Genomic DNA, 72089 nt, shown 5'->3' on the forward strand with positions numbered 1-72089 from the left:
TAGGGGGTATTACAATTGAAGGCGGAACTGGTCCATCTTCTCGAATCAAAGGCTCTGGGTCCTTATCTTTTAATTCTTCTCTCATTATAGGTTCCATTATTTCTTCTTTTTGAATAATGTCATTGACACATTCTTCAACTAAGTCAAGTTTCATACAAGTGAATTCCCCCATAGGACATTTCATCGCTTTGTTCATATTAAACTCGATCTTATCTTCTCCTATCCTTAAAACTACTTTCCCTTCCGACACATCAACTAGAGCACGTCCCGTGTTCATAAACGGTCTACCAAAAATTAGTGGACAATTAACGTCATATGCAAAGTCTAATATAACGAAATCGGTAGGAAAAATAAATTTGTCAACTTTAACTAAAACGTCCTCAATTATACCATATGGTCTTTTAGTGGTTTGATCCGCTAATTGCAAAACCATATTGGTACGTTTGATATCTTCTAACTTATTAAAAATAGACAACGGCATTAAGTTTATCCTAAATCACAAAGATAACTTGGGAATTCAATATCTCCCAACTTACACGGAATGGTAAAACATCCGGGATCTTTGAGTTTGGTGGGCAAATTGCTTGACACTATTGAACTACAGTCCTCAGTTAGCGAAATGGATGAAATTCCTTCCCAACTAATTTTCTTTGAAATTAAATCTTTTTTTGCCATAGTCCTTATTTCAAACTTTATGTGGAAAAGGTGGTTTGGGTACAAATGTTTTTGTACCTAAGTCAATTGGTGAACTTTTTTGTATTTAATGTATCTTCTTTGGATTTTGGTAAATCAGTTCCTGGTAAAGTTGAATCTCCGGACATTTCCGGACCTAAGTAATTTTTCCCTGAACGAAGAGTGATAGCCTTTACATGCTCTTTCGGATTTTCTTTCGTATGGCTGGGAAGACTTCCCTCTTTTTGGGATGGAATTGATTTAGCAATTTGGCCAATTTGAACCTCCAAATTATGGATGCTAGATGAGTGGTTTTTAATAAGCTGATCGAATTTATTCTCGATCCATTTAAAACCATCATCGTGATTACTTATTTTTCCACCGATAGCATCTATGAATTTGTCGATTTTAGAAGATAAAGTGCTAATCGTATCTTTTGACTGATTTTGATAATTATTGGTACGATTTTGATTAGCAATTGCATTATTATTATTATTATCTTTCCAATTAAAGTTAGGATGATTCCTCCATCCAGAATTATAAGTGCTAGAATAAGGATTATTAGTTTGGTTTTGCCCTTGGACAAAATTTACCTGTTCGATCTCACTCATACCTTCATAATCCACATCCGTTTGGATTGGATTACCGTTAGCATCACACGGTTCCATAAACCTATCAATTTTGTGCGATAAGGCAGAAAATTGGGCTTGTAACATCGCGACTGGATCAAGATTCACTATACCTTTAACTGATGATGTGGTTGAGGATGATGGTTTTGCCACCGGTATATGTCCACGTTCTGCGGGCCACATACTGCTATTGATTGCCATTTCCTCCAAAAGTTCTCTTGCTTGGGCTGATGTCTTTTTCATAAATAACCCTCCCGATATAGCATCTAATGAACCTCTAGTTGTAGGATTTAATCCATTATAAAATGTTTGTATTAAAAGTGCATCGGGCAATTGGTGGTGTGGGCATAAACGTTGAAGTTCTTTAAAACGTTCTCAAGCCTCATAAAGAGTTTCATTATCATTTTGAGAAAAAGATGTTAACTCTTTTATGACTCTTGCGGTTTTTGCTAAAGGAAAATATTTTGATATAAACGCTTGGGCAATTTGGTCCCAAGTTTCAAATGTTGCACCTGGCATAGAAGTTAACCACTCTTTGGCTCTATCCTTCAAAGTGAAAGGAAAGAGGCAAAGTTTGATTGCTTCGGCAGTCACATCTGTTATTTTAAAAGTGTCGCAAATTTCTAAGAAATTTGTCAAGTGGGTGTTAGGATTTTCGTTAGGTAACCCATAAAATGTTACATTATTTTGCAACATATTAAGCAAAGCGGGCTTAATTTCAAATTGGTGTGCATTTATTTGGGGTCTAACTATGCTATTTGTTACACCGGCTACTCCTGGCCTAGCGCAATCCATAAGTGTTGCCATATTTTCTGGCTGTGGTTCTGAATTGTTTTTCTTTGTTTTTCTTGTCTTTCTTTTTATTTTTAATGGTCTTTTCAATTTCTGGGTCTAACGGGTTTGGTGCAATGCCTGAACTTTGAGAACTGCGTATGAACTTGAAATCATACATGAACCGAAACTACCTTCAAAACAGAATTTGAAAAATAAATATGTTAGTAAATTAAATTTAATAAATTACAAAAGTTGAAATAAGTATGTATAAACCTAGATTCGAAATAAAACACGAAAAATCTAAGTTAAAAATTTTGGCGTTCCCCGGCAACGGCGCCAAAAACTTGTTGAGCGATTTCCGCAAGTGCACGGTTTCGCTTGTAGTAATAAAAAGATATCGATCCCACAGGGAACGTTTTTTAACGAAAACTTATTTATGTGTAGATTAAATACGACTTAAGGTTTATATAAATAGATAACCGTTATTTGAAATTGGTTTTGAGATTGATAGAATAAGAATTAGTTTAGAATATGTAGAATGTTAGAAATCAATTCTGTTTTGAGTATGAATTACAAAACAGAAATGTTTAGTGTTTAAAATAAGAGATTAATTGTATTCGTTTGCATTAAGCAAAGAAAACAACTTTAAACTTTGTATAAATTATAAAAATGTAATAACGTAAACTCCTTCAATTAAAGACCTTTGAACCGCAGACAATCCTCCTACGGTCGGGTTAGATTACTACCTTAACTAAATTAATACTTATTTCCGATAAGCCGACCTAATGATCATATCATCCTTAAGAATGAATTTGCTTAAGTGTTCAACAAAGTTTCCTTGTAAAGATATTGAATTTAACTACGTTTTAATGAAAACACCAGAACTCACTTCGGATCATTTACAGAAGTGCTACATAAACATATATTGAATTGCATGAACTTTATTAGATGAAGTATGAATTTGATACAAGTTTACAGAGAATAAAAAGCATGGAAGCATTCGAACGACATAAGAGTTCTGGGTCGTCAATCCTTTCCTCAAACCTCGTTTTAGAGTTTGTCAGGCTCCGGGGTCGAATCTGCTACTTAATCTTCTCGCTGAATCTTCGGAATAGAGATGGTTCGTCAACTACCAGAATGTAAACTAATATAAACAGATCTTAATCTAAATCTAAATGCTACTGTGTATGAAATTATTTGATAACAATGTGTGTACATCATATTGCTTTTTACAAAATCGAACTTCTAACTCTGAATCGTTTGACTCAGAATTTCTGCGTTAATTCTGTACTAAATCTTAACTCTAAAATAATCATATATCAACTCTGAAATCAACTCTTTATTTATAGATGTTGAAGAGTTGAGTTTAAGGGACGTGTCTGATGTGAAAAGACGTTCTTATCCAATCGAACGGACGCGTTTCTTTGAAAATGATCAAGTGTATGTTGTGCTGCCAGAATTTCTGAAGTTACCGAGAATGGAAATTCTCGACCGAGAATGGGGAAGTGGTCTTAAATGTTCAGAACGCAAAGCAGGAAGAGCTGGCTGACGCGTGTCGCGACCGAGAATGGGGAATCTCGGTCACGACATGGGTAATTATTTCCCGGATCAGACTTCGTTCCTCGTCTTCGTTTCGGTGCGTTTGATTTTCGTCGTCTTTGACTCCTTTTGTAGGGTTTTCCTTCGTTTTTGACATCTTTTCGTTCCTATTTGGATTTTACCAAATATTTAGGTACCTTGCATGAAAGAAACATATTCGGACGTAAAAGTACGCTAAATAGATATAAACAGCACAAATTCGTAGTAAAACTGATGTAAATATTGACGATATTTTAGGTATATTTTGGGCTTAACAGTAGTCAATCCTCACACTATCATAAATACATTATGGTATACTCCCTATATTTTATTCATGTCAGTTAATTAACAATTATCTATAATCAATTCTCGAGAAATTTTGTAATAGACCGGATGCAATAAATTCAATCAATAAAAAAGAAAAAGCATATCATCTCATCAGGAAATGATAAAACAAAAAATATATACAATAAGGCAGGCAAGGCTCTAGGTGGATTTCCCTAGGCAGTCGCCTAGTGCCTCCCTCAATTGAGGGTCTCTCTATTTCAATTTCCTAACTAAGAAATAGATTATAAGTCTATATCACGAGAAATTATACGGTATGCCGGGCATACCGTATCAGATTTTAATGTGGTATGTCATGACGAATCAAATTACAACACATGGATTTTTATTAAAAAAAATTAATAATTAAAAATATTAAATCACTTTTCTGATCTCCTCCTCCTTCCTGTCGTCTTCGTCGTCTTAAAACCAGCACCGTTAACTTTCTTTGTCCTTTTTCTATTTATGAGGATCGTAAAAAAAATTATATTTAATTTCTATTAAAACATAATGGGTATATGAACTTCAATTAGGTTTTTTTCAATTTCTATTAAAACACAATGGTGGTTAATTCGTTTTGGGTTTCTGGAATTAAATTTTGTTTTATAGAATTCAGTCCAAAATCTAGTTTTTAGTTTCTGTTAACTTCTTTTATCATTATGTATGCTAGTTATTTCCCCCTCTACATTGCTTCCCATCCTTCTTTTCCTGGCGGCCATCAATAATATTCACTTTTCACTTATCCTCTGGCAATGAAAGAAGGAAAATAGGAACAGACGGAGAAGAACTGTCGGCCTTGACGGCGGAGGAAATTGGAAAGAGAAGCGGTGATGGTGGCCAGCAAAGAAGAACAATCGGAACTGTCGGGCTTGACGACGGAGGAAATTGGAAAGAGAAGCAGTGGTGGTGGCCAGCAAAGAAGAACAATCGGTTCGGCCTTGATTGCGGAGGAAAATGGAAAGAGAAGCGGTGGTGGCCAACAAAGAAGAACAATCGGATCCGCAGTGGTGGTCGGTGAATGAGAGTTTTAATGTTGTCGGCAGAAATCTTCAGAACTTAGAGGTGAGTTATTTGGAGAAGGATTATACCCAAAAGCTAAAACATTTTAGAGGAATTTTTTAAACAGCTGTCTTGTTTTGATTGGCCATGGCATAACACATCAAAATCTGATGTGATATGCCTGGCATACCGTATAATCTCTCCTATATCACTTATTCACTACCACACGTATTTTTCATTTAATAAAAAAGATAAAATTATTTAGTAAGACACTGAATCACCACGTGCACATATACAACATAAGCTACGAACAGCTAGCCTTTGACTCTTCATTTCTTTTCAATAAAAAATACAAAAGCCAAAAGGTCTTGAATGTATTCCATCTGTTTCACAATATTTATCTTTCTGAACATTTTTTTGTTCCATGATTATATTACATGACGTTTTAATTTAATCTATGCACATTAATTTATCTTTTATCAAATATACTCCTATTTAAGTTGTCTTTTTATTTTAGAAATAGATAAAAATTAATTAATAGATATAATTAATACAAAGATAATAAAGTCTTTTAGTTAAAATTAATTATATTTTATAATTCTTGTACCTTAATTTTAAAAGACAAATATTGTGGAACAAAGAAGTAATCCTTAAAACTCGTGAATCAAGTGCGGAATCAAGTCATTTTCCGTTGATAAAATAATTTAAAAATTAAAACAAGCTATCCCTATCACTTTCAATAACAAATTGGTATTTACAATTTTATACAAAACGATCAATAATTAAAAAAATTAAATCTGTAACCCTTTTTGTCTTCCAATAACAAATGGATTCCCATGGAGTCTAAACTATTTCTTTTCTAATTTCCCCTAATTGCATTTCAACTCTTGTTTCGCCAATTACGGATGGAGTTATTCTTCATTAGGTATTTTTGTTTCTTCTCTAAGGGGGTCTTTGGTTGCTCATTTTCATGCTCCTTTTACCTTTTCACTTCAAAATGGAGAGTTTTAGGTGTTTGGTTAATGACCTACTGTTTGCCTTTTACATCTGAAAAGCAGCATTAGGTGTTTGGTTAGTGATCTCCTGTTTGCCTTTTACACCCGAAAAGAAGCCTTTTACAAAAACAGAGAATCTTTGCTTTTTGGAAAAACAGCTTTTTCCAACAGCAAACAGCAAACCATAACAGCAACAGTAAACAGCAACAGCAAACTATAACAGCAAACAACAAACCGTAACAGCAAACAGTAACAGCAAACAGTAGGTAAAACAAACGGGCCCTAATTAAAATTAAAATTGAAATTTAATTATAAGTTATGAGTTATATCTCAAGTAAAATTAATTTGGATTTCAAAAGTCTATCTAGTTTTCCTTAATTTCTTTTGTCCTTTGTTGATTGTTGTTTAGGATGAGATTTTGTATCAAATTGATTTAGTTTTAGTTCATTGCTTTTTTTTTTTGTTGTATCAAAATTAATATATAATCATGAATTATAGTTAATAATACACTCATTTAACTAAGTTGATTTTTAATATTTTTAAATTTAGATTTGTAAAAAAAATGCAAATGCCTAGGACCTCCAAAGTGTTGAAACCGCCCTTGTAATAAGGTCCGTCCAACAACCATAATAGAATTTTACCCAATTTTCGTAGGCATCTCTAATTTACTCCCATTGGTGGGTTTTTATATTATAGATATGGTCCTTGCAATTACAGGTGACAATTTCTACCACGAAAACACGATTTATAGAAATAACCTGATTTTTACAACTCGATTGATTGATCAATGGATTTAGAGTACTATTTATCACTTCTCACTCCTTACTATTTATCCTTTTATTATTATTATTTTTTATGGTTTCAGGATTAATTGATCAATGGATTTAGAGTCTTTGTTTAAGGTTCCTCATGTTATGGAACTTGATTGTGGAGTCAGTAGACTCACTCCTTTTATTGAGTACAATTATAATAGAACCTGTCATCATTAATTCTGTTTATTTTCCTTTTCATTCAGAGTCTTTGTATCCTACTAACCATCAATATCATGCTGCATTTTTTCAGCAACATTATGCTTGTTCTGTTTGCTGTCAAACAGTAAATTAACACATTTTTGCCTTGTGCTGTTTTTAATTATCAAACTAAATGCAACGTGCTTCTAATTTCCATTGGTTCTGTTTATTGTAGGAAGCTTATGAAAATCTTACCCAAGTTGAAGTTGAACAGACTACTGAGCAACTTGTTGGTTCAATTGATGAACTACGTGCGTTCTACCAGGCAGCTGGCGGAGTTCATAAGGATGGGGAAATTTTTGGACTAGGTTCAGTAGCTTCCTAGTATTATCGTGACCAACGTCCTAGAAATTCAAGAGCATCGTCTTCTTCAAGTTCTGTCGGTGCATCTGGCCCATCTATTAGCCAAATTCAGATTGCTATCACTGGACTTCAGGCGAGTGTACGGAGGTTAGAGTGTAGCTCTAACTTGGGTTAATCTAGGTGTTGGACTATGATATATCTTTTGACTTTTTTTGGTTCGTAAGGGTATCCACCGCCGGCAACAGTGACTATTCTTTTGACTTAACTTATTAGGTTAACCATAGCGGTGTTAGAGCATTATAGCTATATATTTTGTCTTCAACTTATTTAGGCTAATCTATAACATTTTGATATTTATATATTTTGACTACAATATCACATATTATTTATAAATATGAAGTTCTAGTTTCATGAATATTATTAATTGAATTTATTAAGAAGTTTATTTGCAATTATGATTGTAATTATAAAAACAAATAAAATAAAATAATTTCTCATAAATTACCGACGAAATATATTATTGCAGTCCGTATAGAAATTTGACAAGAGAAAGTATCCAAAATGTTACCGACGGAAATTCTATTGGAATTCGTCGGTAAACGGTAGGTGGTGCATGGTGCTCTTTGCCAGTTAGCAACCACATTTGGTCGCAAAACCAGGTCGCAGAGATTTACAACCGCATTTTGCAACCAACTATTCGGTTGCTAAATGAGCAACCGATAATGAAAAAACAGGTTGGTGATTTTACCAACTCACTACTTAGCGACCGAAATGATTCGGTTGCTAAATGGTACATTTCGGTTGCTAAACAGCATTGACGGCCCAATTAGCAACCGAAATTTCGATTGCTAACTCGCTGTTCTTGTAGTGTCATTTTTCTTGCATTTATATCATACATAACCATATGGAACATATATATAAGATAACACGATTTTGACACGAAACCCGAATTTGACACCTCTACTTGCAATACCTCCGTAAAAAAAGCAATGTGTTGTTTTTTTTTATAAACCTAGTCCATGCAACATTCCATGGAGAAAACGACATGTGTCATTTTTTTCTTTCAAAAACGACATGTGTTGTTTTTGCTACGAGGGTATTGCAAGGAACATGTCTTTAATATAAATTCTCCTCAATGATGCAGCTCAATCGAAGATTGTATTGACAGTACTACTATTTGTTTTATTGGGAATTGAGGAAAATATGGTAGTGGATAGGACGGAGTGGAGGGAGCGAATCTGTGTCGCTGACACGACTTGATTTTCACGGTTTTATATGATGGTTCATGTTAGCCGACCCCGAATCATTTCGGGACTAAGGCTTTGTTGTTGTTGTTGTTGTTGTACGCTAAAATTGTAAAGTAACTTATATTAGAAATAATTTACTCACATATATGTCACATGGCAACTAAATCATAAAATAAAAGCATAAACCATATAAATAGAGGTGGCAAAAGTACACACGACACGATTATACGACACAAAATCGACACATAATTTTACTGTTTGGATTTAGCTTAGCAGGTAATGTGTCATTTTTTAGTTGACATGAAACTGACACGCAAATTTTTGGGTCGGGTTAGGGTTGACGTGTGAACCTGAAAACGATACGAAATGACACGAATATTGAAAATTATTGTTATATCCTTTCGTGGTTTTTTTTATATCACTTTATTAATAAAGATAATAAAATTATAATTATTATATGCAAATATTGATTCAAACCTCCTAAATTGTTATAAACACATTACATGACCCTCTAATATGATATTAACGAACTTTTCAATGGTTAGTGTTAACATACTAATCTATAAACGATATAAAATATTTAAAAATAGTATCATATCTTCTTATATTTTTACAAGTTATCATTAATATATGTATAACAAAATTACATGTAACCCGAAACACGATACGAAATCGACACTAACTCGAACATGTTAGCACGATTGTGACACGAAAGTTTTTGGGTTGGGTCTGGATTTACTCTTTTTGACACGAACCCGCAATGACACGACTCGAACACGATAATTGTCCAGGTCTACATATAAAGTCCCCTGAACTTGTCAATTTTGGTCATTTTATCCTCTGAAGACAACAACGTTTTACCGTTGCGCCAAGGCTCGCCCTCTGAACAATTGACTTAAATAAATAAAAATATTTATTTTGTTGTCACTGAGACTATCATGTTATATATAAAAAAATAGGCATTACACTCATTTGGATCCCTAAACTAAAACTTCAAAGTCAATTAAAATCCTAAACTATCAAAATCATCAATCAGATCCCTAAACTAAGCAAAAATCATCAATTGAGTCCTCATCCTATCCTAAAATCAGTAACTGTGACTATTTGATATAGACTGTAATAATATAGGTGTTGGTTCAAAATGGGTTTGGGGAAGAGTGTCTGAAACTGTTCAACCGAATGATTTTCTATGGGCCTCAATTGATGATTTTTGTTTAGAATGAGGACTCAGTTAATGATTTTTTTATTAGTTCAGTGATCTGATTGATGATTTTGATAGTTTAATATTCTAATTAGCTTTGAAACCTTAGTTTAGGGAGTCAAATAGGTGTTATGCCTAAAAAATAAGTTTCTCATTCTTCTACCCTTTCCTATGAGTTGTTGGCTATTTATAACTATTACCTTTTCAACGTAATTATCATGTTATGTTCCAGTAACGTTTTTGTAAATTTTTTATATAAAATTAGTCAGAATGACTTTATATATTAAAGTAAAAGAAAAGTTGAATGATCTTATTAGAACACCTTTAGTGGGTGTTACAAGCTTGTTGCTTGTAATACCCAACCAATAGAGAGGTTGTGTTTTCTATATTGTAAGTAAAAGGATGTTATTAAGAGCATCTCTAATGGGAGATAACAACTTGGGGGTACCCTAATATAAATTACAACCAAAAGTTATAATCCATTAGAGTCCTTGTTACTTTACGATTTTTGAAGGGTAAAAAAAATTAAAAAAATTAACAGGAAAGACTTGACATGAAATTAACCAACCAAAAATATACTTCCTGTTTGCTGCCTTTTGAGGAAAGTGATGGCCACTCTCCCATTCTTTGTGACTATATAGGGAAGTGATGATCACTCTTCCATTATTTGTGTCTTCATGCTTAAACCAAAAGCTTGTTACTCTTTTTGTTAACAAACTAAATTAAGTTACAACCACTCTAATGGTTGTGAACAACTAACTCCCTACAAGTGACAACGAAGTAACATCCATCAGGGATGTTCTAACAGTAGTAAGTAATATGAAGTAACAAAGGTAGTAGTAAGTAATATGAAGTAACTGTCGGAGATAAATATAAGATATATGATTGGGCTAGATATGTGTAACAGAATAATTACAGATAAATAATGACTAAACACATAGTCTAATACACCCCGTAGTCGAAGGGTTCGGAGGGCGAACATTGAGACTATTGCGAAAATCTTCAAATAGTGTTGATGGAAGACCTTTGGTGAAGATGTCAGCGATTTGATAGCAAGATGACACGTGAAGGACACGGACTTCTCCTTTTGCAACTCGTTCTCGGACAAAGTGAATGTCCATTTCCACATGCTTAGTGCGGTGATGCTGAACCGGGTTGCCTGTGAGATACACAGCGCTGATATTGTCACAGTACACTATTGAAGATTTCTGAATCGGACAGCCAAGTTCTAAAAGCAAATTGCGTATCCAGCATGTTTCTGATACGACGTTGGCAACGCCGCGATATTCGGCCTCTGCGCTGGATCGGGACAGTGTTGGCTGTCGTTTGGCGGACCAAGAGATGAGATTGTCCCCGAGGAATACACAGTAGCCTGATGTTGATCGGCGAGTGTCAGGACAGCTTGCCCAATCGGCATCCGTGTAGGAAATCAATTGAGCGGGAGAGGATGCTAGAAGTGTGAGGCCAAACTCAAGAGTGCCCTGAACATACCTGAGGATGCGTTTAAGAGCAGCCATGTGTGTGGTTTTTGGGTTGTGCATGAACAAGCATATCTGTTGAACTACGTATGAGATATCGGGTCGGGTAAGAGTGAGATATTGAAGAGCACCAGCCAATCTTCTGTATTCAGTGGGGTCATGATAAGCAGAACCAGAGGAGATACTGAGCTTTTGTTTGGTGTCAACAGGAGTGGTGGCCGGGTTGCACGAGCTGAGTCCGGCCTTTGCAATTATTTCAGAAGCATATTTTTGCTGAGATAGGAAGAGAGATCCAGGAGAGTGAGTCACTGATATGCCCAAAAAATAGTTCAAAGGGCCCAAATCTTTCATTACAAATTCGGAGTTCAATTTCGACATTATTGAAGCCTGAAGTGTGTCTGAAGAGGTGATTAGCACTATATCATCGACATACAGAAGGATATATGTCGTGTCAGAGCCTTGTTTGTAGATAAATAATGAGTTGTCAGAGATGCTATTGGAGAAACCGATTTGAATGACAAAATTAGCAAACCGCTGATACCAGGCCCGAGGTGCCTGCTTGAGACCGTATAATGATTTCTGTAGCAGACAAACATGATCAGGATACCTGGAATCCCGGAACCCCAGTGGCTGACGCATGAAGACGGTTTCAGTAAGATCACCATGCAGGAAAGCATTTTTGACGTCTAATTGCCGAATTTTCCAATGTTTAGACAGTTCTATGCTGAGAACAGCACGAATGGTGGCTGGTTTAACCACAGGGCTAAACGTTTCACCACAATCAATCCCTGCCAGCTGTCCGAAACCATTCCTAACCAGTCTTGCTTTATATCTCTCAAAGGAGCCATCTGACTTTGTTTTGTGCCTGAAAATCCACCAACTACGAATAATATTAGCACATTTTGGACGGGGTACAAGTACCCACGTCTTATTTGCAATAAGAGCCTCAAATTCATCAGTCATGGCTTGTATCCAGTTTGGATCACTTAATGCATGAGAAGGTGTTTTCGGAAGCGGAGATATGGTAGGTTTTGTTAAGGCAGATAAATTTAGCATTCGACGTGGTTTGTGGATGCCATGCTTGAGCTCTCGTGGCCATTTTGTGAGTGCTAATGACTTGTAATTGAGGGGAAGAGATAGAAGTATCAGAAGAAGTTTGTGAGGTGTTATGGGAGGAAATCGAAGACGAAACAACAGACGAATCGGACTGCGTTTGCGCTGTGCGCGCAGACGAGGAGGCGAACGGACTGTTATTCGAGGACGAGACGGGAGACGACTCGGACGAGTTGTCTGAATTTGACGGGACAGCGGACGACACGGACTGGCGGACGGGACTGGATTGGAGGTGAGACGACGCGGACGACTCGATTGGGCTGGACGGAGTGACGGGTGATGCGAGCTGTGATACAGACGTAACAGAAATTGGGGACGCAACAGACTCGGGATTGACGGAATCGGAACGAGTAGGAGTTCAAAATTGGACAGCAGTGAGGAAGGGACTGTCTGACGTAACAGAAGTTTGTGAGGAAGACGCGCAATGAGTAGGCGCATTTGAAAACGGAAGAGTTGATTCGTCAAAGATGACATGACGGGATATAATTATCTTATTTTTAGACACGTCCAGACACTTATATCCTCTATGATTAGATGGGTATCCTAAGAAAACACATGCAGAAGAGCGAGATTCAAGTTTATTACGTGTTTGGGATGGAAGTAGAGGGAAGCAAAGGCATCCGAAGACACGTAAGTGGGAGTATGTTGGTTCCTGTTTATATAGATTTTTGGTGGGTGATTGGTATCCTAGAACTTTGTGAGGATATATATTCAGAAGATATGTTGCTAATTCGAGAGCATGTTGCCAGAATTTAAGAGGGATAGAGGCATGATGCATGACTGTTCTAATCAGATTATTAATGGTGCGAATGGTGCGTTCCGATTTCCCATTTTGAGGTGAAGTATACGGACATGACCGAAATTGCATTTCGTTTGTTTGACAGAATTGTTTAAAGGAATTATTATTGAATTCACCCCCATTGTCACACTGGAAAACTTTAATTTCTCTTTCAAATTGAGTGCGAACATACGACCTAAAGATTAGAAAGGCGGAATAGACTTGAGATTTGTGGGCTAACGGAAAAGTCCAAAGAAAATTTGTGTATGAATCTAAAAATAGAACATAGAATCGATGGCCACCCGAGCTAAGAACGGGTGAAGTCCAAATATCACTGTGAATTAAATCAAAAGGCATACAAGCAAAATTGTTGGAGGACTGAAAAGGTAATTTTAACTATTTTCCATTAACGCATGAAGAACAAACAGAAGAATCCTTAACTTTATTACATGAAATCAAATTTTTATTGAGCAGGGCGTTCAAAATAGGAAGCCCTGGATGTCCTAATCTATTGTGCCAAACAGCGAAAAACAAAGCAATAAAGACAGAATGAGATGACGCAGAATTGTGGGAGCTAGAGGTGACTGGATAGAGGGCGCCAGAACTTTTACATCTCATGATAATATTGCCCGTCCGTAAATCCTTTACAGAAAAACCCAAAGGATCAAATTCCATAGAAACTTGGTTATCTTTAGTAAATTGACGGATAGAAATTAGATTTTTGATAAGATGAGGTGCATGCAGGACATTGGTTAACTTTAAACGATGACACTTAGACTCTAGATATGCATTACCAGATCCACAAACAGGCATACAATGACCATTACCAACAATTATGTTTTCATTGAGGTTCGAATTGAAATAAGAAGTGAGTGTACCTTTGTCAGCTGTCATGTGTGAAGTAGCTCTTGTGTCCATGTGCCATTGATCAGGAGGTGGAGCAAGTGTCATGGTGTGCATAGCTTCTGCAATGTCTGTAGGCACATATGATGGTGATTCCATATGAAGGTGTGCTTGCTGCATGTGAGGACGGGGTCCCAAAATACCAGATTGTGACGACTGCCTGCTTGAAGTAGGATAAGGGCATGGAGGAGTCGCCCATTGTTGCGGTGGTGCCCATGGGTAGGTATATCCCCAAGGAGGAAAGGCAGCAGGTCTGTAATGCGGAGGCTAAGACGACCGGTAGTGGTGTCGACGGCCTCTGCCACGATTGGTGCGACCACCGTGTCTGCCGCCGCGGTAGGAGGAGGAGCCGCGATAATTCGTAGGACGCGGTGAGTAGTGCGACGGCGCAGACGTAGCTTCAGCAGATGATACGGTCAATGCAACTGGTTCGGACGGGGTAGGATTCTTGCGGGCACGGGCTGTTTCTTCCAAGATTAGCATGGATCTGGCTCTCTGAAAGCATGGAAGTGGATCCCCGTGTCTAATTTGAGTACCAACAGTATCATAAGCCTCAGTCAAACCAAATATGAGCTGTAACACCATTTGATCATTGGTAACCGGACAATCCACATTTGACAATTGATCAGACAGGGATTTTAGATGCTGACAGTAGGCTGAGATGTCAGAAAAGTCACTAAGTTTGGTTTTGGAGAACTCTTGCTGAAGAAAGAGAGCCCGGGAATTCTTGTTATCTGAAAAAATTTCCTGTAGACGATTCCAGGCCCTGGCGGCTGTGGAATCAGCTTCAATAATGGTGTGGAGAAGGTCGAGGGAGATGGTGCTATAGATCCATTGAAGCACAACGGCATCAATACGAGCCCAGAGGTTAGGGTTGGATTGTTGAAGAGTGTTGGCGGAAGGGTCTGTGGGAGATGGAGGAAATATATGGTCCAGGACTTGAAATGCTGTGGCATGGAGCTTAAACAGAGCAACCCAAGTAGGATAATGCCCTTTTTCGACGTCTAGGGTTATTTTGATGAAGGTAGAAATGTTGGAGACGGTGAGGGACGGATGGTGATTTGGGTTCGAGTCTGTGTTGTTTGTGGTCGAATTGATGTTGTGCGGGGTACCGGTGGAGGATTTTTCGGTGTTGGTGCTCATTATGTCGACGAGAAGAAAAGAGGAGAGGGTTGCGATTTGGGTGATATATCGGCAGGCGGAAGATGGCCGGAATTAGTGACGGCGGCAGCGGCCGTGTGATTAGAGAAGGTGTCGCGGCGGCGGCGACGGTAGGGAAGAGGGAAAGAGGAGGGTTAGGGTTAGGGTCTCTGATACCATGAAGGAGTATAATTCTCTGTGTTTGTTATTGATAACAATTGAAGTATTTATACAATATACAGTTCACTCTGTAGTGAACCACTGTAGTCAACAACTGAACCTATATTCTAGGCTAGATATGTGTAACAGAATAATTACAGATAAATAATGACTAAACACATAGTCTAATAAAATTTAGTGCAAATCGAAATTTAGGTATCAATTCAGTCATGAAGTTGACAATATTTGAGCCAAATACCTAAAATTTGAGCTAATTTGTCAAATATTACCAACTTTAGAGCTAAGTTGATACCTAAACTTCGTTTTGGACTAAACGGATTTTGTCAGCCAACTGCAGCTGACATTTGACTCTTGTATGTTTATGTAATGCTTATAACATCCTCATTGAAAGAGGAACCTTACTTTTGCTCAAGTGCAGTATCCTCATTCTCGGTTACACTATCTTCGTCTCCATCCCCATTATCGGCCTCGAGAAAATACATCTAACACAATGGCTCATGATTTATAAAAAAATTCCAGGAAAAAAACCAAAATATAAAAATGCATTCAATAAGAAATAACTCACATATTCTGCATCAAGAACTCGGCAATTAATGGAACAGGCTGAGGTCCCAACTCACTTTGATAGATTTTCTGCATTTCCTCTGCAACTTCTGATCCTGGGCCGCAACTTCCACTGCTAGAATTACAGATGGTACCGATACCTGTAACTATCTTTTGGAGTATACTATCACACCGGAGCACCTTTTCTCTGTGTTCCTCAATCTTCCGCCTCACAAAAAGGTCTGAAATTGATTTACCCAAACAAGGGTAACAAAAAAAAATGAAGGAAAAAAAAACTCTAAATATAAACTCATTCTGATACCATTAAATATTTAATGTTATATTCACATTATAAGCAGACTGTTACAGAACATATTTTAATGTATAAACTGATACCATAACAGAATGTGTTCAACGAATACCTCATTCTGCACCATAACCAAATTAGAATTTCCTACAAGTAGAACATGAATATTGTATTGTTAGTCATGAAAGCGTCCAATAGACATTTCAAAGCTTTAGCGAACTGATCATCAACGTGTTTTAATGCTTGAAATCTTAAGTTAGATGCAATTCCATCATTGATTTTCAGACAAAGAAAATTGGACATTCTCACCTTGCCCCATTATCCTGCAATAAAATAGAACTCCAATTTGATTGTTCCTAGGCTAAACAAATAATAAGAAAAGAGGAAGACCAGTAATCAGCAAGCATAACCAATCGAAACCTTGCAAGAGATATCATACTGCTGTGTTGCTTCAGTTAGAGATAATATCTGTATGAAAAAAGCTGCTTCTACAGTAGGTTCCTGGTGATCGAAAAACTAGCCCTTCACAAATCTCAACTGTTCCCATATTCCCCAAAAGCACCTGAAATAAGTATGAAACCTGTTAAGTTCTTAATCAATACACCATCACATTAGAAAATATAGAGAAAGGGTTTAGGTTACCTTTGGATTTGCCGATGAAGAACATGGGCTAGGTAGGAACCTTCGATTTGCACAATTCCGATTGGTCGGGACCAGTTAGACCCAGACCAAGCTAGAATTTTCAGTTTTCTAGAGCTGCATAAAAAACTTGTAATGATTTTTCTAGTAAGCTGTTGTAATTGAATGTCAAAACACAGGAATCCAAATAAGAGCTATACGTTCAAGTATACAAATTTCAAATTGCAATCTCATCTTCATTTCTTCCTTAAGCTTTTAATCTCAATACAATATACATCAGTGTTTAGCAATGTACTGGAAAATATGTAAAATTGAATCGAAGAACGATCAACGAACAATATGGCCATTACTTTTGATCATATGTTTCTATAATGACTACGAAGAATGCATTATCATACACAATTCTCCTTACCAAATAACTACCAACAAAAATCTATTCCTATGATTACATTTGAAAGCCTTAAACAAGAACCCAACAGAATCAAGTACAGCAAATTAATCTAACTAGTATCATAAACGGACTCTGACATTCGAGACATGTGAAAACTCAACTTTGATTCTTTTGGTGTGCAAAGAGTGCAACCATTCAGATTTACTTTCATGGAGGATGGGGCAGCAATTAATGCTGAGATGAGTTAAACTGCAGAGGCGTCGTATGATTGTAGCTGTTGATGGACAACTGAGATTCCCACAGTAATCCAGAGAAAGGAAGTGAAGAGACTGAAGATTTGTCAACCATTCTGGTAATGCTTCCATCCTTGTGAATCCCATTATCTTCAATGATTTCAGGACAGTGATGTGTTGAAGTTGATTTGGTAGAAAACACATTTCACGACCAAAAAAATCTGATCCCCATATTTCTAACTCTTGAAGGCATGGAAGGTCTTTGATTCGATTCAGATAAGCAAAATCATCCAACTCCTCTGAGAATGCACCAACACTTAAATTCTGCAACCGAGTGAGATTGCATAGTATCTCATCCGGAAAATATCTCAATCTTTTACAACAATATATCTCTAAGGAAGTTAAAGAGCTCACCTTCCCTAAATCTTCTGGAATAAACGTCAGCCATTCACATCTTCTTACACTCAATTCCAAAAAACACATGTCAGATAGAACCCAGTTTCGAAGATAAGTTAATTTTGAACATCCAGCAATTGATATACTTGTAAGAGAGGCGAAGGACTGATGCTTATTAGTTAAGAGCCTCAGTTCCTCACAATCTCTGATATCTAGCTTCACAAGTTCAGACAGATCGCTCATCGGAAAACCTGTCAATTTAGAACAAGACTGAATGGATAAACTTTCAAGACAAGGAAACACAACCACCTTTTTGCCATCCGATGGGGAGCTCCATTCTGTCAAATTGTCCATCCAGCTTATAGACAATGATTTCAATGCTGGAAACAATCTCAAGCATCCAATGCTACTACTTTCACTGTCAATCCCATAGAACTCGTTACCTATGTGCTTCAAATTTCCCATATGATTCATCTTAAGAAATTTAAGATGAGGAAGATCTCCAAGGCGAGGGAGTTGCACACAGTTGTAGCACCGTTCTAACCGAAGATCCACCAAATTATTAATTACTCCAAAAGAATCACCATCACCTGCACTCTTCATTCTCAACATCCATGATGGCCATTTTTCTCCCATGTAATACTCAATCCTTAATCTTTTTATGCTTGGATGAGGTTGAAGGCCTTCCAGAACTTCCTCGTCCCTTGAACTTCTATCATTCGCTCCATAACTCCATTGAAAACCAAGTCCTTGTATTTCTGCTTTCCCCTGCAAATTTGCTCGCTCCACTTCTTTCTTATCACCCACCTCCTCAAGCCTGGTTATTTTAAAGTTCCCTCTTAGTTTGTTTAAGCATTGAAGTTCTTCAATGCTACCTCCCGAGTCGGGACCCACGACAAAGAATAGCAATGTTTCAAGACCATTTAGATTCCCCAAACCGAATGGCATCTGGTGCTCATAAGAAAAGGCGATATGTTTCAAACGGATCAGATTGTTAATCTTCTTTCTAGGAAGCTTGGTAAGTTCCTTGCATTCAAGGAATTTCAAGGTTTGAAGATTGCAGAGCTCAGTGATTGATTCAGGCAACTCTTTGATTTCAGAATTTGAGACATCCAAATTTTGAAGATTATGGAGCTTGGTGATGGATTCAGGCAATTCTTTGATATTGGAATTTGAGACATTCAAAGTTTGAAGACTGTGGAGCTTGCTGATGGATTCAGGCAACTCTTTGATGCTAGAATTTGAGAGATTCAAAGTTCGAAGATTCAAGAGCTTGTTGATGAATTCAGGCAATTCATTGATGCTGGAATGTGAGAGATTCAATGTTTGAAGATTGTATAACTTGGTGATTGACTTAGACATCTCTTTGGTTTTAGAAATTGAGACACCAAGATATCTCAAATGTTTCATTTTTCCGATTGATGATGGCAATACTTCCATATCAGCAACATTTAAGTGCAGACTCCGCAACCTTTTCATCTTCCATATCTCTTCATTAGGAGCACCGGAGACAATAACAGTACGCAACCACTTGGCCCCACCCTTTAGAGCATTTGTCAAATATGGTACATGTTGATCATCTGCATATAAATGATAGATGTAATATATTTCATCTAAAGATGATTTTAACCCACGGTCTCTTCCGGGTTCGCACAAATACAATACACGATCATGCACAAGATTATTCATCTTGCATAATATGACATCATCATAATCATCCCTTTCTGCATCATGGAACAAGGAACTTGCAAGTAAGGCATCAAAGCACTTGCTGCCCATGTCGCATGACTCAACAATCCCTTCTGCAAGCCATAACCAAATCAACTCTTCCTTTCTAAATAGGAAGTCCTTTGGAAAATTTGAACAGAATACAAGACATGACTTCAAATATGAGGGCAAGTAATGGAAAATTTGTTCGACCATAGCATACGAATCCAGATTGTTCCTTTCTATGAAAGCGAAACCATCTCTAATTTTCAACCATGCTTCTTCATCCCTATTCAAACCCATTATCCCTCCAATAAGTTTTGCAATCAATGGAATTCCTCTACAAAGTTTTGCAACTTCTCCTCCGATAGCCTCTAAATTTGATGGGAACGGTGGTATTACATTTCTAAATGCCCGTTCCTTCAAAATGTACCAACACTCATCATCAGACAATAAACCAAGCTCGAGACTATGCTGATATGAAATCCCCATAGAGGATGCCACACTTCCAAAATGAGTTATGACAAGAATAGCATTTCCATTGTTTGTACAAATTCTTGACAACTTAGTTTTTAAAACATACCAACTCCTAGGATTGTCACTCAAAACATCATCTAGAACCAGAAGAAATCTTTTACTCGCCAACTCTTTCTTAAGTTCTCTAAGAATTGCAGCTTCATTGGTTAGGGCCCCCATCAGTGCATTCAATGATCGCAACATTTCTCCCAAAATCTTGTGTTCGCTAAAGTTTCCAGAAAGACAAACCCATATTACAACATCAAAAGGTTTTCTGGTTAAAGCCATGACTTTTTGACTCACAAGTTTAGCTAAAGTCGTCTTTCCTGTACCAGCGAGTCCTATAATGGAAACCACCGTAAGTTGTTGATAGCAGGAGCTAGTAAGCAGGTTGGTTATTTTTGCTACATCATCTTTCCTTCCTATAACTGGGTTGTCATGGATTGAGTCTGTTGGCAACCTATTTTGAGACCACGTATCCTCCAAATTGTGTGGGACTGAACTAAGCTGAAGGAATGGATTGTGAGTCCGAAAACTTTGTAGTGACTGGTTCATTTTCTTAAGCTTAGGCACCATTTTGCGACGAAATTTAGCCTTTCTAACAATGTTGGTGGCTCTTGAAATAGAAGAGCAGCTACGAACCTAGTTGGAAAAGCATGTACGGTTTAGAGATTAGTCCTTGTTGGAAATATGCCTTAGTTAATTTATTAGCAGATAATGTTTCATTTAATTATTTGAATTTAGGAGAAGTTATTCAGTTATTGCTTATGTTCAGGAGAAGTTCTGGAAGTCAGTTGTAACTGATGTTTGTAATTCTGTATAAATTTCTTGAAGATCAATAGAAGTTTAGTGTTGGTTCCAAACTCTTTAGGGTTGGTTCCAAACTCTTAATTGTTAATTACTACAAATTGGTATCAGAGCAAATTTTCTTGAGGGACTTGTGAGTGAGAAGAAGAAAGATGGTAACAAATAATCCATCAAATCTTTCACCTCCAATCTTTGATGGAGAAAATTATCAAGTTTGGGCAATCAAAATGAAAACCCACTTGAAAGGTACTGGCTTATGGCAGTGGGTTGAAACTGAGAGGGAAATACAACCTCTTGGAAATAATCCGACACTCAATCAAATTCGAGCACACGAAGATGAAGAAACGAAAGGTCCAAGAGCCTTGTCTCAAATCCATGCCGGTGTTGCTGAGTCCATTTTTCCAAGAATTATGGGCTGTGAAACTGCTAAGCAAGCTTGGGATACTTTGAAGGGTCTCTATCATGGCAATGATAGAACAAGAAGAATGCAATTGTTAAATCTCAAAAGAGATTTTGAGAATGGAAGAAAAGGAGACTCTACATGAGTTTTCTGATAAACTAATGACGGTGATAAATAAAATCCGATTGATGGGAGAAGATCTACCCGATAGCCGGATCGTAGAGAAGGTGCTTGTAAGTTTGCCTGAAAGATTTGAGGCAAAAATTTCATCTCTGGAAGATTCCAGAGATATGAGTCAAATTTCCTTGTCTGAATTAATCAATGCTCTACATGCACAAGAGCAAAGAAGAAGTTTAAGAAAACAAGGAACCCAACAAGTAGTTGAAGGTGCTTATATGGCAAAGGGTTCATCTTCAAAAGGAAAAGCTCAGTCCAAATGTGCTATCTGTAGCAAGCCCCATTGCTGGTACAAAGGGAAGCCTCAGTGTTACAAGTGCAAAAGGTTTGGACATATTCAAAAGAATTGTAGAACCAAGTCTGAAGAAAGTGTCAAGTTGACACATGTTGCCGAAGAAGAAGAAACATTGTTTTGAAATTGGTGAGATGTGCACCAATATATGAAGCAAATTGATGGGAAAGTACATCAATATGAAGCATTTGGAGAGAAGTGCTCCAATTCTAGAATGGTGATGGGAAAGTACATCAATATGAAGCTTTTGGAGAGAAGTGCTCCAATTTTAGAATGGTGATGGGAAAGTACATCATCAAAACAAACTTTGAAACAAGTTGGGTGTTTGTAAATACTAAGGCAAGGAGGAGTTTGTTGGAAATATGCCTTAGTTAATTTATTAGCAGATAATGTTTCATTTAATTATTTGAATTTAGGAGAAGTTATTCAGTTATTCCTTATGTTCAGGAGAAGTTCTGGAAGTCAGTTGTAACTGATGTTTGTAATTCTGTATAAATTTCTTGAAGATCAATAGAAGTTTAGTGTTGGTTCCAAACTCTTTAGGGTTGGTTCCAAACTCCTAAATGATAATTACTACAGTCCTTTGTATGACAATAACCATAAATTTCAATTTGATTAAACTAATAGCCATTATTTTGAATCTTCGAATAAATTTACTCTTTCTATAAATTCATAGAAATAATATTCAGTGACATTAAGATTTAGTTAAGGACCTAGCTATGAGATTATAGATACCTGAAGTCGAGTAGTTTCATAAACCAACTCAGAAAGCAAGTCGTCAGCTTCATAAGCTTCTTCTTTCAGGTATCTGAGCCACCATCTTGCATCGGGCCCTCTCTGTTTCTCCTCTGCATCTTCCACTAGATCAGCAATGGCAACTAGTGATTCTCGAAGCTTGTTGAGTTCGTCTTCAAATCCCCAAAATCTTTTCAGATCTTCAAAGTCAATTGGAAATAACTTGATCAAGTTGGATGGTAGTTTCCCCACGTAAGTAGATCCCTCAGCCATTAATGACAGTGTAAGATCTGCAAAATCAAATCTGAGAGAGACAGAGAGAGAGAGATAGAAGGGCTGCTCAGCCAATTCAAAGTTTCTAAAGCAATTGTATGTATAAATAATAAAAAATTGGATTAGAATAAAATTTGGATTAGTTGACTTTTATTTATTTATTTAAGTTTATATGGTGAATGGATTAGTTGACTTTTAGGCAAGTACTCAATCCTCTCCTCCTCTTATAAAAAAAAAAAATACATGGGTACGTTCTTGAGCTATTGTGTATTATATTATAGGCCTAATACACCTGTGCCCCTATACTTGGTCCAAAACTTCAACTGCCCCTTAACTCTCAAAAGTTTTAAATGATCCCTATTCTTGTCAAATTGTATTCAATAAGCCCTTATTTCTCAATAGAATTTGTTGGATGCAGAAAATGGGAGACGCTCAGCCACGTGCCAAAGTTCTCACTACGTGTCAAAAAGAAAATGTCAAATAGATAAATAATTATGAACTTTCGAAAGTTCACAGGACAATGCAATTGGACAAGAATATGGAGTTATTGAATACAATTGGACAAGAATAGGGGTTATTAGATGTGATTGGACAAGTACAGGGGTTACTGAATGCAATTAGACAAGAATAGGGATCATTTGGAACTTTTGAAAGTTCAGGGGGCCGTTGAAGTTTAGGGGCAAGTATAGGTGCTAAACTTTTTTCTTTCTTGAGCTTACGATTATTTATCTTACATTTGTTATCTGGTAATTATTAATTTAACATAAACTTACATATGGTAATAACTATTTTCAAATAGCAGCAATGTAGCCAGGACTGCAGGTTAGAGCAAAAGCAAGAAGATCGTCGAATAAAGTTGATATTCATTCCACATGTTTATGTAATGCTTATAACATAAAAAAATCCCTGTTGCAACAGAAAAGAGGAATCTTACTTTTGCTCAAGTGCAGTATCCTCATTCTCTGTTACATTATCTCCGTCTTCATCCCCATTATCGGCCTCGAGAAAGTACATCTAATACAATGGCTCATCATAAAAAAGTTCTTCTGAAAAACAACCAAAATATAAAAATGCATTCAATAAGAAGTAACTCATATCTTCTGCATCAAGAACTCGGCAATTAATGGAACAGGCTGAGGTCCCAACTTTGATAGAGAGTTTCTACATTTCCTCTGCAACTGCTTGGGCCAATGAATCCTAAATTGAAGTACAGAGAACACAAGTTGTTGTTGTTTTAAGAAATCATATGAGAAGAGCATTTTCGCAAGTATCTACTATCTCAAGAATGAGCTTCTGACCCTGACCCGCAACTTCCACTGCTGGAATTACTGAAGGTACCGATACCTGTAACTATCATGCTAGTTTATAAAATTTAAAGAAATAAATTCATTTAGATGCAATTTAGCAACAATCTACCTTCAGTAATTAATTATCAAAGAAAGCAAAGGTAAACCTTAACAAGCTAAAACATAGCAAGACCCAAACAACATCTCAATCTCAAGAAATTACCTTGGCATTAAGGACAAGCTCCATTAAGGGTGCGTTTGGTTGAAGGAAATGAATGTATGGAATGGGAATGGGAAATGTTTTCCCCTTTGTTAATGTTTGTCTAGTTAAAGTTTAAATAGGAATGGGATTCATTTTCCCCTTAAACATGGGAATGTGATTCCTCCTTCATACCTCATCAATCAACTTTCATTCCCCCTCTTATCACTAAACCCACTATTCCTCCCTCACATCACTAAACCCATGATCTATTTTTTTTCCATTAATTTTTTTTTTCTCACGCCAATTAATATATGGCTACATATATTGATTTTTTTCCAATTAAATATACCTCTATAAATCCATAAAGGTCTTCGTACTAATAATATAATACATAAGTTTTATCAAAAACAAAAAAAATAATATAATACACAAGTAGTTCTTTAATTTGTTTTTAATCAAAATTTCATTTTAAATCCTTCTATATATATATATATATATATACTATATATGAAATTTGATGTTGGCTTTATTCAATTTTTTTAAATTAATTGAAGTTATAATAATAATAATAATAATAATTTAATAGATTATTTTTGATAAATATTATATTCCGATTCCGATGATTAGAGAACCAAACAGGTTCAAAGGGAATTAGATTCCGATTCCACATTGAACCAAACAGAATAAATGAATAGTCATTCCGATTCTGATTCCGTCTTATTCCGATTCCGTTTCCTATTCCGATTCCAAAGTTCCAACCAAACGCCTCCTAAAATCGGTTGCACGCAATTACCTTGGTATGTTTAGGTTCAGAAACACTCTGATTCCTCTTAGATCTCTTTATCTCCTTCTGATTGGAGGATGGCATAGCTTGTTTTGGAGCATACTGTCACAGCGGAGCACCTTTTCTCTTTGTTCCTCAATCTTCCGCCTCACAAAAAGGTCTGAAATTGATTGAACCAGACAAGGGTAGGCTTTTAAGCAAAAAAAAAAAAAAAAAAATTGAAGGAAAAAAAACTCTATATATATAATAACTCATTCTGATACCATTAAATATTTAATGTTATATTCTCATTCTAAGCAGACTGTCACACAACATAATTTAATGTATAAACTGATACCATAACAGAATGTCTTAAAGGAATACCTCATTCAGCACCTCTTTTTTTGAGTCGAGATCACATTTATTTCCAACTAGAACATGAATATTGCATTCTTAGTCATGAATATTGCAAACTGATCATCAACATGTTTTAATGCTTCAATCTTAAGTTAGATGCAATTCCATCACTGATTTTCAGATAAAGAAAATTGGACATTCTCACCTTGCACTTGCAGTTCTTGAACCCATTTTTTGGCTATCCTAAAAGTATTCTTCAATAGAATAGAACTCCAATTTGATTGTTCCTAAGCTAATCAAATAATAGGAAAAGAGGAAAACCAGTAATCAGCAAGCATAACCAATCAACACCTTGCAAGAGATAAGATAAGCAATAATTGCGGCCGCTGCACCATATTTAATATTAATCAATACACCATCATATTAGAAAATATAGAGAAAGGGTTTAGGTTAACTTCGGATTTGCCGATGGAGAAGATGGGCTAGGTAGGAACTTTCGATTTGCAAAATTCTGATTGGTCGGGACCAGATAGACCCAGACCATGCTAGAACTTTCAGTTTTCTAGACCTGCATAAAAAACATGTACAGATTTTTCTAGTAAGCAGTTGAAATTGAATATCAAAACACAGGAATCCAAATAAGAGCTATACGTTCAAGTATACAAATTTCAAGCTGCAATCTCATCTTCATTTCTTCCTTAAGCTTTTAATCTCAATACAATATACATCAGTGTTTAGCAATGTACTGGACAATATGTAAACTTGAATCGAAGATTGATCGACGAACTGTATGGCCATTACTTTTGATCATATGTTTCTATAATGACTACGAAGAATGCATTATAATACACAATTCTCCTTACCAAACAATTAAGGACAAAAATCTATTCCTATAATTACATTTGAAAGCCTTAAACAAGAACCGAACAGAATCAAGTACGGAAAATTCTTCCAACTAGTATGCTAAACGGACTCTAACATTCGAGACATGTGAAAACTCAACTTTGATTCTTTTGGTGTGCAAAGAGTGCAACCATTCAGATTTACTTTCATGGAGGATGGGGCAGCAATTAATGCTGAGATGAGTTAAACTGCAGAGGCGTCGTATGACTGTAGCTGTTGATGGAAAACCAAGATTCCTACAGTAATCCAGAGAAAGGGACTGAAGAGACAGAAGATCTGTCATCCATTCTGGCAATGCTTCCATTGTTGTGAATCCCATTATCTTCAACGATTTCAGGGCAGTAAGGTGTCGAAGTTGCTTTGGTAGAAAAGACATTTTACGACCATAAAAATCAGATCCCCATACTTCTAACTCCTCAAGGCATGGAAGATCTTTGATTCGATTCAAATAATCAAAATCATCCAACTCCTCTGAGAATGCACCAATACTTAAATTCTGCAACCGAGTGAGATTGCATAGTATCTCATCCGGAAAATATCTCAATCTTTTACAACAATATATCTCTAAGGAGGTTAAACGGCTCACCTTCCCTAAATCTTCTCGAATAAACGTCAGCCATTCACATCTTCTTACACTGAATTCCATGAAACACATTTCAGATAGAACCCATTTTCGAAGATAAGTTAATTTTGAACATCCAGCAATCGATAGACTTGTAAGAAAGGCGAAGGACTTCTGCTTAGCAGTTAAGAGCCTCAGTTCCTCACAATCTCTGATTTCTAGCTTCACAAGTTCAGACAGATCACTCATCGGAAAACCTGTTAATTTAGAACAAGACTGAATGGATAAACCTTCGAGACAAGGAAACACAACCACCTTATTTCCATCCGATGGAGAGATCCATTCTGTCAAATTCTCCATCCAGCTTATAGACAACGATATCAATGCTGGAAACAACCTCAAGCATCCAATGCTACTGCTTTCACAGTCAATCCCATAGAACTCGTTACCTATGCGCTTCAAATTTCCCATGTGATTCATCTTAAGAAATTTAAGATGAGCAAGATTTCCAAGGCAAGGGAGTTGTACACAGTTGCAGCACCGTTCTAACCGAAGATCCACCAAATTATTAATTACTCCAAAAGCATCACCATCACTTGGACTCTTCATCCTCAACATCCATGATGGCCATGTTTCTCCCATGTAATATTCAATCCTTAAGCTTTTTATGCTAGGATGAGGTTGAAGGCCTTCCAGCACTTCCTCGTCCCTTGAACTTCTATCGTTCGCTCCATAACTCCATTGAAAATCAAGTCCTTGTATTTCTGCTTTCCCCTGCATATTTGCTCGCTCCACTTCTTTCTTATCAATCACCTCCTCAAGCCTGGTTATTTTAAAGTTCCCTCTTAGTTTGTTTAAGCATTGAAGTTGTTCAATGCTACCTCCCGAGTCGGGACCCACGACAAAGAATAGCAATGTTTCAAGACCATTTAGATTCCCCAAACCGACTGGCATCTGGTGCTCATAAGAAAAGGCGATATGTTTCAAACGGATCAGATTGTTAATCTTCTTTCTAGGAAGCTTGGTAAGTTCCTTGCATTCAAGGAATTTCAAGGTTTGAAGATTGCAGAGCTTAGTGATTGATTCAGGCAACTCTTTGATGTCAGAATTTGAGACATCCAAAGTTTGAAGATTATGGAGCTTTGTGATGGATTCAGGCAATTCTTTGATGTTGGAATTTGAGAAATTCAAAGTTTGAAGACTGTGGAGCTTGCCGATAGACTCAGGCAACTCTTTGATGCTAGAATTTGAGAGATTGAAAGTTCGAAGATTCAAGAGCTTGTTGATGAATCTTAATGAATAACTAGCTATGAGATTATAGATACCTGAAGTCGAGTAGCTTCATAAGCCAACTCAGAAAGCAAGTCTCAGCTTCATAAGCTGCTTCTTTCAGGTACCTGAGCCACCCTCTCTGTTTCTTCTCTGCATCTTCCACTAGATCAGCAATGGCAAATAGTGATTCTCGAAGCTTGTCGAGTTCGTCTTCAAATCCCCAAAATCTTTTCAGATCTTCAAAGTTAAATAACTTGATCAAGTTGGATGGTAGTTTCCCCACGTAAGTACATCCCTCAGCCATTAATGACAGTGTAAGATCTGCAAAAGCAAATTTGAGAGAGAGAGAGAGAGAAAGGGGCTGGTAAGCCAATTCAAAGTTTCTAAAACAATTGTATGTATAAATAATAAAAAATTGGATTAGAATAAAATTTGGATACGGATTATTTATTTTATATGGTGATCGGATTAGTTGACTTTTAGGTTACCTTTGGATTTGCTGAGCTATTGCATATTATATTATATAGGCCGGCAATACTTCAAATTGAGAGAAAGGCATTAGGTTACCTTTGGATTTGCTGAAGAAGATGGGCTAGGTAGGAACTTTCTATTTGCACAATTCTGATTGGTAGACCCACACCCTGCCACGAAAACTACCATTTTTAATATTCCAAACCATTTCTCTAAGTTTTGGACAATTCTCTCTGAACAACCATTTCTCTCTCCTAACAAAACAAGCCTACATGACTTCAAAACAAAAAAAAAATTCAAGAATTAAAGTAACTTAAAATATCATTTCTACCAGTTCTAAAATGAAGAGTCAACTGTTATTAGAGTGATCATATTGATCAACGTTAAAAGGCGTCTTTATGCTAGTAAAATGTAAAGTTCAAGAGTCAAATGTTCGATTTTGAAATTCAAAAACGTTAATAGAAGTATATGCAAAGTTCAGTGACCATGGATGTAATTTACCCTATCTAAAATTGACACACCTGCCAATGTTAATCCCTCTATCACAAGATATAGAATTACACTTGAGGGACATGAATCCACAGCTAAAATAAAGATCTTTACTATAACTGATTCATATACAATTACATAGTAAATAAAAATGCTTTGTCATTACAATTACACTTCGTAACCTTAATGAATAACTGCTCAAACACAAACATATTAAACAAATTCATATTCATTCCTATAATTACTTTTGAAAGCCTCAAACAAGAACTGCCAAACTCAATCAAATACAGCAACTTCATCCAACTAACTAATATCCCAACCGGACTTTGACATTCGAAAACTCAACTTTGATTCTTGCGGTGTCCAAAGACTGCAACCATTCAGATTTACTTTGCTCAAGAATTGGGCAACAGTTCATGTCGAGATGCGTTAAACTGCTGAGGCGTTGTATGACTGTAGCTGTTGATGGAGACCACTGGAGATTCCTACAAAGATTCAGAGAAAGAGACTGAAGAAACTGAAGTTTCGTCAACCATTCTGGCAATGCCTCCATCGTTGTGAATCCGATTATCTTCAATGATCTCAGGTAACTGAGGTGTTGAAGTTGATTTGGAAGAGAGGACATTTCACGACCAAAAAAATCAGATCCCCATATTTCTAACTCCAGCAATGGAAAGTATTCAGTTCGATTAATGTAGTTGATTTGATTCAGATAACAGAAATCATCCAACTCCGCTGAGAATGCACCAACACTCAAATTCTGCAATTGAGTGAGTTTGCATAATATCTCCTCGGAAAAATATCTCAAACTTTTACAACAATATATCTCTAAGGAGGTTAAACACCTTATCTTCCCTAAATTTTCTGGAATAGACACAAGCCATTCACATATTCTTACACTCAATTCCATGAAACACGTATCTGATAGAAGCCAATTTCGAAGATAAGTTAATTTTGAACATCCAGCAATAGATAGACTTACAAGAGAGGGGAAGAACTGTTGTTTAAATATGAACATGAATTCCTCACAATCTTTGATTTCAAGTTTCATAAGTTCTGACAGATCACTGACTGGAAAACCTGTCAGTTTAGCACAAGATTGAATGGACAAATTTTCAAGGCAGGGAAACATAACGACTCTTTTACCATCCGATGGAGAGCTCCATTCAGTTAAATTTTCCATCCAACTTAAAGACAATGATTTCAATGCTGGAAACAGTTTTAAGTTCTTGCTGAAATTGCCTTTACTATCAATTCCATAAAACTCGTTACCTATGTACTTGAGTCTTTTCACATGACTTATGTGAAGAAATTGAAGAGAAGCAAGACATCCAAGGCGTGGGAGTTGTACACAGTTCCAGCACCTCTCTAAGTGAAGATCCACCAAATTAGTGAGCACTAGAAAAGAATCATCGAACCTTGGACTCTTCATTCTCGTCATCCATGTTGGCCATTTCTCACCCATGTAATACTTTATCTTTAATTTTTTCATGTTTGTGTTAGGTCGAAGGCCTTCCAGTAGTTCCTTATCACTTGAACTTCTACCAATTTCTCCATAACTCCATTCAAAGCCTACTCCTTGTAATTTTGTTTTCATCTGCAAATTTGCCCTTCTAGCTTCTTTCATATCTTTGACCTCCTCAAGCCTAGTTATTTCCAAGTGCCCTCTTAGTTGATCTAAGCATTCAAGTTCTCGAATGCTTCCTCCCCAATCGAAGCCGACAACAAAGAAAGGCAATGTTTCAAGACCATATAACTGCCCCAGTCCAAATGGCATATAGTACTTGTAAGAAAACACAATATGCTTCAAGTTCCTCAGGTTCCTCATCTTCTTTCTAGGAAGCTCGATAAGTTCCTTGCAATCAACGAATTTCAAAGTTTGAAGATTGAAAAGGTTGGTGATGGATTCAGGCAACTTTCTGATCTTAGACTTCGAGATATTCAATGTTTGAAGATTATGGAGCTTGCCGATGGATTCAGGCAACTCTATAATTTTAGAATTTGAGACATCCAAAATTCGAAGATTGAGGAGATTTGAGATGGATTCAGGCAACTGTTTCGTGTTGGAATTTGAGAGATTCAAGGTTTGAAGGTTTTGGAGTTTACCTATGAATCTAGGCAACTCTTTGATGTTAGAGTTTGAGAGATTCAAGGTTTGAAGGTTTTGGAGTTTACCTATGAATCCAGGCAACTCTTTGATGTTAGAGTTTGAGAGATTCAAAAATCGAAGCTTATCAAACTTTGTGATGAGCTCAGGTAACTCTTCAATCTTAGAATTTGATAGATCCAAAATTTGAAGATCGCAGAGGATGGCTATGTTGAGAATTTTTTTTCGATCGCAATAATTTAACGGAAGCTATAAAACAATTTTATTGAATTTATGAGGTTTACAAGGGAGTGTTTTCTAGAAACTTTCTAGAGTTACAGTAATAGCGCTCAGGTGTTTCCCAAAAATACCCAAAATAATTATCTTTACTATTTTTATCTCTCCCCAAAATAAATAATTAGACTACCCTCTAAATAAACTCTTAAAATTCACAAGGCACAATTATACCTCCTCTCACCACATTTCTTTTGCTCCCTCTGTTAACTCCTTTTTTTTTTTCCTATTCTAACTCTATATTTTTTTTATGATGGAGCATCCTTGGCTTTTATAAGCCAAGAAGCAACCACCCACAATTAATTGTGCCAGCAATGCTGGCACAATTAATTGAAACATTGACCACCGAATTCGGTGGTCAATTCATTGATTTTTTTTTTTTTTTATAAATTATAAAAATAATCCTTCATCACTATAAATTACAAAAATAGTCTCACATTAATTAAGACTTCACACTAATTCCCCTTTTTTGTTTAATTATTTTAAATTAATAGTTAATTTTCTCAACAATCTTCCCCTTAACTATTAATTTAAAACCTTCATTTTTTTTTGATATATATGATGTACTTTCCCATCATCACCTTGTAAACCGGAGCACTTCTCTCCGCAAACGACTTTTCGGTGCACTTCTCACCGAATCAATGATGTACTTTCCCATCATCACCGGAGCACTTCTCTCCGCAAACAACTTCTCGGAGCATTTCTCACCGAATCGATTTGTTGATGCACTTCTCATCAACCTTCAACTGTTGGAGCACTTCCTCGTAAACGGAGCACTTCTCTCCACAAACAACTTCTCGGAGCATTTCTCGCCGAATCGATTTGTTGATGCACTTTTCATCAACCTTCAACTATTGGAGCACTTCTCTCCAAATTAAACAAATTCTTTTTCGTCAACATGATTTGCCACATTGACACTTTCTTTTCTCTTGTACCTGCAATTTTGTTGCACGTGCCTAAACTTCTTACACTTGAAACATTTAGGCTTCCCCTTGTGCCATTGAACCATGTCTCTGATACCACTGTTGGGAATTTTTCTTTCTTCGATTGCAACAATTTAGCGGAAGCGATAAAACAATTTTATTGAATTTATGAGGTTTACAAGAGGGTGTTCTCTAGAAACTTTCTAGAGTTACAATGAGATAAAACAAAAATAATAGCACTCAGGTGTTTCCCAAAAATACCCAAAATAATTATCTTTACTATTTTTATCTCTCTCCAAAATAATTAGACTACCCTCTAAATAAACTCTCAAAATTCACAAGGCACAATTGTACCTCCTCTCACTACATTTCTTTTGCTCCCTCTGTTAACTCCTTTTTTTTTTTCTTATTCTAACTCTATATTTCTTTTATGATGGAGCATCCTTGGCTTTTATAAGCCAAGGAGCAATGCTGGCACAATTAATTGAAACATTGACCACCGAATTCGGTGGTCAATTCATTGAATTTTTTTTTTTTTTTTTTTTTTTACAAATTACAAAAATAATCCTCCATCACTACAAATTACAAAAATAGTCTCATATTAATTAAGACTTCACACTAATTCTCCTTTTTTGTTTAATTATTTTAAATTAATAGTTAATTTTCTCAACAATCTATTGACTCGGGCAATTCTTTGATTTCAGAATTTGAGAAATCAAGATACCTCAAGTGCTTTATTTTGCTGATTGATGATTGAAACACTTCCAAATCAACACCATTCAAGTGCAGAGTCCGTAACCTTTTCAACTCCCAGAACTCAAGATAGGTAGCACCGCTAATCGAACGCAATTTCTCAGCCCTATCCCTTAGAATATCCATTGAAGTTCTTATGAATTGATTGTCAGCATATAAAAGATGGATTGAAGATGTTTCATTTATGGCTGGACAATTCTCCTCAGTCAATAACTCAAATTTGGATACCAACAGTGCAAGATCATGCATAAGATCATGCATTTTGCAGTGTATAACTTCCCCATTATCATCTATTTCTGCATCTTGGAAGAAGGAATTTGCAAGCAAGGCATCAAAATACTTGTTGCCCTCATCAAATGACTCAACAAACCCCTCGGCCATCCATAACTGAATTAATTCTTCCTTTCTAATTGAAAAGCCTTTTGGAAAAACCGAGCAAAATGCAAAGCATGGCTTTAAATATGAGGGCAAGTGATCAAAACTTACTTTCAACATAGACAAAACATCAGTTTGGACGCCACTTAAAACATCGCTATCTCTAATTTTCAACCATGTTTCCTCATCCCTATAAAATCCCATTGTCCCCCTAAAACTTTTGCTACCAATGGCACCCCTCTACATTGTTTTGCAATTTCCCTTACTATGGCCGCTAAATAAGACGGGTACGGTGCTTTTACATTTCTAAATACCCTTTCCTCCAAAATTAACTCACAATTATCGTTACACAATAAAGGAAGTGTATAGCTAGTAAAATATGAAGTCTCAAGAATGGATGCTGCTCTCTCACTACTAGTTGTGACAAGAACAATATTTCCATTTTTCCCACCCATGTTTGACAACCTAAATATTAATTTATGCCACCACCTAGGAACATCATCACACACAAAATCATCAAGAACGAGAAGATATTTATTATACATAAAAAATTCTTGAAGTTGTTGAAGAGCTGCATGTTTGTTGGTGAATACCCCCATCCTTCCGTTCAATGATTGCGACATGTCTCTCAAAATTTCGTGTTCTTCAATTTTTTTAGAAACATTCACCCACATTTGAACATCAAAAAGGTTTCTTGCCATGACTCTTTCGCACACAAGTTTAGCTAAAACCGTCTTTCCAAGACCATCCTTTCCTACTATAGGAACAACGGTAAGTGGTTGGTAGGAGGAGCTAATCAACAAATCGACAATTTTGGCTACATCATACTCCCTTCCTACAATTGAATTTTCAAGGATTGAGTGTGTTTGGAACCTATCCTGAGACATCATATCCTCAAAATTGTGTTGGATTGACCATCCCTTTGAATGCTTCGCAGTGACTCAGACATATTCTTAAGCTTATGTGCCATTGTGAGACGATATCCAGCCTTTTTTGCAATACATGGATAGAAGTTATCCACCTGGTTGGAAAAGCATACATAATATGTGATTACTCTTCCTGGGATGACATGTTAATTTTGCTCAATAACAAAATGACAAAAGCCATATTTTGCTCCCTGTACTTGTCTAAATTCTTTCAGTAAACCCCTCTACTCAGTTACCACATAATTGAGCCATTCACAAAAGATTTGTGAAATTTTTAATTACGAGAGTGTCAACAAGGATCTGTTACCATATAAAAGAAATGTTAGGATCCAAAATCTTTAGTACAGATACTAAGTAAGTCCAGATTTGTCAGTCAGAGGCTAGATTATACAAGTACAGGAGTCAAAAATAAGAAATTTTCCACAACAAAATCATTAAACGTTGATTTGAATAAATAACAGATATAATTTTGAATCTATTAAATTTACTCTGATTTCTAGATCAGAAAGCAATATTCGTGCAATTAATAGAAGTACCTCCTTAGTCTGAATCTGAAGTCGAGTAGTTTCATAAGCCAATTCAGAAAGCAACTCGTCTGCTTCATAAGCTGCATCTCTCAGTTTTCTCAGCCACCGTCTCGCTTCCACCATTTGCTCTTGTTTTTGCTCTGCATCTTCAACTAGATCTGCAATCGCATCTAGCGATTCCCGAAGCTTATTTAGTTCCTCCTCAAGTCCCCAGAAAATTTTCAAATCTTCAAAGTCATATGGAACTAACTTGATTAAGTTGGATATTTGCTTCCCCATGTAAATAGCGGCTTCCTCGGCCATTAATTAATTACAAGAGTAACAGATGCGAAAGCAAAGATGAAAGACAGAGTAGAAGATTATGAAATAAGCGGTGCAAAAACTGTATATATATATAATAGGAAGAGATGAACCAACTTCTCATTCTCCAATACTTTATTCATTTCTTTATGAACACAGTCAAAAGCAATTACTTTATTTCAACGCAATTCAGGAGAAACACATTTATATTATATAGTATTAGTATAAATCAAGTCCACATTCACCAAATATTTTTATATTTTTTTAATACAAATGCACAAATAGAAGAGTACTATTAAAAAAACTTCTACCAGTTTTTTAAATTAAAATTAGGAAAGTACAAATAACACAAATGCAGGTGATTTAATCAATTTGTAAAGTTAGGTATATGGGTACATTTTTTAAGACTGAAGTTCTTTTGTTGCCATTTGGAGTAAGTAGCCACAAAAACAATTTCTGACTGAATAGGATAGCAAACGACAAATAGCAAATGACAAAGATCATATATCCGAGTTTAGAGCTGTTACAATCAAAAAAAAAAAAAAATGTTATAATAATGATAACGTTGGAGTCTTGAAGCTGTTATAATATTAAATGATTTATACAAATTAAAGTAATATGATAATCTGACCTTTGGAAAATTGGTAAATATAATCTGTACAAAGCAATGCATGTGAATTGGGAACAAGCTTCTGTTTTTTCACAAACTACGATTTGATGTGATAATAATCTAACTTTACTTCCATTCTACAACATCAGCAACTATCAATAGTTTATGGCATATTTACCAGCCTTGGACGTCGAGTTTTTGGATCAATTCCAGCAAGCTCCGGCACCTTCAGTGATATCAAGAGATCTCTTGAATATCCCAAAAACAAGCAATGCAAAATCATTTGATACAGTTATGTGGCTGAGTCGTTCATTCATCTCTGATACGATACTCAAAAGATATGCTTGTTCTACTGAAAAAACAATGTTTTCACAATATAATCTAGAGAACAGGTTAGGAAAATATATTTCCTCCAAGCAGATTCTTGATAGTGGCAATCTTCTCCGAAACCAACTGGCAAAAAACAATTGATAGGTAGCAGCTCCAACCAATCTGGCTCGGAAACAAGCCCTGCAGACCTGAGAACAACAGAAATCATCCCAGCCCCATCCAGTTCAAGAGAAAGGTTTTGATTGCTGATTTCTCCAGCACACATGTTTCTTAGGAGTTTCAAACAAAGTATGAGATATTCATGCCCGGATGGGTATGGTATAGATTGGATAAGCTTCACAGCAGTAGGAAGAATATCCTTTGAAGCAAGATTAGCACGACCATCATTTATTCTATCTAGAAGCTGCTATTAGACTTGCTAAGGCGTTTCTCAGGTTTGAAAAGTTTGAAGCCCTAAACAGTGGCTGGAGGAGATCTTCTGACAGACATTTCTTCCTCTGAAACATCATTGACTTTGCAACCCATCCAATTAGATGAAATTGAAGTTGAAATAAAACCACAAAACTTGCCGGAACAATCTTCACTCCCTATCTCTCTCACGCATACAGAAAAGCATGTGTTATTTAATAACAAAAATTTTATAACTTCAATAAGAATTTGTCCTTGGCCTTTTAATCAAGAGTGGAAGAATTTGTCCATTCTTGTAGTATTAAAACCAACAACAACAACAAAAAATGCATTAAACATAAAATTCAAATAAGAAAGTCAGAAAAGTAAAAGAAAGACAAAACTGGAAATATAGACAAGTGAATCTAGTGAGACAAGCTCGTTGAGTAGAGTACTGAGTAATACCTTAAATTCGATAACTGGAAGTGAGAGATCGTAGGTTACTCATCGAATAAGGTATAACTCGTCGAGCAATGTGCTACTCATCGAGTTCCACGATGATATCTTTCATCTCTTCCGCGCTTTCTTTTTTTACTCGTCGAGTACATTGTTGCTCGTTGAGTATCTTTGCTGGTTTGCTCAAAAATGACTTGAAAATTATCCGAAATCACCTGAAATTAGCTCAAACACATGACAAGACACAATTTATGCAAATTTACTAAAACGGAAGCTAAAATAACTGAAAAACTAATAAAAAGACTGGTTGGGGAAGATGTAAACTTACTAGAAGGTTGATAATAGGATATTGCATTCTGTTAGGCAACTCACTTGTGTCATGGAAATCTAAATATCAAAACACAATCAGTAAAAGCTCTGCAGAGGCTGAATACAGAGCAATGACCCAAACTGTGTGCAAATTGAAATGGCTCAGCTACTTGTTTGGGGAATTCAAAATAAAAGTCGAATTGCATATTCCTATCTACTGTGACAACCAAGCAACCATCTACATTGTTGTTGCAAATTTTTCTGCACTAGCATTTTCGCGTTTCGTGTCCGTTTCAATTACCATTTCTTAGCTAAATTTTCTTAAAAATAACATTTTTCAGCATCAGTTTCAGTTTCCGTGAAAAATAGTTGGAAACCTGTCAATCAAGTACTTGAAACGGTATTTTAACTCATGATTGATCTTGTGAATATCTTTCCATCTCCAACTAAAGGTTTCAGAATACCCTAAAAGCTCAAATGTTTGAGCTTATTCTGTGATACCCAAACAGCCCAAAGAGAGGTTTTTCCAACAATTAACTTCCAAATTTGTTTCCCAACAGTTAACATACGAGTGTGGAACACTCCGGACACTTGAGGACACGCATCCGATACTCCAAAATAAGTGCTCCCTCGTTTTCTTTTCTTTTTTAACAGGAACACTTCAGGGACACGGATTCTTCTAAGTTAATTATGTAGAATATAGGGGTATTTTTTTAATAATTTTACAAAAAAAGGTTGATATATACAAAAATTAAAATAAAACCCTAATAAAAAAAAATTCATAAACAACTAATCATATTTAACACTTCACTGGAAGAAGAACAGAAAAAAATAAAATAATGTAAAGGATTAAAATAAATCTACATCAGTGCTTAAAGTACAGAAATTTCAAACTGCAGTCTCATCTTAATTTTCGTCCTTAAGTTTCTAATCTTCAATCCAATATACATCAGTCTTTAGCAAAAATATGTGAATCAAATGTAGCAAATTCATCCAACTAATATCCTAAACAGACTCTGACTATCAAGACATGTGAAAACTCAACTTCGATTGCTGCGCCTTTCAGAAACAGGGAATTGAGTATGAAAACACAGGGGATCCAAGGACAAAGCTTTATTACATTCAAGTGCAAGAACTCACAAGCAATTAATTATATTTACAACTTCACCAAAAATAATAATAATAACCCAATAATTTAAAGGATTCTTCTACATCACTGCTTAAAGCATACAAATCTCAAGTTCCAGTCTCATCTTAAGCTTCTGATCATTCATGCAATATACATAACTATTTAGAAACAATGTACTGGACAATATGTGAATCAAATATAGAAAATTCATCCAACTAATAATATCCCAAACGGACTCTGACTTTCGAGACATGTGAGAACTCAACTTTAATTTTTGCGCCATTAAACAATAACAAAGAACGAAGATTACTTTCCTCCAAGACGGGACAGCAGTCGATGTAGAGATGCATTAACTTTGAGAGGCGTGGCACAGTTGTTGCTGTTGATTGACACTTGAGACGACTACAATAATCCAGAGAAAGGAACTGAAGAGACTGAAGATTCGTCAACCATTCTGGCAATTCATCCATTGCTGTGAATCCCATTATCTTCAATGATTTCAGGGAAGTGAGGTGTTGAAGTTGATTTGGTAGACAACACATTTTACGACCAAAAAAATCTGATCCCCATATTTCTAACTCCTCAAGCCATGGAAGGTCTTTGATCCGATTCAGGTAACAGAAATCATCCAACTCCGTTGAGAATGCACCAATCCTTACACTCTTCAACTGAGTGAGTTTGGATAGTATCTCCTCTGAAAAACATCTCAATCTTTTACAGCAATACATTTCTAAGGAGGTTAAAGAGCTCAGCTGAGTCAGCTTCCCTAAATCTTCTGGAACAAACATCAGCCATTCACATCTTCTTAGACTGAAGTACTTGAAACAAGTGCTGGGTGGAATCCAATTTCTAAGATGAGTTAGTTTTGAACATCCTTCAATGAATAAACTTGTAAGAGAGGGGAAGGACTTCTGTGTAAATATGAACCTGAAATCCTCACAATCTTTGATTTCGAGATTCGCAATTGCTGACAGATCACTCCCTGGAAAACCTGTCAATTTAGCACAAGATTGAAGGGACAAATTTTCAAGGCAAGGATGACCACCCTGTTAGCATCCGATGGAGAGCTCCAGTCAGTTAAATTCTCCATCCAACTTAGAGACAATGATTTCAATGCTGGAAACAGCCTTAACTGCCTTTCACTAAAATTGCCTTTACTATCAATTCCATAAAAATCATTACCTATGCACTTGAGTCTTTTCATATGACTTATGTGAAGAAATTGAAGACAAGCAAGATCTCCAAGGCGTGGCAGTTGTACACAGTTCCAGCACCTCTCCAAGCGAAGATCCACCAAATTAGTGAGCACTAGAAAAGAATCAATGTGCCTTAGACTCTTCATTCTTAGCATCCATGATGGCCATTTCTCACCCATGTAATACTTTATCTTTATTCTTTTTATGTTTGTGTTAGGTCTAAGGCCTTCCAACAGTTCCTCATCACTTGACCTTCTACCATTTTCTCCATAACTCCATTCAAAGCCTAGTCCTTGTAATTTTGTTTTCCGCTGCAAATTTACTCTTCTAGCCTCATTGTTATCTTCAACCTCCTCAAGCCTGGTTATTTCCAAGTTCCCTCGTAGGTGATTTAAGAACTCAAGTTCTTGAATGCTTCCTCCCCAATCGAATCCCACAACAAAGAAAGGTAATGTTTCAAGACCACATAGCTGCCCCAATCGAAATGGCATATAGTACTCATAAGAAAACACAATATGCTTCAAATTCATCATATTCCTGAACTTCTTTCTAGGAAGCTTGATAAGTTCCTTGCAATCAACGAATTTCAAAGTTTGAAGATTGCAAAGATTGGTGATGGATTCAGGCAACTTCCCGATCTTAGACTTCGAGACATTCAATGTTTGAAGATTACGGAGCTCGCCGATGGATTCAGGCAACTCTTTAATGTTAGAATTTGATACATCCAAAATTTGAAGATTGAGGAGATTTGAGATGGAATCAGGCAACTCTTTGATTTTGGAATTTGAGGTATTCAAATTTTGAAGTTTTTGGAGTTTAGTGATGAATTCAGGCAACTTTTTTATGTTAGAATTTGAGAGATTTAAAGTTTGAATATTGTAGAGCTTCGTGATGAGTTCAGGTAACTCTTCGATCTTAGAATTTGAGAGATTCAAAGACTTAAGATTATAGAGATTGGTGATAGATTCAGACAACTTCTGGATCTTAGAATTTGAGAGATCCAAAGTTTGAAGATTGTAGGACAGGTTGATCGACTCAGGCAACTCTTTGATTTTAGAATTTGAGAAATCAAGATATCTCAAGAGTTTGTTGATTGATGATGGAAACACTTCTATATTAGCACCATTCAAGGACAAAGTCCGCAACCTTTTCAACTCGTTGTAATACTGATGATAGATAGCACCATTGAGGATTATTGTATGCAACTTCTCAACCCTGTGCATTAAAATATCCATTGAAAATGTAAGGAATTGATCGTCATCTGCATATAAACGAAGGATGGAATATGTTATATTTATGTCTCTCCAATTCTCCTCAATCAATACTTCAAATTTGGATAGGAACAATGCAAGATCATGCATAAGATCATGCATTTTGCATTGTATAACTTCCCCATTATCATCCACTTTTGCATCTTGGAAGAAGGAACTTGCAAGCAAGGCATCAAAATACTTCTTGCCCTTATCACATGACTCAACAAACCCTTCGGCCATCCATAAATGGATCAACTCTTCCTTTCTAATTGAAAAGCCTTTTGGAAAAACGGAACAAAATGCAAAGCATGGCTTTAAATATGAGGGCAAGTGATCAAAACTTACTTTCAACTTAGACAAAACATTACTTCGGACGCCTCTTAAAACATCACTATCTCTAATTTTCAACCATGTTTCCTCATCCCTATAAAATCCCACTGTCCCTCCTAAAACTTTTGCCACCAATGGCACTCCTCCACATTTTAATGCAATTTCCCTTCCTATGTTCTCTAAATGAGACTGGTCCGGTGTTGTCACATTTCTAAATGCCCTCTCCTTCAAAATTAACCAACACTCATCATTGGACAAGGAATCAAGTGTATGCCTATGTTGATATGAAGTCTCAAGAGTGGATGCTACTCTCTGAATACTAGTTGTGACAAAAACAATATTTCCGTTTTTTGTACAAATTTTAGACAACCTCAATTCTAATTCATGCCACCACCTAGAAATATCATCCCACACAATATCATCAAGAACAAGAAGAAATTTATTATTCAACAACTCTTTTTCAAGTTGTTGATGAAATGCATCTTTGTTGGCTAAGACCTCCATCCTTCTTCCATTCAATGATTGCAACATTTCTCTCAAAATTTGTTGTTCGTTGCATTTTTTAGGAACAGTCACCCACATTTCAACATCAAAAAGGTTTCTTGCCATGACTCTTTGACACACAAGTTTAGCTAAAACTGTCTTTCCAATACCATCATTTCCTACTATCGGAACAACAGTAAGTCGTCGATTGCAAGAGCTAGTCAGCAAGTTGACAATTTTGGCTACATCATCATCCCTTCCTACAACTGAATTTTCAAGAGTTGAGTGTGTTTGGAACCTATTCTGAGACATCATATCCTCAAAATTGTGTTGGATTGACCTAAGCTGAAGGGATTGACCATCCTTTTGAATGCTTCTTAGTGACTTGGACATTTTCTTAACCTTATGTGCCATTGTGATACGATATCCAGCCTTTTCAGCATAGGCTTTCATATTTGGATACAAACTACCCACCTGGTTGGAAAAGCATACAGAATTTGTGATTACTTTGGTTGGGATGATAGGTTAATTTTTCTCAATAACACAAGACTTAGTAATAACAAATGCTAAGTAAGTCCAAATATATTAATCAGGTGCTAGAATGTCCAGAAGACAAGACCAAGTAAGTGCAAATCAGAGTAGGCCCTTACTGAAGAAATTTAGACAAATACAGGGAAATTTGCCCTAACAAAATCATTAAAGTTTGATTTGAATCTAATAAATTAACTCTGATTTCTAGTTTAGAGATTATAAGTACCTCCTTAATTTGAATCTGAAGTCGAGTAGTTTCATAAGAGAACTCAGAAAGCAATTCGTCTGCTTCATAAGCTACATCTCTCACTTTTCCCAGCCACCGTCTCGCTTCCACCATTCGCTCTTGTTTCTGTTCTGCATCTTCAACTAGATCTGCAATCGCATCTAGCAATTCCCGAAGCTTGTTGAGTTCCTTCTCAAGCCCCCAAATAATTTTCAAATCTTCAAAGTCATACGGAACTAACTTGATTAAGTTGGATATTTGCTTCCCCATGTAAATAGCAGCTTCATCGGCCATTAATGAATTACAAGAGTAACAGATGCGAAAGCAAAGATGAAAGACAGAGTAGAAGATTATGAAATAGCAGGTGCAAAAACTGCATATATATATATAATAGGAAGAGATGAACCAACCTCACATCTGTCTCCATTCTCATTCTCCAATACTTTATTTCAACGCAATTACTTTTTTTTATCAGAATTTCAACGCAATTACTTTTTTTTATATAATATTAGTATAAACCAAGTCCAAATTCACCAAATATTGTTATTATTTTTTTAATACAAATAACACAAACGCACAAATGGAAGACTACAAATAAGAAACTTCTACATGGTAAGGGCTCATCCCCTCTTAACCAAAGGTCTAGGTTTCGATCCTCATCTTTAGAAATGGAAAGAATTTCACTGGCCAGCAGTCTCACTCAAAATTTGTAAAGCCAACTATAGATATGTATGCGTAGTAAAATTTTCAAAATTTAAGAGTATAAATATACATTAAACTTTTTTTAAGACTGAATTTCTTTAATGGAATAAGATAGCAAATGACAAATAGCAATATCATATATCCGAGTTTAAAGCTGTTATCATTTGTTGTAATGATATCGTGGTAGTCAATAAAAAGCAATATTACCCCTAACGTCAAAAATAGCACAATTAAGGACCTAAGGTTGAGAATTTGGTTCAATCTTAGACATCACTAACATATTCTTTTACACCGTTATAATTTCCGTCTTCCCACTCCATTGTTTTACCCTGTCATGAACTTATCACTTTGAAAAAAAATCTGCAAGAATCTCACCAAAATTCGTTTTGAGAAGAAATAAGCTTAATTATCAAATTCTTATCAGAACTGAAACCAAACAAAAAAAAATTGCAAGAATCTCAAATAACAAAAACCCTAACCTAATTCTCCCAAAATTCCTCAATTTCATCCGCAACTTCAATTTACCAAACCCTCAAACAGGTATTATGAAATCGATAAATCCCTTCCTATGTTTACTGTTGATGATTCTTCCTTTGCTGATGATCTTGCTAATGGGAGATCCCTCATTTTCTTCAACAAATTAGGTGCCAAATCCAAGCGGAATCTCAATCTCCGTCTTCAATTGGTTTCAAATTCCAAATTTAAGTAGGTTTTTTATACTTGATTCAATCCCTTTTAAATTTTCGAACTTCTTATTGCTGCTTTAAAAACAAAAAATCATTCGGGCTAAGTGAAGTTGGATGGAAAGACTCAACGTAGGTTGCGGAATTCATTTTTCAACTGCATATTTATTGAGATTCTCACTTTCTCAGATGAATTTCCTGATGAGGTTTAATATTGGTGATATTCTTGCAATTTTCTTCAGATGAATTAAGAAAACGGAAAATGAAACTCTGTAAGGAATATGTTAGTGATGTCCAAATTTGATCCAAGTGGTTAACCATTGGCCCTTAGTATTGCCTACGTTAGGGGTATTTTTGCACATTATCGCTTTTCAATAACCATGGAAAGAAAACCAGTCATGTTTCAATCCTATTTAAGATTGTAAACCAATGCATATGAATTGGGAACAAGCTTCTGTTTTTTCACAAACTATGATTTGATGCGATAATAGCAACTCTCAATAGTTTATGGCATATTTACCAGCCTTGGACGTCGAGTTTTTGGAACCAGAAGACCAATTCCAGCAAGCTCCGTCACCACAACAGACTTCTAAAGCTCCAATTTGGCCAGCGCTTTCTGATTTTCTACCTTCCCTTCCAGTAAGTTTCTCACGCACCATATTCCCATTCCCTTAAATATATGGGTTCTCTTCATCAGAACCCCATTCCTTTGCCTTATCTCATCTTGAACATTTAGTCAGTTCGGATATCCATGGTTTTCGGATAATCCCCTCCTCATTGCCACCTCAAGTTGAATATTCTTTCTTAGGATTGCCAATGACTGCAACATTGTCTCTCGAAATCCTCTGTAAGGGCAAGGTTTAGAGGATTTGATGCAACAAGTCTATGAAGGAATTCACAAATTTATAATCTTCCTATAATCCTAGCATTCAAGTTCAAATGTTCAAGCAAACCATTGTTCATATGAGATGAATGTTTTATCATACAAAATTTTGCTTTTATCCAAATATTTACAGAAAAAATATATTACTCATTACAGCCAATGAAGGGTCAAAATGGAGCTTGAAGTTGAAAGATAGAGTCAGTTTAATTCAAATCGAAGTTTAGATATCAATTCGGTCCTAAAGTTAGTAATAATTGACAAACTAGCCCAAATTTGACAAATTTTTAGGTATGGAAAGTAATTGTATTTGGGCTAATTTGTCAAATATTATCAACTTTGTGACTGAATTGATATCGATTTGACCTTAATTTCATTACAGCAAATTCATATTCATTCCAACTAATATCCCAAGCAGACTTTAACTTTGGAGACGTGTGAAAACTCAACTTTGATTCTTGTGGTGTCCAAAGACTGCAACCATTCAGATTTACTTTCATCAAGAATGGGGCAGCAGTTCATGTTGATCTCTGTTAAACTGTAGAGACCTTGTATGGCTGTAACTGTTGGTGGACATCCGGGATGCCTGTAATTCAGAGAAAAGGTACTGAAAGGACTCAAGATTCGTCAGCCATTCTGGCAATGCTTCCATTATTAATCCGATTATCTTCAATGGTTTCAGAGCAGTGAGGTGTTGAATTTGATTTGGTAGAGAAGACCTTTCACAATCCGCAAAAAAAAAAAATCAGCTCACCATATTTCTAACTCCTCAAGACACGAAAGGTCTTCGATTAGATTCAGATAACAGAAATCATCCAACTCCTCTGAGAATGCACCAACACTAGAATTCTGCAACTGAGTAAGTCTGTATAATATCTCCTCCAGAGCAACATATCTTTAAGGAGGTTAAAAGAGCTCAGCTTCTGGAATAAATGTCATCCATGCACATTTTCTTATTAGAATGAAGTCCTTGGAACAAGTGCTGGGTGGAAGCCGATTTCGAAGATAGGTCGATTTTGAACATCCTACAGGGAAAGGACTGTATCTGAATTCCTCGGTAACCTTTGATTCCGTGATTCACAAGTGTTGACAGATCACTAACTGATATACCTGTCAAGATTAAATGGAGAAGTTTTCAATGAAAGGAAATATAACGACCTTGTTAGCATACACGATGGAGAGCTCAATCATAAATCTTATATTAATATCCGACACACCTCCACATGCAAATGCCCCTTGGGCTCGAACCCTCGACCTTTTGGTCCAAGAGGCTTTGATACCATGTCATGGAACCGATTGAACTAAAAGCTCAAACTGATAGTTAAGGCCCAATCATAGATCTTATATTAATCTCTGACACTAATTAGTCAGGACTCAGGAGCGCAGATCAAAGGAAAAGCAAGAAGATAGTGAATAAAGATATATGTAACAGATAATAACTGAGTTTTTTAGGAACCATAATTTTCTTAAAGACATACGTTTATGTAACGTTTATAACATATAAAATCCTTGTTGCAACAGAAAAGAGGAATCTTACTTTTGCTCAAGTGCAGTATCCTCATTCTCTGTTGTATTATCTTCATCTTCATCTCCATTATCGACCTTGTGAAAGTACATCTAATACAATAGCTGATGATGTAAAAATGCATTCAATGAAAATAAACTCATTAAATTAACAGAAATTTTGCAAATCTACCATCATTTTCCCCACTAGCAGAACCCCAAACAGTAGCAAGACCCTAGCATAAAATATTAAAATAAAAAATATCAAAATCTGAGTAATACGTAATTAAGGACAAGTACCTCCGCGTCTTTTGGAGGATGGCACCACTTGAACAAGCATTGAACGAACTGCCAAGCTGAATCAAATACAGCAAATTCATCCAACTAATATCCCAAACGGATTCTGACTTTCGAGGCATGTGAAAACTCTACTTTGATCCTTGTGGTGTCCAAAGACTGCAACCATTGAGGTTTACTTTCCTCAAGAATGGGGCAGCAGTTGATTTCGAGATATGTTACATTAGGGAGGTGTTGTATGATTGTAGCTGTTGATTGACACCCGAGATGCCTACAATAATCCAGAGAAAGGGACTGAAGAGACTGAAGTTTTGTCAACCATTCTGGCAATGCTTCCATAGTTGCGAATCCCATTATCTTCAATGATTTCATGACGGTCAGGTGTTGAAGTTGATTCGGAAGAGAAGACATTTCACGACCCAAAAATTCAGATCCCCATATTTCTAACTCCTCAAGGCATGGAAGATCTTTGATTCTATTCAGATATCGGAAATCATCCAACTCCTTGGAGAATGCACCAATACTTAAATTCTGCAACCGAGTGAGATTGCATAATATATCCTCCGGGAAATATTTCAATCTTTTACAACAATATATCTCTAAGGAAGTTAAACAGCTTACCTTCCCTAAATCATCTGGAATAAACATCAGCCATTCACATCTTCTCACACTCAATTCCATGAAACACATGTCAGATAGAAGCCAATTTCGAAGATAAGTTAATTTTGAACATCCAACAATTGATAGACTTGCAAGAAAGCCAAAGGACTGCTGCTTATCACCTAAGACCCTCAGTTCCTCACAATCTCTGAGTTCTAGATTCACAAGTTCAGACAAATCACTCATTGGAAAACCTGTCAATTTAGGACAGGATTGAATGGACAAATTTTCGAGACAAGGAAACACAACAACCTTATTGCCATCCGATGGAGAGCTCCATTCAGTCAAATTCTCCATCCGGCTTATAGACAATGATTTCAATGCTGGAAAGAACCTCAAGCATCCAACGCTACTGCTTTCACTGTCAATCCCATAGAACTCGTTACCTATGTGCTTCAAATTTCCCAAGTGATTCATCTTCAGAAATTTAAGATGAGGAAGATCTCCAAGGCGAGGGAGTTGTACACAGTTGCAGCACCATTCTAACCTGAGATCCACCAGATTATTAATTACTACAAAAGCATCACCATTTGGATGTTTCATCCTCAACATCCATGATGACCATTTTTCTCCCATGTAATACTTGATCATTATTCTTTTTATGTTTGGATGAGGTTGAAGGCCTTCCAACAGTTCCTCGTCCCTTGAACTTCTATCATTTGCTCCATAACTCCATTGAAAACTAAGTCCTTCTACTTTTTCTTTCCCCGGCAAATTTGCTCTCTCAACTTCATTTTTATCACCCACCTCTTCAAGCCTGGTTATTTTCAAGTTCCCTCTTAGTTTGTTTAAGCATTCAAGTTCTTCAATGCTACCTCCCCCGTCGGGACCCACAACAAAGAATAGCAATGTTTCAAGATCATTTAGCTTCCCCAAACCAAATGGCATCTGGTGTTCGTAAGAAAAAGCAACATGCTTCAAATTGATCAGATTGTTAATCTTCTTTCTAGGAAGCTTGGTAAGTTCCTTGCATTCGAGGAATTTCAAAGCTTGAAGATTGTAGAGCTCAGTGATGGACTCAGGCAACTCTTTGATGTTCGAATTTGAGACATCCAAAGTTTGAAGATTGTGGAGCTTTGTGATTGATTCAGGCAACTCTTTGATGTTGGAATTTGAGACATCCAAAGTTTGAAGATTGTGTAGCTTGTTGATGGATTTAGGCAACTCTTTGATGCTAGAATTTGAGAGATTCAAAGTTTTAAGATTGAAGAGCTTGGTAATGAATTCTGGCAATTCTTTGATGCTAGACTTTGAGAGACTCAAAGTTTGAAGATTGTATAGCTTGGTGATTGACTCAGACATATCTGTGGTTTTAGAAATTGAGATATCAAGATATCTCAAATATTTCAGATTCCCGATTGATGACGGCAATACTTCCCAATTAGCAGCCTTTAAGTGCAGACTCCGCAATCTTTGCATCTTCTCTATATCCTGGCTGGAAGCACCACTGATAATAGTACGCAACTTCTCGGCCCAAGGCTTTGGACTACCCATGGTTTCTGCTTCAGAATTAGCATTTACATAGGAATGATAGGGGGAAGGCTTTTTAGATTGGGACATAGACAATACAAAATTGTGCATCTTGTATAGTATGACATCGTCATAATCATCCCTTTCTGCATCTTGGAACAAGGAACTTGCAACTAAGGCATCAAAGCACTTGTTGCCCATGTCCCATGACTCAACAATCCCATCAGCCATCCATAACCAAATCAACTCTTCCTTTCTAATTAGGAAGTCTTTTGGAAAAAATGAACAGAATGCAATGCATGGCTTTAAATATGAGGGCAAGTGATGAAAATTCTGTTTCAATGGAAGCAAATGGTACGTACTGCTTCCTTTATAAACATCACAATCTCTAATTCTCGACCATGCATTTTCATCCGAACTAAATCCCAATATCCCTCCAAAAACTTTTGCAAACACTGGAATTCCTCTACACATTTTTGCAATTTCCCATCCTATAGCCTCCAAATTTGATGGGACTGGTGTTATTATATTTCTAAATGCACTTTCCTTCAAAATGAACCAACACTCGTCATCAGACAAGGAATTAAGCCTGTGACTGTGCTGAGATGAAGTCTCCATAATGGATGCTACTTCTTCATAAACAGTTGTGACAAGAATAGCATTTCCATTGTTTGTACAAGTTCTAGACAACAGAGATTTTAACAGATCCCACTGACTAAGTTGATGGATCCAAACATTATCTAGAACTAGAAGAAACTTTTTACTGAACAACTTTTTCTTAAATTGATGAAGGAATGCATCCTCGTCGATTAAGCTAGATTGCTTACTCACCAACTGTTTTTCACCCATCGATGCATTCAAAGATTGCAACATTTCTCCCAAAATTGTGTGCAAAAAAGTTGTTAGAAACACGCACCCATATTATAACATCAAAAGGTTTTCTGGTTAAAGCCATGACTTTTTGACACACAAGTTTAGCTAAAGTTGTCTTTCCTACACCTTGCACTCCTATTATGGGAACAACAGTAAGTTGTTGATAGCAGGAGCTAGTAAGCAAGTTGACAATTTTTGCTACATCACCTTTCCTTCCTACAACTGACTTGTCAATGATCGAGTCTGTTGGCAACCTATCCTCCAAATTGTTTGGGATTGAACTAAATCGAAGGGAGTGGTTGTCCCTTTGGATTCTTTGAATATTTTGCAGTGACTGGTGCACTTTCTTAAGCTTAGGCACCATTTGGGAACGAAAACTAGCCTTTTTGACACTGTCTTTGGCTATTGAAATTGCACAGAAGCTACAAACCTAGTTGGAAAAGCATGTATAATTTAGAGATTAGTCTTCTCAATTGGATGGTAATAATCACTAAAGATTTAATTGGATTAAACTAATAGCCATTATTTTGAATCTTCTAATAAATTTACTCAGAAATTATCAATCCAGAGAAATAAATTTCATACTCAGTGACAGTAAGATTTAATTAACGACCTAGCTATGAGATTATAGATAGATACCTCCTGATTGCGAATCTGAAGTCGAGTAGTTTCATAAGCCAACTCAGAAAGCAAGTCGTCAGCTTCATAAGCTACTTCTTGCAGACTTGTCAACCAGCTTTTCGCTTCTGCTAATCTCTGTTGTTTCTGCTCTGCGTGTTCCACGAGCTCAGCAATGTCAAATAGTGATTGTCGAAGCTGGTTGAGTTCCTCTTCAAATCCCCAAAATCTTTTCAGTTCTTCAAAGTCAATTGGAATTAATTTTATCAAGTTGGATAGCAGTTTCCCCACGAAAGTCTGGAGTTCCTCAGCCATTAATGATAGTGGAAGAGCTAGCAAAGCAAAGTTGAGAGAGAGAGAGAGAGAGAGAGGGAAGAAGATGATCGAATATCCAAATCAGTATTATATTTGAATTGATTTTAGGAATGTCAGGAATATAAATACTGAAAAACCTGTTATAGTTCTTGCATAATTTCATTACGATCCTTAGAGCTATTCACATTTTACTTTTGGCTTAATACGCATACAACCCCCTAAACTTGTAACTTTTTTCACCTGACCCCCCCAACTTAGGGGACAACCTCTCAACCCCCTCAACTCTCCAAAAACATCACATACAACCCCTTACACCACTATGTTCGGTCAAAATATTGACCCGTGTAGAAAACGTGCTTGCCTATTGACCACACCAATGCCACGTGTCATTTTTTTATTAAATTTTTCCATATTCGTGCGAGGTGCTGACGCTGTTTGTCGTCGCAGCCTTATCGAGGTGCTGAGGTTGGCGGTAGTGGTCGTCGAGGTGAAATGTATCCAAGTGATTGTTACAAAAATGACACGTGGTATTGGTGTGGTCAACAGTCAAGCGCGTTTTCTACACGGATCAATATTTTGACCGAATATAAGGGTGAAAATGGGCTGTATGTGATGTTTTTAGAGAGTTGAGAGGTTGTCCCCTAAGTTGAGGGGGACACGTGAAAAAAAGTTACAAGTTTAGAGGGTTGGGTACCTATTAAACATTTACTTTATCCTGACGAATTTATTAACTTAAAAATATTACCTATGTATTAGAGTCCTAAATAATGCTAAGCTCAGAATACCAAAAACACACCAATAAACGCGTGAGTAACCGTGTTGGCGGTCCTTTTAAAAGAGAATTAGCTGATAAGAAGTAATGACTTCGAACCAAATTCACAGAGGTATATGCTGCAAAAATGAATTACTTATTCTACTTTCGTCGTATCCATTTCGACCAACACATTAGACAAAATGTGTTCAGTGATAAATAATATTATTATCTACTTTCTAAATTACTTTGAAGCATTTCTTTCTTCTAGCTCCGTTAACCCTTAATTTAACATTTATTATTACGCATTTTTCATGTTTTATCAAAGAACATTTGCTAATGTCGAAGTGTACTAAAAATACATTCTAGTATGTTTTTAAAACGGGATAAGGTGCAAAAATATCTCTAACGTTTACGGTCACACACAATTTTACCTTTAATGTCGAAAATGGTGCAATTTAACCTCTAAGGTTGGCAGCAAAAGCAAGTTTACCTCAACATTAACAAGTTGGGTTAATTTGATAAATAATTCACCAAATTGTTTTCTTGGTCATGAATTTTATCATCTGGACGTGAATAAAAAATTTAAAAAATATGCTGTATTTTCTACAAGGTGGGCCAAAAATATTCAAATAATTTCACCAAATTTAAAAATATCAATCTCTAATTCTATTATTAAATAAAAAAAATAGAACCAACAAACATGTAATTGGTACAGAATAGAAAATATATTTTATAATAATATCTGAAATTAAAATTAAAATTAGTCCTGGTAAGATTTTAAAATAAAAAATATATTGTAGGACTTGTATGTGATTTGCTTGTAATGTATATGTAATTTCAAATGAAACTTCTATATTACCACAATATTAATGCTTCCGAATGTTCGTTTCAAATTTTCGAAGCACAGGTTTAACGCGTAAAAAATCTAGTATTTGGTTAGATTTATACATTATCAGCTTTTAGCTTCTTCTTTTTTTAATAGAAATGGTAGCGTTTTGGAGCTTTTCATAAATAATTATTTATATTTAAGAAAAAGTACAAAAATAAACCTTGTGGTTACACCCATTTTCGATTGCAGCCCTGTGGTTTAAAAGTTTGCAAAATGGTACCTTGAGGTTCATTTCGTTAGCAAACACATACCAAATTGACTAACGGTGTTAAAAGTCAAGGGGAAAAGAGTTAATTTGATCCTTATATTTATTTATTTTATAAATTAAACCCCCTTATTATCTAATTATCCCACACAAACTCCAAAATAAAAAAATAAAAATCAATTATACCATCTTCTCTATTTTTTTTAATTTCTTATTTTTCTTTCGCTCTCTCTTTCTCTCTCTACCCTTCCTACTTGATGCATTAAACCTAATCGATTTTAGATTCTAATCAATTCGAATCAAAGTTCTACTATACTACTACCTTCCCTGTCATGCAAATCTACAGAGATATTCGTTGCCTGTTCACTCTTTCTTACTCACCATTTACAATTATACCTTCAACATTTGCCAAATATTTAGCAGCAATTAATTTCACCAGAAAGAAGAAATCAAAATCAAAATCAAAACAAACAAAAAAATAAACTGTACAAACAATTTATAATGATCAAACATTGTTATGAGAAAGAATAATTAACAAGATTTTTTTTTCTCCATCAAACCAGCCATTTTTCTCAAGTGATTAGAACTAAAATCCCAGAAATGTTTGAACCGAAAATTCAATTCCTAATTGCACACAAAATGATAAAGACCTGTATAAATCAATTAACATCAGTTAATCAAAATCAATTTAGGGGGAAGTAATCCAAACCGAAACACAACTGAGAATCCGATTTGGTATTTATTTTTTTGGACTGAAGCTTTTCTAATTAGAAGTCCCCCAAAATTGCAGTTGGCGCTGCTAATACGGTGGCAAAAGCAAATAGCAATGAAGGAGACTGGCGGTGCAACAGCGGCGGCAGAGAGATAGAGCGAGCTGAGGGTTCTGTTGGGAATTTTTCTTGATTGCGATAATTCAGCGGAAGTGATAAAACAATTTTATTGAATTTAGGAGGTTTACAAGAGGTGTTCTCTACAAACTTTCTAGAGTTACAATGAGATAAAACAAAAATAGTAGCACTTGAATGTTTCCCAAAAATATCCAAAATAATTATCTTTACTATTTTTATCTCTCCCCAAAATAATTAGACTATCCTCTGAATAAACTCAAAATTCACAAAGCACAATTGTGCCTTCTCTCACTACATTTTTCTTCCACCCTAACTCCCTTTTCCTTCTTTTTTTTTTTCACAATATGTTTTTTTTGTGAGCTGCTATTTACCGCAATATTTTTTCCACCTACCGCACTTTTTTGACAATTTTGCCCTTCTCATAATTTAAACTCAAAAAATCAACTCTTAAATCCTCTCTAGCTTTTTGGATTTTCAAAAGACCCGACCTAAAATGACATGCCGCCAAAGGCATGAGCGGGTAAAGGCTTCATGAATGCTCTCGTAAGGTTTTTTTTAAAAAAATTACTCCGAAATCACGGGTTCCACCTCCGAAACGGAGGCGGAATCCGTATGAATTTAGCCTAAATGGACGGGACGTGCCGTTTCCACCGCGGGTGGAATGGACGAACTGCCCATTCCACCCGTGGTGGAAATGGCACGCGCCGTTCGTTCCACCGTACGGTACGGCATGCTCGTTCCACCGTACGGTGGAACGAACGGCATGCTCGTTCCACCGTACGGTGGAACGGGAGCGCCGTTCGTTCCACCGTACGGTGGAACGGTGCGCGCTGCCCGTTTAGGCCAAATCCATTTTAAAAAAAATTCAAAAAGAGAGAAAAAAAAAGTTTTGGTTTTTGAGAAAAAATTATGAAAATGGCATAAATGTCAAAAAGAGTGCGGTAGGTGGAAAAAATATTGCGGTAAATAGCATTACCCTTTTTTTTTTATGATGGATAAGCATCTTTGGCTAAGCCAAGGAGCAACCACCCACAATTAATGCTGGCACAATTAATTGAAACATTGACCACCGAATTCGGTGGCCAATTTTCAAACTTTCAATTTTTTTTTTACAAATTACAAAAATAATCCTCTATCACTATAAATTACAAAAATAGTTCTTCATTAATTGGAATTTCACAATAATTTCTTTTTATTTAATTATTTTAAATTAATAGTTAATTTTCTCAACAGGTTCAATGATGAAAGGGAGAAAGAAGCTTCATGTTGTTTGTAAAAATTGTCAGGGAAGCTAAAAATTGTGCTTAAATAGGAGAATCTTTATTTGAATTGAATTAAAATGATAAGAAAAGAATTATGCTTAATACATCATAGCATCATAGCTAGTGGTAATATTTATTTGACATTCCGAAATACTTACATGAATATTTTTTTAATAAGGTTAATCTAGAGAGAGAAAATTTTAGAGAGAGAAAGTGGAAGAAAAATAAGAAATTAAAAAGAAATAGGGAAGATAGTGTAATTGATTTTTATTTTTTATTTTAGGATTTATTTGTGATAATTAGATAATAAAGGGAGTTAATTTATAAAAGGGTTAATTTCAAATATAACCCCTGTGGTTTTAAGTTTTGGCAAATAAATACCCGTGGTTTGATTTCGAGCAAATGAATACCTGTGGTACACTCCGTTTTTCAAATAAATTATTGTAGTTTGTGTGTTTTTACAAATAGGTACTTGTGGTTTGAATATTTTACAAATAGATACCCGTGGTTTAGATGTTTTTATAATAACAAACCATAAATAAACACTTAATTTAGGCAAATACATGTGTCTTCACTGTTTCCGCGTTTTTGAAAAACGGAGCATACCATAGGTATTTATTTGCTCGAAATCAAACCACAGATATTTATTTGCCAAAACTTGAAACCACAGGGGTTATATTTGAAATTAACCCTTTATAAAATAAATAAATATAAAGATCAAATTAATTCTTTTCCCTTTGAATTTTAACACCGTTAGTCAATTTGGTATGTGTTTGCCAACGGAATGAACCTCAAGGGTACCATTTTGCAAACTTTTAAACCACATGGGTGTTGTTCGAAAATAGGTGTAACCACAATGTTTATTTTTGTACTTTTCCCTTATATTTATTTGATTTTGATAAAATTATTCATCTTATTTCTACAAAAAAAAAATATTTCTTTTTTAATGTTATTTCTCTATAATATTATTACCGAAAGAACAAGATTTTACTTCATTCAATAAATCATTATTGTTAAATTTTATTTAGATTATTTTTTATTCATTTGTGTATTAAAAAATTTATCTTTATAATTTATTATTGATTAATTTAAAATATGTTTATATTAGACATTTTACATACTAACATCAATCTGTTAATCATAATTTTACCAAACATCGATAATTATTGGCTAATAATAAACAACTAAAAGCAACAGCAAACAACTATTAGCTAGCAGATGAACTAAACAGATGTTTAAACTTCTCTTACTCAAGATTTTAACCAAAGAAAATCTATGTTTAGAAGGAAATCTTCGTACCAATGTTTATAAACTTTTAAACCACATAAATATCTTTACAAATATAAAAAAACATGTTTATTTTTTAGGCTAATTACTAATCTAACCCATTTGAGGAGGTCCATTAACATATTTGATACATTTCCCTTTCATCTTATAAATCTAAACACTTTTATCCACTTTGGACAAGAATACCCTTATTTCAATTCACTTTCTTCTTCAAACTCTCAAACGTCTTCTTCGTCATCCCAAACCAAAATAGAAAAAAGTCAAAGAGAGTGATAACATCTGAAAATCACCCTTGGGACGAAACCATAAATACCTATAGAAGGAATGACCAAGTAGTAAAGAAGCGCTCCGCCAATCTTTTTTCTTACTTTCTTTTATTTTTTTCTCACGTCGGGTCAATGCCATGGCGTATACTAGAAGATGTATACCATGAAGACCCTGCCACGTGGATTCACCTCATAAAGACGCACATCCGCCAGATGGGTATGGATACACCGTACAAGGTGGATCCATCCAAAGAGTCATCGAACCGTTATCAAATAAATCGCCACCATTAATGATACTAATGGTTCCTTAAAGGCATTAACAGTCAGACATAGAGAATGTAGCATTAAACTACATTCGAGGGCAATAAATGAGGGATTACTACGATTGTTACAGAATCCTATATAAATACTCCCACTACGATGTATTCTAGATACACATTATTAAAAAAAACCTCACAGGGACGTATTCCGGTGAAGGAAAATCAGCAAGATATCAGAGAGCCATAGCCAAAACCAAAAGTAGAGATAAAATATTTGTATGAATGTCCTTTGAATTTGGTGATTTCAGGAATATGTATAATGAGTTCGGTTTCGTTAGCAATTTTGGGATTAGCAGAGATCAGAGGAAAACATTTATTGAAGTATTCTAAATTTTGGAAAAGAAACACAAAACAGATGAAGCTTTCAGTAAAAACGGTAGCTTATACGCCTGCTTTTCTCGTTGGTATTGCCTCTTTTTTCATCTGCAACGGTATCGTTTCAATTTCCTCCAATTTTATCGCATTTGCGACATAAGTTGTCGCATCTGCAATAATAATTGTCATATTTGCAACAGGAGCAACTTTCATTGCACCGACAAGATGCGACAATAGTTGTTTCATTTGTGACAAAATTGCTCTATCGTATTTGCAACGACAGTTGCTCTTGTCGCAAATGTGACAACTTTCGTCGCAAATGCAACAAGAGCAACTATCAATTTGACAAAAATGCAGGAAATCGGAAATGACGGGTTCAACGAGAAAACATTCAACTAACCAACTACGTACTTGAATAATGTGCATGTAAAATGAAGAAAAAATACTTACATGAACTTGAATAATGTATGAGTATGCTTAGATCTTGTGTTGAATTATTGAATTTTGTTGTAAGAATTTGAAAGAAATGAAAATGAGAAGGAGATTGGGGGAGGTTAGGGCATTTTTATCCAAAATAGATAAAAGTGTAATTTGCTAGAATGAAAGAGAAGTGTATCAAATATGTTAATGGATCCCTAAATGAACTAGATTAATAATTAGCCCTTGTTTTTTTTATAATTATCCTTTTAATTTAATTATAATTATCACATCCACTCAGTAGTAGGGCTGGGCACAGTTCGGTCCAAGTCGGGGATTCATGAATCTCCAGTATTGGATTGAAATTCAGAGATTAATAAAAGGAAATCTCCAGGATTAGATTGAAAGAATAAATCTCCAGAATTGAATTGCCCCAAAATTTCAGTCCAGTCCAGTTCGGAGATTCGGAAATTCGGTTCCGGTCCAATCCAATATAATTTTTCGGTGATTCGGATAAATATCTAATAGTTTAAGTCCTAAAAAATAAATTAAAAATTTAATTTACAAGATAATAAAATATAAGATTTTATTATCTTACATAACCTGAAATAAATTATATTTTTTTAGGAAGTAAACAACATTCATTAAAAGTTACAGTAGACAACAAGGCAAAAAAAAACCCACAAAATCAAAGTATTAAAAGTTACGGTAGACAACAAGGCTAAAAAACCCACAAAATCAAAGTTACAGAATAACAAATCCATAAAAACAAACAACCTTTAATTCAAAAAAGACAACACTTCATTAGCAAAATCTCTCTAATCATCATCCAAATTTGTAATCGAATCTTTTTAACACAACAAGTTCCTTGTTTTCCAAAGCAAAGGCAGTAAAAGCCAAACATCAACCTAAACATATAAAATTTACCATATTAGTGAATTAACAAATGTTAAATTAATTAACTTTCACTTCAATAAAATTAATCAACACACTAGCAAAAAGTAAAAGGAAAAAAATATGCTTACCAAAGTGCATTTGATTCGGTTAAAAAAACCTTAGATATCTAATTGAAATGTGGATAAAAGAGATGATGCAATTTCATGATCAGAACTAATTTTTACAAATTAAATAACATTTATATAGTTAGTGTTCATAAATATTTAATTAAAATAAAACTATGAAATATAATTGCTAAGTAAATATTACCTTCTTTAATAGCTTCAAGATCTTCAACTTCTTCTTCATGCTTGAAAGCTTGAGTTGAAGTTTTCAACCAATCTTGACAACAAATCAAAATCGCAGCTGTAGCAGGAGTTAAAGAACTCCTAGATTGATCCAAAGTTCTACCATTTGTGCTAAAGGTAGATTCAGAAGCCACAGTTGAGCATTGAATTGCAAAAACATCTTTTACAACTTTGGATAAATCAGGATATCGCATAGCATTAACCTTCCACCACAATAGAAGGTCAAACTCAATTACATATTTTTCAGGTGCCTCATTGACATATCTTTCCCATTCTCCCTCAATTGACATATCTTTATCAATATTCAAAAAATAATCATTAATCTCATCATCAATGTCATCATCCGCTTCATCCAAACTAGAAGAATGTGCTCCAAGATTCACATTTTCTTGCACATTTTGCATTATATACTCATCTAACAATGCAATAATAACCTTTTGAATCAAGAATTTTCTCAAAGTGATCCCAAACATAAGGTCTATACTGTTGAAACACCTTTCCACAAGATTTTGATTTGACAAAATCATTTAAGTTTAATCCATGATTAAGAGACAATTAAATTTAAGTGCTTTGATTTAGTTGTACTAATCCGTTTGTTCAATATTGAGTATAAATATACATGCAAAAAGAAACAAAGATTAAGACAGGATGAAGTCAGCATGAGAATACAACACAAGCTGAGTAAAGAGCAACTCAGCATAAGAGAAGATAAGACATCTCCAGAATAACAGCTTCAGAATAAAGCTAAACAAAGGAGCTAAGAGAAACGAAGCCCAGCACGGAAGAAGACTACTCCAAGTAATAGTTTCTACAGAACGAAGCTGACCATGAAATCTGAGTAGAAAAAAGAACACAGTATGAACCTTTGTGAAAATCGAAGATAGTGATTATCGAAGTAAAGCTGAGTAATCTCCAGGACAGCTTGATTGATCCGTTAGCTAAAAGACAAATTCGACAACTGTCTGCACCAATAATAAAAGTCTTGAATTACGCAAAAGCCAAATTCCAAGATGCATGGGTCAACTGTTTTATGCTACAAGACAAACTGCCGCAAGAAAACAAAGACTGCAGGAAGAAGACAAATCTGACATCTGAAGAATTCAGAAGATAGGATTGGTCTGCACATCTGAAGCTGACCAGAGGTTTGTCCCCCAAAAGAGCCATTTTGGACTCAACGGACAAATCAAATTCAAATGATTTGTTCCTTGTGTTTTCAACTATAAAAGGGACAAGGATATCATTTGGAAGATTGCCGATTCACAGAAAATTACAAGTGAGAAAGATACAAATTCAAAGCACTAAAAACAAAAGAGAAAGCTTACACCAATCTTCTATTCTTTGTGTAAATGCTAGATTGATTGATTGTAATCATCTAAAGTGTTCTTTATCTTAAAAGGAACAAGTGTGTGATCAATTGTAATATTGAGAGTGTACGTGCTGAATACTTGTATTTAGTACTTAGTGGTAGAGAAATCTAAGTGTTGGGTTGTAGCATTTAGTAGGAGTTTAGTAGACGAATAGAGGAAGGTACTCTTACATATTCAACTGCCTGTAATCGGTTTGTGCTCTACCCTTAAAGAGCTCAGTATTGGATTCTGAAAGCCCGGAGGATTCTGGGGACTGGATGTAGGCGGAGAGGCCGAACCAGGATAAGTGATACTGAGTAATTTCTAACACTCTCAAATATACATACATATATATATATATATATATATATGCTTGTGTTGCTTGTAATATTTACTCAGCATATAAACTGTTAGAAGCTGACACTGAGTAAATTGGAGTGCTGAGTTGGAAGCTGGCCACATAAGTGTCAATTCCTAACTCTCAAGTAAAACAGTCTTAGTCAGCATCTGACTAAAGCTGTCTTACATTAAGTTCGGCCAAGCTGACCTAAGCTGAGTTAATAAACTCACCAAAATAATTAAGTCAGCAAGATTAATTAGAGTAAAAAAGTTATATTAGTTCCTAACCCCCCTTGGAACTAATCACACGGGACCAACAAGTGGTATCAGAGCCTAAGCTCACTACTCAAAGATATAACTATCTTGAGCGGATCCCCATAAATGGCTGAGAACAGCACTCGTTTCCTTTCCGGGAACCAAACAACACAGATACTCCCTGAGGGATTATCTATTAGTAGGCCTCCCCTATTCTTTGGATCCAACTATACATTCTGGAAGAATAGGATGAAGAACTTTATTCAAGCCACAAACATGAGTGCATGGCTTGCAATAGTTCAAGGCCCATACGTGCCATATAAAATTGTTGACAATGAGAAAGTTGTTAAGAGTGAAACTGAGTGGTCAGAAGATGACCTCAGAAAACTTCAAAACAATGTTTCGGCTATCAATATGCTTCACTGTGCTCTAGATGCTGTAGAATACAATAAAATATCAGGTTGCGAGTCAGCACAGGAGATATGGAAAAAGCTCGAGGTGACCTATGAAGGCACAAGCAAGGTCAAATAGTCAAAAGTGAACCAACATATGAGATTGTACGAGCTGTTCGAAATGAACGACAACAAGGACATTTCTGGAATGAATGTTAGGTTCACTAATATTATAAATGAGCTGAAAAGACTCGGCAAGAACTTCACTGAAGAAGAGCAAGTAAAGAAAATCTTGAGAAGCTTACCCAAGAGCTGGCAAGCTAAGAAAACTGTTGTAGAAGAAGCTCAAGACCTGACCACATACAAGTATGACGAGCTGATGGGATCTCTGCTGACTCATGAGATCTCAATGCAAAACTTTGAAGCTAAAGAGAAAGAAAAGTCAGAAGACAAGAAACAAAAATCACTTGTCATGAAAGCTGACTCGACTGAAGCTGACTCATCAGACGATGAGGAGATGGCCATGTTTACACGAAAAATGAAGAAGCTGTTTAGGAAGAATGAGAAGAACAGCAGAAGGCCATTCAGAAAAAATGACAGATACAAAGCTGAGTCTAGTGACAAATACAAAAAAGGACAGCTCCAAGCCTGTCACATGTTTTGAGTGCCACCAAACTGGGCACATCAAGTCAAGCTGCCCAAACCTCAAGAGAGATAAGAAAGGAAACAAGAAAGCAATGGTAGCAACATGGAGTGACAGTGATGAGTCAACATCATCCGAAGCTGATGCAAATGAAATGGCAAACATATGCTTCATGGCCGATGATGCTGATCACTCTCAATCTGAGCAAGCTGACCTCTCTGATGAAACTGACCAGGAGGTACACAACAATGAGGTAACATCCCTACTTTTGCTTAGAAATGAGATGGTAAATGCCTTGAGTGACTTATATGCACTAACTAAAAAGTGCAATAAGAAAGTAAAAGCACTCAACAGGCGGTGTGATGAGATTGAAGAGGTCAAGCTAAGTGACCTCCGATGTCTTCTCTAAGACAACTCAACTTTGCATAGTAACATGGAAATTATGCAAAAGTTTGTCTCGGAGGTCCAATCGGATTCAAAGAAACTGAAAAAGGACGTAACTACCTTACAAAGACAAATAAGAGGCTCAAATAAAAATAAACCCCATGCGGAGTACTCAAGTACTAGTCAGCATAAACAGCTCATACAGTGTGACTGTTGCGGGAAAAAGGGACACACAAGAGAAGTGTGCTGGTACAATAAGCGGACTGTCCAATGTGACTTCTGCAGCAAGAGAAGACATACCACAAAGGTATGTTGGCATGCTCAGCACAACAATGCTGACCACCCCCAAAGGGTAATTCATTGTGACTTTTGTGGCAAAAGTGGCCACACTATCAAAGTATGCCGTCACAAATTAAAATATGACTTTGCACCTGTTTATGCTAACAAACGAGGACCCAAAAGGAATTGGGTACCTAAAAATGAATAGTCTAAAATGCAGGTGAGCCTGAGATGCGTGGAGAAATCAAAACTGTGGTATATAGACAGCGCATGCTCGAGGCACATGACTGGTGATGAAACTCAGTTCATCACACTAGAGCTTAAACGAGGTGGAAGTGTAAGCTTTGGATACCATAAGAAGGGTAAGATAGTCGGCTCAGGTACTATCGGAGGTAACCCATCTATTGAGTTAGTCTCCTTAGATAAAGGTCTCAAATACAATCTGCTGAGTGTAGCTCAGCTTTGCAAAAGCGACAGAAAGGTTGTATTTGATGATACTAAGTGTCAAATACTCGAGGGAAAAACAAACGAATTAATTTTAACTGCCCCTCGTGTAGACAATGTATACATGCTGAGTTTAGAAAAACAGTTTTCTAAAAATATATGCTTAGTGTCTAAAGAGGATAACTCCTGGCTATGGCATAGAAGACTTGGTCATGTAAGCATGGATCTTCTTGCCAAATTAGCTAGAAAGCAACTAGTTGAGGGATTACCCAAACTTAAATTTGAAAAAGATCAATTATATAAAGCTTGTCAGCAAGGCAAACAAACTAAGAAGTCATTTCAAAGTAAAAATACTGTCTCAACCAAGAGACCATTGGAATTACTACACTTGGATCTTTTCGGACCTATCCAGCCACTCAGCTTGGGTGGTAAGAAATTTTCCTTAGTCATTGTAGATGATTTCTCTCGGTACACTTGGATCATCTTGCTGAGTAGCAAGGATGAAACATTTGAGATGTTTACCACATTGATTAAAAAGCTAGAAAATGACAAAGACCTAAGAGTAGCTCATATTAGAAGTGACAATGGTGGAGAATTCAAAAACCAACAGTTTGATGAATTCTGTGAAACCAATGGTATTGACCATAATTTCTCTGCTCCTAGAACACCTCAACAAAATGGGGTTGTTGAAAGAAAGAACAGAACAATTGTCGAAATAGCTAGGACTATGCTGAGTGAAAATAGGCTTCCAAAGTATTTATAGGGTGAAGATGTCCACACAGCATGCTACATTCTGAATAGGGCTTTAGTTAGACCTATTCTTAAGAAAACCCCATATGAACTTTGGAAAGGACGAAAGCCCAACATTGGCTACTTTCGTGCCTTTGAGTGTAAGTGTTTTATACTCAACACAAAAGATAATCTTGCAAAATTTGATGCCAAAGCTGACGAAGCGATCTTTTTAGGGTACTCAACTAACAACAAAGCATATAGGGTATATAATAAACGAACTCAGATTGTAGAAGAGTCTGTCCATGTTGAGTTCGATGAAGCTGACCCTGCAGGAAAGACAACTCAGCGCACTGAAGATGAACCTAGCTCAGCTTCCGCTGATCAAAATGAAGCCTCTGAGTCATCTATACAAGGGCTGACCAAAGGTAAGCAAGAGAATGAAATAACATTTGTTGATCAATTTATTCCTGCAGAGATTGTAGAAACACATGTTCCAATCAACTCAACATTACCCAAAGAAATAAAAATTCCAAGAGGACACTCGGAGAAGTCCATTATTGATGCTGCTGACAACAAGCTGATGACAAGAGATCGGCTTAGAAAATATCTCAGCAATATTGCCTTCGTCTCAGTGTATGAGCCAAAGAATTTTGCTGATGCTGAGCACGATGAATATTGGATCAACGTTATGCAAGAAGAGCTTGATCAATTCACAAGAAATGAGGTATGGGATTTAGTACCTAAACCTAGGAATCAAAAGACCATAGGAACTAAGTGGGTCTTTAGAAATAAACTAGATGAGCAAGGCAATGTAGTCAGAAATAAAGCCTGACTTGTAGCCCAAGGCTATAGTCAGCAAGAGGGCATTGACTACGGTGAAACTTTTGCACCCGTTGCTAGGTTAGAAGCCATACGAATACTGTGTGCCTATGCTAGTTTCATGAACTTCAAACTATATCAAATGGATGTTAAAAGTGCATTTCTTAATGGCTTTATAAAAGAAGAGGTATATGTTAGTCAGCCTCCAGGGTTTGAAGATCCAAAATTTCCAAACCACGTTTATAAACTCAAAAAGGCCATATACGGCCTAAAGCAAGCTCTAAGAGCTTGGTATGAGAGGTTGACCAACTTCCTGCTGACCAGGAATTATGTCAGAGGCAAAGCTGACACAACCTTGTTCATTAAGAAAAAGGGTAAACATACCCTACTTGCACAAATTTACGTAGATGACATAATTTTTAGTGCTACTGACGATTCTATGTGTAAAGAGTTTAGAAAACAGATGCAAACTGCATTCGAAATGTCTATGATGGGCGAACTCAACTTCTTCCTTGGACTTCAAATCAAGCAAGGTAAGAATGGAATCTTCATAAGTCAGTCTAAGTACGCCAAAGAAATGTTAAAGAAGTTTGATATGGAAGAATGTAAGCCCATATCAACCCCAATGGGTACTGACACGGTCCTTTGTGCCGACGAGAAAGGTAAGTCTGTAGACAGCAGGTTATATCGAGGTATGATAGGCTCTCTACTTTATCTTACGGCTAGTAGACCTGATATTCAGTACTCAGTATGTTATTGCGCAAGATATCAAGCTGACCCCAGGGAATCTCACTTAATTGTTGTAAAAAGAATTTTCAGATATTTGCAGAGCTCAGTTAATGCAGGTTTATGGTATCCAAATACAAGTAACTTCACACTAATTGGATATACTGATGCTGACTATGGACGAGATAAGCTAGAACGAAAAAGCACTTCAGGAGGATGCCAATTCCTAGGAAGCTGTCTGGTTTTGTGGTTTAGTAAAAAGCAGTCATCAGTGGCCTTGTCTACAACTGAAGCTGAGTACGTTGCTGCTGGAAGCTGTGTGGCTCAAGTCCTATGGATTAAGCAACAGCTTGAGGATTATGGCGTCAAAACAGAAACAATAGAAGTCAAGTGTGACAACAAGAGTGCCATTGACTTATCTAAGAATCCAATCCAACACAGCAGGATGAAGCATGTCTGCATAAGACATCACTTCATCAGAGATCATATACTCAAAAAGGAGATCAAGCTGACTTACGTTTCAACAAATGAACAACTTATGGATATCTTCACGAAGCCCTTGGCTCGTGAGCAATTCAACATACTAAGGGAAGCTATCGGTATGTCTAATCCTCTACAATGAATTCTATGTGCTAAATTAAATTTAGTAACTGTTGCATACTGAGTTAAGAATGACATGAAATCACCCTAAGCTGAGTAGACACACATGCTGAGTGATTCTCCCTAAGCTGAGTTACTAAAATCCACAACTATCCTACGTAAAACTGACTACTCAGAAATCACAAACGTTTGACATTCTCTATGCTGAGTAAATCACATTTAAAACATTAAATGTTGGCACGCGCATTAATGGCCACCTAGGATAATGTAAGCAATAATGAGAAATCCCATGCGCCGAACGTGTCATAAATGACAGAATCCCTGTCGGTTGATAATCTCGAGGGTAAAACGGCTAGTTCAACGTTTAGGATTCATTAGCACCTCTATAAAAGTGGAAGTTTTCCCACTTATCACTCTTTACACACGAAATCTTTGGCATTCGAATTCATCTCTCTAAACCCCAGAAAATTCACAAAGACTCCATAGAAATGGCGAAAACCCAAAGTTCTTCCGGTGGCGGTAACAACGATGACCACGCCGATGAAAACCCTAAATCTCATCCTCAACAAGGTCAGCATGACCTAACTCCAAACACAAGCCCCAAAACTGACCCAGCAACCTCTTCAAAGAAGAAGAAGGATAAGCAGCCGAATGAGAAATTCTTCATCAAGGTGTACCCAAGTGTGAAGAATCATGAGGTTCTTCGATGTAGGTGGTTCTCCCCAAGCTTCATTACACATGAGCGACCGTTTTGTGAATGGATTGCGAAAAACGGATGGGCTGGACTCTTTTCGCTTCCTGGAAAAACCTACCCTAGGTTAGTACGTGAATTCTACTCCAACCTTTGCGTTGATGGAAGTGATGCTGACCATCTAGTCACTCATGTTAAAGGTAAGAAAATCACCATTACCCCTTCCTATCTCGCAACCTTGCTAAACCTTCCAAACACCGGAAAGGAATTTAGAACCACTAAAGAGAAACGTGACCATACAGTCACTTTCTGTAAACCTGCTGGACACAAAGGGGAAATACCCAGCACGTGCATGGGGCAAAACCAGAAAATGGCGCACTATATACTTACCAACTTCATCTTCTCGAAATTCAATGCAACATCATCCGCTTCCAACTTCGAGCAGTGCTTCATTTGGCACATGCTGACCTATAGCCCCCTCAACATGCCCGTATTTCTGGTAGGTGCATTCCAACGAAGCACTATCAAACTCAGGTTGGGTTCCCTAATAACCCGAATCCTTGAAGACCACCAAATCGACGTAACAACTGAAATACAAACGGTGGGAACAGAAATTACAGCTCCGTTATTATTTGGGTTAGTATACAACCAACCTATCAAGCCTAAGAAGGGAAAAGGGGTCATTGAGGCAGCTCAGGGGGAAGCTGAGGGAGAAGCTGAGGAGGAAGCTCAAGAGGAAGAGGATGCTGAGCTACCTCAAAACGAGGATATTGCTATAGATGAAGCTGCTGTCCAAACCAAACGTGAAAAGAAACGCAAGGCAATCCAAACCAGCTCAAAGGATGTTGATGCTGTCCCCAAGAAAATTCGGGTTGTCTCCAAGGGGAAGAAAATTGATGCTGACCAAGGTAAGTCAGCAGAGAAAAGAAAAAAGCAAGATGAGCCTGAGGAGCTAGAAAGTGTGGAAACCCCTCTGAAGAAGAAGAAGAAAACTGCTGAGCTGAGTCCGGCTGAAGCTATTCCTCTTGGTTTTGCTGTTCCTGATGATGCTCACTTTATCAAAAGCCAAGAAATTGACCTTGAGCAAACTCCAGCTGATCAAGAAGATGATGAAGAAGAACAAAATGATAATGAAGGTCAGCATGATCATAATGAGGATGTTGAGCAACATCAAGAAACTTATGTTGAGCAAGAACAAACAGAGCATGCTGAGGAAGTTGAAAGTCCAGCTAAACAGAATGTGACAGGTGATGCTGAGCTCCCAGAGCAAGAAATAGTTAGGGAAGGACTCAATGCTGATCTTGGAATTGAATCATCACTTGATTCCATTCCTACTGACTCACCTTCTCCAAAGGCCAGAAAGTTAAGAAGGCTTAAGAAGAAGGCCTACAAATCTCCAACTATTAACCTCCTGGATGACTCACCTCCAAGGGATGACATCATGGATCTCACAACCACTCATTTTCGGGTCTTCTTCTCACATCCTGAGCCTTCCATACAGGAAAACCAAGCCTTTGTTACTCATACCGAGCAACACGCCAAGACTCCAAAAAATCCAAACCAAACCGAGCAAACACTCAAAGTCCTAGCTACTCAGGGAGAAAAGCAAGCTAAGGAAAATCCTACTCAGCCTGAAATGCCTCTCCCTGCACCAACTCAAGACCATGTTGAGCAGGTAATTCTCTCTGCCGATCCACCTCCTTCCCATCCTATTGTGCAGAACATTGAGCAGTCAGCTCCTGCTGCTCATTGATAGGGGTCAAAAACCCCTATCTTTGGGTACGGTTTTAGAACGGTTTTTAGCGTTATTTAGTTAATAAGCGAGCAATTCTCGCATTTAAATGCTTTTGTGTGAGTTAGTTAGAAATTGGAAATGTTTTATTTACTTTTCGTTGTTCAGGCTCGTTTTATGATCAATTTAGGCAAATACGGCCAAAATGGCATGCATATTATAATTCTGTTATCTTTTGAAGCTAATTGATCCGTCAAAAGTCGCACCAAACGAAGCGTTTGCTCAAAATAAGCGATTGGCGGGTCAATTTAGCCTTTGGACTAATGTTATCTGGAGTTTCTGTACATGCGCAGGTATAAGTCGGACGAAAAAGGCATCGACGGCAGTCGGCAAGCACGCGGGGGCATACCGGGCAAGAATACTCGACGAGCGGGCCTCCGTAGGCCATGCCTGCTCGCCGAGCAGGCCCCTGGAGGCCTACTCGCCGAGCAGGATGCCTGCTCGCCAAGCAGGCTGCCAGAGGCCTGCTCGCCGAGCAGGGCGCTGCTCGCCGCGAGCAGTGCCTGCTTGCCGAGCAGCTCGCCCTGCTCGGCGAGCAGACCTGCGGAATTGGTCAAAAAGACCAATTCCGTCCCCACGATGCCACGACGGACCCCACGACTTCCTACCTGCATAAGGACACGAAAATAGGTCAAAAAGAGGGCCGAGCCACGCCTATAAATAGAGTTTTTCCAATGTAAATTAGTATCTTTCATTTATTTGTAAATTACTTTAGCTTTCCCCTTGTAATTCCTCTCCATCTCCTCCATATCCTTCAAACCTCCATTGAAGCTCCTTCAAAGCTTTTCTCGAGGAATTATCGAGGTTCGTCCTTAAGATTAGGTCGCCGGCTGCAGAGTAAACAGGTTCCCTGAAAGGGATTTTTGTATCTCCTTTTATCTTTCCTTGTTTGTACTCTTTGATACAGTTGCCGAACCTAGCTTATTGTATCTTGTGACATTGTTCTTCGCCTTTAATAATAATTTAGCTCTTATTTTGTTCTATGATTATTTGTCTAATCTATGTCTTACGCTTTATTCAATTGGTTTAACTCATTCAAAAGCCCCAAAATCTAGTAGGCACATATTGCGAGCTGAATCTGACCTAGTTAGAGCCTAGGAGATTGACAACCTCTTAGTTGATTAAGCGCCAATTTACTGAGCCTTAGACCTAGTTTCGGCCTTAGGGAATCACGCGCTAGGAACTTCAGGAGGGTAAGTAGGGTTAATCGCCTTGAATATAAGTGACTCAGATTAGGTTTTTACTCAATAGACCTAACAATCTATCTTCATTATTATCGTTCATACCATGTTCCTTCGGGTAATTGCATCTAGTGAAAGATCAATTAGGAGTAGTTTAACTTAATTAGGGGTAGAGTAGCTTAATTAGGCATAGAATAACTTAGTTAGAATCAGATAACTTAGTTAGGATTAGTATAATTCAACCTAGGAGTAGATTAACTTAATCAAACAAACTCAAAACCCCCTAAGCCTAGATAACTCCTGAAACCAAGTAGCTCGATACTTGCAGAAATAAATCCTGTGGACGATAACCTGGACTTAACCAGAAATTTATTACTTGATAACGATGGGGTACACTTATCCCTTAGTGAGTCTTCATCCCAACTTAGGTGAAGGTGCATCAAGTTTTTAGCGCTGTTGCCGGGGATTTATTTCTTCTGCAATATCGAACCAAAGGTCGATTTGTTAGTTTAGGCATTCCTTGTGAATATCCTTTGTTTATATCGTTTATACTTGTTTATATATAATTCTTTATAACTTCTATACTTGTTCATATCTTTTGTATTTGTTCTATATACTTTTACTTATCAACTTTTGTGTTAGAACTTCACTTTTTCTCAGCATTCTCTGATCAATGAATTGGCAAGAAAGAGTCGAGTGGCAAGCTCAAAAGTTTACTATCCCATCAAGACAATACATTCATGCCCTGGAGAATGAGGCTCCCAATCCCTCCATGGCCGACTTAAATGAGAAAATGGATATCTTGATGACGAAACTGAGCCTCAACACCAATGAAAGTGTAAGTTTTGTGGGTAATCACCAAAGGTATAATTCTAACCCCAATTCTTACAGCTTTTATGGTAGTGATTGGAGGAGACCTCAACACTCAAATCTATCCTACGGGAACCCTAACATGTTGAGGCCTCCAAATAGGTTTGTTAATGAGCACAGGGAAAACGAATTGGGAATGTTCCCTTACGAACAAGCAAGCCAAGTTCCTCCACAACCCTCTAGCTCACGAGATGAGGTGCTGTCCCTTTTGAAAGGAGTATCAGCCCGACTTACAATCAACGAGGAGGTTTGCAAGGACTTGAGCAACCAATTGGCTCAAATAAACCATGAGATGCAAGAGCAATCCCGAGATGCTCTCCCAGGCATAAAGGAAAACATAGAAATCCCACAAAGGGAATCAGCTCAAGCCATCTCCTTGAGGAATGACAAAAAGGTAGAACCAAGTCCACTATCACATGCATCACTCGAGGTAAGTGAGGAACCGGAAGTGGTAAGCAACCCCGGTTCAAAATCTGAAACTCTAAATCATGTGATAGAGATAAAAGATCAATTCAAAACTTGTGTATCTCAACTACCTTTTCCTCAAAAATTAGAAAAGTTTAGGTTTGCTTCATGCTCAGAAGTTTTCATTCTCTTCGACCTACCAAGAGAATCCAAAAGGGAGCAAACCAAACTTTTTCATAATATGTTTAAATTCGACCTCCTGCTTTCATTAAACTTATTAGAGGCTCTTAATCCGTTTTGTAGGTACGGGTTATTTCTCAAGGAGTTCGAGTTCCTAACGCGAGTAGAAGCTTACACCTAGGAAGGAACTCCATGTCGAGCTAACCGACTACAAAGTAGCGCTTCTTGGGAGGCAACCCAAGTTTGGATTAAACTTTTTCTAGGTTTGTTTTTCTTTTTAATTCAATTATAGATTTCTGTTTTTAACTTTGGTTAGTAAGCTGTCTTCTCCACCCTAACTTTTTGCACATGCGCTTGATGGTTTTAGATGCAATGTTGGAACTTATTGCATATTTTAAGTGTGAGGAGGAGGGGTAGACAAACTTACAAAAATTTGTATAATTTTTAAATTTTTGTGGCGTCATGTCTAGTTTAGTTTAGCGTTTTCGGGTTTTATTTATGTTTTTGCATGTTTAGGACCTAAACCGTGAACCTCCTTCGAATCTAAACTTCGTTATTTGTCCTTGAGGGCTGAGAACCGAATCTAAGATTGCATGACAACTAGTTTAGGTGTAGGACACAATCCTTATATCTGTAAAAGCATGAGCTAAAGTTTGCATTTAGACCCTACTTTTGAAGAAATGCTAAAATCATTACTTAGGTAGATAACTTAAGAATTGAAGGCATGTGATGTTAAACTTGAGTTTGGGGAGAACTAGTAAACACAAAATTGAAACCCAAAGAATTGTGAGTTGAATTTGAGCCTAAGAGCGAACATCAAAAAGCTCTTTTTCTTGACATTTTTGTGTGAATGCTTTGACTTGTGGAAAGATTACAGATTTTGCACCTAATACTGTGTTGAACCTACATGCAATGATTTGAGATGATAAACGATGAATCAGCCTCATTAGAATTAACCCTTTCCTTTACCTTATTTTCTCTTTTTTCAACCACTCTAGGAAGCCCCTTTGAGCCTGTATTTTTGTAGCTTGTAGATTTTTTTCTTTCGTTCTAACCCTTATTTTTGCAAACTATCACTTAGTTTGTTACCTAACCCAAGTTTTTGCAAAGCTCAAATTGAGCCTTTGTTTTCTTCTAGCGCTTTTTCCTTGTTTATGGCATTATAGTAGCAAGCCAAAAGGTTAAGAAGTGATTGAGCAATGCTACCCGAAAAAAAAAGAAAGAGAAAAGAAAGAGAAAAACAGAAAAAGAAAAGAAAAAGAGACGAACAAAAAGGAGAACTTAATTCCTCATTTCTTAAAATCAAAACGTCTCAAGAAAAAAGAAAAAAATAATGAATAAAAAGCTCAGTCACTCCATATTTGCTAAAGTCATTTGAACTTTGTTTTTTTAGCGCTAGAACTATTAACCCTTGTTGTACCTTTAACCCTCTAAACACATTACAACCCCAATTCGAGGCTGTTTTTGATATCATCGGAGTCATATAGCATAGTAGAGGAACTCGGATGAACGTGCAAAATCAATGTAATTCTAAGCAAGAACATAAGCCGAGAGTAAACACTTTAGCCACCGAAAATTGTGTGAAATGAGTGAACTAACTATGGTGAGGTGTTTTACTTAGCGATCCCCTCAAGCTCGTTTAATTGAACATGTGTCCTTTTTCTTAAAACATATGACCTATGATAATTGAAATGCGGCTTTTGGATATCGTGTCTCTACTTTGTATTTCTGAAT

The 72089-nt window shown here is 36.5% G+C and overlaps 3 protein-coding genes and 1 non-coding gene across 5 annotated transcripts; 1 reads left to right on the top strand and 3 right to left on the bottom strand.

Moving 5' to 3' along the window:
- Positions 1 to 1632: 1632 nt before the first annotated feature.
- On the top strand, positions 1633 to 1739 carry LOC136228156 (small nucleolar RNA R71). Its single transcript, XR_010688490.1, has one exon. It is a non-coding gene; the product is annotated as a small nucleolar RNA R71 (small nucleolar RNA).
- Positions 1740 to 26014: 24275 nt separating this feature from the next.
- LOC136226268 (putative disease resistance protein At3g14460) lies at positions 26015 to 28621 on the bottom strand. Of its 2 annotated transcripts, XM_066014650.1 has the most exons (3): positions 28574 to 28621; positions 28139 to 28406; positions 26015 to 28053 (listed from the first exon to the last, which is right to left on the bottom strand). In XM_066014650.1, exons 2-3 carry the CDS (start codon positions 28387 to 28389, stop codon positions 26304 to 26306), a joined length of 2001 nt encoding a protein of 666 aa, XP_065870722.1. In that variant the 5' UTR covers positions 28390 to 28406; positions 28574 to 28621; the 3' UTR covers positions 26015 to 26303. The 2 variants fall into 2 exon arrangements, with proteins under 2 accessions (XP_065870722.1, XP_065870721.1); XM_066014649.1 differs by lacking the exon at positions 28574 to 28621 and having other exon boundaries at positions 28139 to 28525.
- Positions 28622 to 29160: 539 nt separating this feature from the next.
- On the bottom strand, positions 29161 to 42873 carry LOC136227286 (uncharacterized). Its single transcript, XM_066015934.1, has 9 exons — positions 42470 to 42873; positions 39448 to 42186; positions 38761 to 39361; positions 37341 to 37399; positions 36294 to 36357; positions 36066 to 36191; positions 33791 to 34311; positions 33111 to 33716; positions 29161 to 31401 (listed from the first exon to the last, which is right to left on the bottom strand). Exons 1-9 carry the CDS (start codon positions 42761 to 42763, stop codon positions 29353 to 29355), a joined length of 7059 nt encoding a protein of 2352 aa, XP_065872006.1. The 5' UTR covers positions 42764 to 42873; the 3' UTR covers positions 29161 to 29352.
- LOC136226303 (putative disease resistance protein RGA4) lies at positions 33641 to 39446 on the bottom strand. The gene is made up of 2 exons (XM_066014702.1): positions 34939 to 39446; positions 33641 to 34497 (listed from the first exon to the last, which is right to left on the bottom strand). Exons 1-2 carry the CDS (start codon positions 35230 to 35232, stop codon positions 34363 to 34365), a joined length of 429 nt encoding a protein of 142 aa, XP_065870774.1. The 5' UTR covers positions 35233 to 39446; the 3' UTR covers positions 33641 to 34362.
- Positions 42874 to 72089: the final 29216 nt, after the last annotated feature.

This window comes from Euphorbia lathyris, chromosome 4, assembly GCF_963576675.1.
Source record: "Euphorbia lathyris chromosome 4, ddEupLath1.1, whole genome shotgun sequence".
NCBI classification, from domain to species: Eukaryota; Viridiplantae; Streptophyta; class Magnoliopsida; order Malpighiales; family Euphorbiaceae; genus Euphorbia; species Euphorbia lathyris.

Bases quoted from the DNA above. Each gene is read 5' to 3' on its own strand.
- LOC136226268 (XM_066014650.1), bottom strand. From the start codon at position 28,389: ATGGCTGAGGGATGTACTTACGTGGGGAAACTACCATCCAACTTGATC. The intron at 28,054-28,138 runs GTATCTATAATC...CTCAAATTCTAG, and splicing joins ATGAAGCTACTCGACTTCAG to CATCAAAGAGTTGCCTGAGT.
- LOC136227286 (XM_066015934.1), bottom strand. From the start codon at position 42,763: ATGGCCGATGAAGCTGCTATTTACATGGGGAAGCAAATATCCAACTTA. The intron at 34,312-36,065 runs GTGCCGGAGCTT...ATTCAATTGTAG, and splicing joins ATCTCTTGATATCACTGAAG to GAAGGGAGTATGATGTAGCC. The intron at 33,717-33,790 runs GTATTTAGAAAT...AAAACAATGTAG, and splicing joins AGTTAATTTTGGAGGAAAGG to AGGGGTGCCATTGGTAGCAA.
- LOC136226303 (XM_066014702.1), bottom strand. From the start codon at position 35,232: ATGGCCGAGGAAGCCGCTATTTACATGGGGAAGCAAATATCCAACTTA. The intron at 34,498-34,938 runs GTACTTCTATTA...TTTTCCAACCAG, and splicing joins TTCAGATTCAGACTAAGGAG to GTGGATAACTTCTATCCATG.